The following is a 69,410-nucleotide window of genomic DNA, read 5'->3' as shown; positions in this document are numbered from 1 at the left end:
CAGGCAAATGTCCGTAGTCCAGACTCTGCTTCTCACCCGTCACTACGGCGACGCACCTCCCTGAGCCCCTGACCCAACCCTCAGCATGGATGAGACCAGCCGGCCCTGAGGCTCTGGCACCCTCTGGCGCTGTCCGTCCAGCTGGAGACACCCTGGCATAGGATTTCAAAGTCTTTGGGGAAAAGCAGGATGCAACAGATACCTGAATACTCTAACTTGAATACAAGTGAAAATGATAACGTTTCGGGTAGACCAGATTTAACAGAAGATCTAAAGCTGATTTCTCTGTCTGCCAGAATATGAAACATTTCACACGCAGGCCACGTCTAGTTTCTACTGCACAGGCTGCTGAGCCTGCAGGACCTGAGAGACAGAGGGAAGAGCCTGGTCGGCATCCGCGGGGGGCCCCTGACGTGCTGCCTGCTCCTGCCATCGGCCCACCTTTCGTTTAAATTATGAAATAATCTGCCCACATCAGGAAAGCCCCGTCCCAAGCAGGGGAAACAAGCTGTCACTTCATCCCAGAGCTGCTCCCTCTCGTACTTCTACATAAAAAGGAGTTGCTTGTAGATCCAGTGCCCCCTGTCCTGGAGGCTGTCCCCCTGCCCCTACCCTGGGATCACTGAAAGCCAGGCTACAGGTCCTGGACCCAGTTCAGGGTGTCCTGCGAGGTCGGTCCCCCAAACTCGGCTCTGAATCCTCAATGTAAAATGGGGCCCGTGTCGCATGTCAGCACCAGAGTCGCCCACCTGCGGAACTGTCCAAGGAACTGTTTTATCTGGGTGTCTTTCCCAGATACATTGTAATTGTCTGTGTTTTAAATTGCTACATAGAAGCATTGAGTCCTGCGATATTCCTTTTTCTCCCCACGATGATAGAAAACATGGCATCAGCACAGGCGTGGCCACGTTGCCTGGTGGCCCCCTGAGCCTGGCAGCCTGAGGGTGGGGCTGCGAGGTGACCCCTTGCAGCTCCTGTTGAGAAAGGCCTTTCGTACAGTCACGTGTCCAGTGCAATGTTGGGCATTTCTGTAGGTTGTGAATCCCCGTGGCTGCTGGGGAAGCCCCACCCACGGAAACTAGCGTGAGTGGAGGTGGGAGGCAGGCGAGGCACACTGGCACCTGAGCACCGAGCCCACCTGATCTGACCTTTTCTGAACGTGGGCTCAGCGGTCATCTGGGTGAGGCTGTGGCAGGGAGTCTGGCTGTGATGGACAGAGGAGAGGCTGGTGTGGTCTCCCTTGCTCTGCACCTTCCTTTCCCCAACTCAAGCTCTGCTCCAGACCTCAATGTGAGGCTTGGGTGGTGGAAAGTCCTGGTGGTGTGGCCGCCAAGCAGCAGGCTTGAGGTCTCCAAGCTGGGAAACCCCACTCTAGGAAGCCAAAAATGGCACTCTGAGTGGCCCCTCAGTGACGCTAGAAGGAAGAGGTGGCCGAGGGGACTTTGGTATCTGCCCATTGGCTGCCTGAGCACCACCCCCCGGGCCTCCCCCAGACAGCACTGCACAGAGGTGGCCATGACCAGTCCTGGGGGAGTCAGGAGCCTGCGCTACTGAGCAGACACACCCGTGCACCCTCAGCAAGGCCAAGAATACATGACAGGCCGTGCTGGAGCCCAGGCCTGGCGGGACAGCCCCTGCTGCGGAGGGTGTGCAGATGGGGTATTGCAGTCAGGACGGGGCGCAGGGGCGGGAGGGGGCGTTTGTAATAGTCGTGGCACATTGCCGAACTCTCCCTGTTCCCACAAAGGAGACGTGTGAGCACCCCATTTCACTCCCACGCCCCTGCCATGTTCTGGATGCCAGGGTCTGGCTTCCAAGCCAGGGGATCTGAGGCTGGCTCCGTGACTTTTGGCTGGCATGTTCCCTAAAATGTTTTTGAGCAATCAAGTCCCCTGTAAGGTGCTGTTTCTCACAAAGCGGCCTCACCCAGCTCGGTCACACCGGCCCTGGGCTGCTGCCTTTGTGTTGGGTACGACAGGAGCCGTTGCCACTACAGAACCTTTGGAAGGTGACAGCTGGCTTCACCCCGCACACTGGCTGCGAAAAGAGTGACCTTGACATTCCTGCTGGCTAATGCATGTGAGATGTGCGGTAGTGAGCAGGTGTCCCACCCCCTCGGAAGAAAGCAAGATGAGGTCGCAGAGGCCCAACTGGGGCCTCCAGGTGGGCATCTCGCTGCCACTGTTACTGAACCAACTCGGGTCCCCTCGCCCGCAGGCTGCAGAGCCCCTGATGCTGCGTTGTGATGAAGGAAAGTACCATGTTTATTACAGGTGGCGAGCAAGGAGAGCGAGCAGCTCAAGCTCGAAACACCCAGACTCGCCGATGGCTTTAGGGAAGGGGTTTCAGAGGCCAGGTGAGGGAGGGGCTGCAGGGTATCTGCACAGCTGGTGCACAGTTCTCAGACTGGTTGGCATCAAGGTGAAGTTTCGAGCATCATCAGCCTTCTGCTTTCCGCCTGGTCTGGGATCTACATGCTTGTATCGGGAGTTTTCACCTAGTGGAGGTCTTGAAAACATCTTCAGAATGTGTGTCAGCGTGCGTGTGTGCGTGTGTGTGTGCTCAGTCGTGTTCGACTTTTTGTGACCCTATGGACTGTAGCCCACCCACCTTCTCTGACCATGGGATTTCCCCGGCAAGAATGCTGGAGTGGGCTGCCATTTTCTTCTTCAGGGGATCTTCCCGATCCAGGGATCGAACGTGCCTCTCCTGAATTGGCAGGCGGGTTCTTTACCACTGAGCCACCAGTGAAACCCATGTGTATCAGACCTTTATCCAGATTTTTCAGGGAAGTGGGAGTTCAGTGACTCTGCTCTGTGGCTGGTTTATAGTCTAAATTGTAACCGCTTTCCAAGCCCAACAAGAATTCTTTTTCTCTACATCTTCATATTTTGTGATTATTCGCTTTTGAGTCAGACTTTTGAGACTCAGGGCAGCCTGGGAGACTAAAGCAAAAACCGATTATTTCAAAGAGCAGAGATCTTGGGGCCTGTTTGTGATTTCACCAGCATCTTTCTAAGACTGGGTGATGGTGCCAACAGTCCGGTTTGCAACATCTAACATTGTGTTTACCATCTAACAGGTCATGTGGTCTAGCGTGTCGTATGTTTTATGCTGCACATATGCTCAGGGCTTATTTTCATGGAAACCCTGAGGCTGCAGTTGCGGGTTTAGCACCTTGATTAGTGGAAGCGTTGCCCCAAAACCAAACTGTCCAGGCCCAGACAGGGAAGCCTGGTGTGCTGCAGTCCATGGGGTCACAAAGGGTCAGACACGACTTAGCGACTGAACAACAAGACTGACATTTGTCAGCTTCAATTCAAATAAGCGTGTTATTAAATGACTCATCTCGTCTCACTTTGGAATTCCACTGCTGATGTGCATGGATGGATGGCAGACGGGTGTGTGGATGGGAGAAAATGAAGGAAGCTGGAAGGCAGGTGAAAGCAAACTCTTGAAAAGTTAAAAACACCACTCTTCTATGAAGAGTGTATCTGTGTTTGTGTGATTGCTGAGGGAGCCGGCTGGGAGGCAAAGGCGACTCAAGGGAGGGTGTGGGCGACATTCCACCCCAAGAAGAGAGAATGCCGCCCTGAGACCCCTAAACATAGTCGGTGAAGCACAGTCTTCACTATGAGCATAAATGGTTTGCAACTTGTTGGTTTCCTGCAAGTTAACACCCAACTTACAGCATCTGGGGCCCAATCAGCGTCAACAGAAAGACATCCAGGCCCGTCGCAGGATGCCCACTGACTGTGGGACACAAGACCGGCATTTCTATCAGAGGAAGGTGAGGAGGAGAGGAGTCTGGCTGGGTCTTTATGCCCTGAGGCAGAGCCTCGGGAGTGGACCAGCCTGCGGAAGAGACTGACTGTTCACTGGAGGAGGGGTCAGGAGAGGAGAGGTGAGAGGAGGGGGCAGACCAGAGGCCTGCAAGGCAAGGACTCCAGGCTTCCCTCATGCTCCTTTGGCCAGGTCTCTGGAGAATGTTAGATGCATGCCAGTCGGGAAGACCCCAGCCCCAGACCAGACCAGACTGCCTGCGGCTGTGACACCAGGCTCTGCCAGGCGCCCTCGGGGCCAAAGGGGATGCTGAGGGCAACCATGCTCCATGGGGCCCAGTGAGTGTCACCCCTGAAAGGTGGGTCCTGGAACCTGGATATGTTTCAGTCCTGGCGTGTGGACCTTCGGCAGCCTGGTTGCAGGTCACCTGGGAGCCTGCGTCCCTCTCTCAGCTTGAGGCAGGCATGGCTCGATCCCAGTAGTTTTCTGTGGAGCGTGGATGAAGCCTCGGCATTGCTCACAACAGAGTGCTCCTGGGGCTAGTCCTGGTTGGTGGTCACACACTGTCCATGGGGAACAACTGTCCCCTCATCCACAGCTGGCACTTTAGTCAAATGGGATGAAAATGTCATGACCACGTAAAACTGGGGCAGAGGCTTCCACTACCGACCATCGCTTTCTCTTTGAGTCTTGTCTTCGGACCACACTTGGTTTGGATTGCTCTGTCCTGGGTGACGAGTCTCCTTCGTGCATGGTTTTACAGCAGGTTTTAGGAAGCCCTTCATTGGAAAAGACCCTGATGCTGGGAAAGATTGAGGGCAAAAGGAGAAGAGGGTGGCAGAGGATGAGATGGTCAGATGGCATCATCGACTCAATAGACATGAACTTGACCAAACGCCAAGAGGTGGTGAGGGACAGGGAAGCCTGGCATGCTGCAGTTCGTGGGGTCGCAAAGAGTTGGACAGGACTGAGTGACTGAACAGCAACAGAATTAGGAAGCCCTAGTGTCCCCAGAGCACGAGGATACAGCTATGTCCCCATCCCCACACCACTCAGGACAAGCTCTCAGGCAAGATGTGAAAGCTCTCTAGGATCCGTTACTTCGTCCATGAAAAGTCAAATTTCAGATAAACAATATTTTCATATAAGTATATCCCAAATAATTCCTGGGAGACACTTACACTGAAAACTATTCACTGCTTATCTAAAATTCAAATTTAACCAAGCATCTGTATTTTTATTTCCTAAATCTGGCAACCCTCCCCACGAAGGATTTCAACCCTGTCTCCAACAGGATTGCATTCAACTACAAATAGCAGAAAACCCAACAGCAGTAGAAACAGGGTTTGTTTGTCTTTGTCCATGTAACAGAAGCTCAGAAGCAGGTGGTTGAGGCTGGTGTGGCCATCCGGGACACAGGCTGCTTTGCTCTTTCTATTCCACCTCCACTTACTAGTGGCTTCCTAGCTGCAAAGTGGCTGTACCACCTCCAGGCATCACGTCTGCCTCCCAAGCAAGAAGAAAGAGGAAGAGAGATGATGCAGAGGACAAAACTGGACCAGCCCCTTGGTATAAGGAAAAGCAGGCTTCTGCAGAAGCCCCAGCCAGCAGACTTCTGGTTTCACTCAAGACAGGGGTCCAATCCCCAGTCTGAAGCGCCTTTCCAAACCAGGGCTTTCTGATTTCTCATTTCGCACCTTCTCTGCAGTTTTCAAATAGTCTCCGCACTCAAGTCTCCACCTTTTCACAGCCCGTCCGAGTTCACAGCACATGCCGCGTGCCCTTGGAGCCTGGCGCAGAGCCTGCCCCTTTACAGATGGAAAAGGGTGGGCCCCCTTGTCCTCTGGGGCTGCACTGGTCTCTCCCCCGGCCCCCACCCTGGTCTCAGATCTGAGGAATGAAACTCCCCCCTACTCTCCCGGGGTCCTTCCACAAACAAACTAGGGAGTGGTGCCCAGGGGCTCTGGAAAAGTGAGCGTTCCCGTGAGAGAATCCTTGCTTGCCCACCTCTGCCACCCTCCCCTGCCGCTTCATTCCGACACTCCCCCAACAGAACTTCTCCTTTCCCTCGGAGCAGCCCAGTTCCCCATTCGTGGCCACCACACTGCCCTCAGCTTCTCCCCGGAGTTTCAGGTTCTGAGAGCTATTTCAGGTCTTCCTCCCACCCGCCTGCACCCCGGCCCTGCCTCTCTGCATGGACCGGCCACATGGAACTCCCTTCCCCGAGCCTCCAGACCTGTGGCTGCCTGCCCCACCCGCCATGGTGGGGAAAGGCTGGACCCTGGCCCTTACCTGCCCCCTCTCCTGGGAGCCAGGCATGACTGTGATTCAGAAGGTGCCTTAATTCTGGGTCTGCTTTGATTTAAAAACAGCTTTCTTGAGATAACTCACATAGTATACAGCTCACCCATGCAAGGTGCCCAATTGCAGTGGCTTTTAGTCTGGTCACAGAGCTGTGCAACTGTCACTGCCGTCTAATTTTAGAACATTTTCATCTCCCCTAAAAGAACCCCTGTGCCCCTCAGCAGTCACCCTCACCCACCCCCGTCTCCTCCTGTCTCTCCATCCGCCTGCTCTGGACGGTTCACATCAATGGGATGCTGTGATGCGCTGCCTTTGTGTCTGGCTCCTTCACTGAGCGTGATGCTTTCAGGGCTCATCATTCCTCTTTCCGGAGAATCCTATTCCGTTGTTCAGAGAGTGTGGCAGCCTGGTGAGAATCCCGCCCACGCCTACACGCTGTGTGTCTCGGGTGGGGGGTAGCTGCCCCTCTCTGGGCCTCAGCTCAGACGAGGTCCGCTGCCTGGGCCTGGCGTGAGGATTCTGTGGGGGTCACAGGAGAAGTGCCCCACGCGGGTGGGAAATGACCGGCCTGCCCTGAGGTGAGCATCTGTGATCCGCCCACTGCATTCAGATCCTGCCCACATCCTCCCCTCCCCCAACACCCAACTGTGTCCAGACTCCAGGGTGTGGGTGGGAGGAGGGCCGTCTCTGGAGTTTGGCCCATCCTGAGCAGGGGTGTCAAGTAGACAGTGGCTAGGGTTGGGGAGAGGTCTGTGAAGGGTGGGGAGCACCGAGCGCCACACTCGCTAGCTCCAGGGGCTCATCAATCCCCAGATTGCCTGGGCCCACTCAGGAATGTGGGGACAGTGGCGTGTCCCCGGGCCTGGTTTTGCCCACTTCGAGAGCTGAGGTTTCATCTCTTACACAAGAGGAGGGGGTGGGGCTGACTGGGGGACCAGGCATGGCCACCTTTGTCTTCCAGCTTCCCCAGGGCAGACCAGGGAGGAGGCAACGTCCCCTCATCTTTGTCAAGAAAGCCCAGCTCTCCCTCAGAGCTAGGGCAGACCTGGCTCCAGCTCCGTCCAGCCTCAGAGCTGCTCCCAGACCAGCGCCATGGGCAGGAGGGAAGGCCAGCCACACACCGCTCCCGTCAGGCCCCTGCTGGGCCGGCCTCTTGGCAGGAAAAGCCCTTTGGGGGTCACATCCCCCTCAGACCCCTGCAGTCCCAGAAATGAGATGGCCTGGGCATGGTTCTTCCTCTCTGTGAAATCAGCTCTGAGGTCTGTCACCTGTATGGGGAGCCCCACCCCAGAGGGTTACACACCGAGGACAATGGGGGACACCCCCGGACACATTCTGGACAGACTGAAGGACAGAGAAGACAAATGGGGATCTGGGGAGCCCGGTGCGGGGAACCCTGTCTCCAGGCACACCCTCCCTGCCTCATCTTCTGTTAGTGCCCCTGGGGGAAGGAGGGAGCGTTCAAGGGATATTTGAGGCATAAATGGGGAACCAGTAGGGTTTTCTCTGTGGGTGAGGGTGGTCCTCTGTCAGCTGCTCATTCAAGGGCAACACAGAAAAGCAGTGTTGGCAGAGCCCATGTGTGGGTCCTGCACACTCGTACCCCAGGACAAGCGGGTGCAGGAAGCCACAGCCAAGAGTCGAGGGGCACCTGCCTCCTTGAACACGTGAGCAGCTGCAATAGGACTGTCATGCGGGTGCAGCAGGGCATCCCCCTGACTCAGGAAGCATTCTTGGCAGATTCTGAGGCAGAGAGGAGCTTCAGGCAGGAGGGTCCACATGGAGGGAGCTGCAGGTATCTGAGGGGCAGCGCAGGAGGTGGACTTTGTCTCTGTCGGGAGTGATGGCACCAGGCCCCCTGCAGGAGTAGGCCAGCGGATGCCCCTGCTCCAGGGGTAATAAACACCCGTTTCAGTGGGAGATGTGTGTGGGCTTGAGATGGCCCAGCTGGGCCTGCCCCGGGTGCGGAGCCGCCGCGGGCGGGCTGTTCTCACCCTGTCAGGCACAGAGCGCGGCTGCCGCCAGCTGCTCCCAACACAGCTCCCAGTGTGCGTGGCCAGGGCCAGCGGCCAGCGGAGGCCAGGGCGTGCAGTGAGGGTGCCAGGCTTGCAGGTGACAGAGACCCTATCCTGGAGCTCAGGCAGGACCCAAGTGTGTTGGCTCAATAACAGGCTTCAGGAAGGACAGGGTGGGACTGGCCTCAGGGGCCCTGGTCCAGCCAGCACATGCTCAGGGCAGGCCCTCTCGCCTCTCAGAGCAGACGGCCCTGAGCAGCTCTGAGGGAGCCTCCTGAGCAGAGCAAAGAGAAAGTCCCCTTCTCTGGTCCAGTTCAAAACATCCCAGACAAGGATCGTGACTGGCCCGGCCAGGTCAATGCCTTCCTCGTGGCCCAGTCTGTGCTGCCCATGGGCCTTCTGAGCTGGGTACGGCCCCGGGGCCTAAGACCAGAGCCGGCAGGGGGGTGGAGGGGTGGGCTGAGAAGTCATATGCCTGGCATGGGGCAGCCATCCTGATCATACCCGGCAAGTGCACTGTCAGAACTAACTGCTATTTTCCCCGACTTAACATGCTAAGATAAAATGATAAATCCAAACATGCAGGTAAGAGAAAGGAAAGTGAAGATGAAACGAGAATAATGAAACATCTCAGAGTGGCATAAAGTTTAAACAAGGTCACGCAGTCGTTCAACTAATACTCTTTGAGGGTGTGGGCCTTTTGAGGCCCTGGGGACTTGATGGGGAACAGACAGACACTCCCTGCCCTGGGGGAGAGAGACCAGGGAACAGGTAAACCGCAGGTAAACATGCTGAAAGCAGTGATGAAGGACAGGTGCCTCGCGAGTTCACAGGAGGTCCACGGTGCTCCTGACGGAGGATGGGCCTGGGCACAGGCCTGAGAGCAGGTAGCAGGGGCGCTGAGACTCAGGCATGCCCAGTGCAGGGTGCATGCCCCCGCAACCTGACTGCTATTCTTGTTTTACTGTGGTCAGACCCTGGCCGATGGAATCCAGTGTTTGGGGAGGTTTAGCAGGAAAACCCTGAAAGTGGAGAAAATTATTACATGTGCATATGCTTCTTTCGGGTGGGCTTGGTAACCACTTCTGACTTTCACTGTTTCACTGCAAGGTTCATGTGGGAAACATCCTCTGGTACACCAATATGCATATAGGGATTGCTGGGTCTGTTTACGGCTCTGGGTTATTATGGCTGAAATGTTATATGGCCTGTTTACCGGCACCCTCCACACTGAACATGTTTATTTTTTTTAATACTTTTAAATTTTATTTATTTGGCTGCACCAGGTCTTAGTAGTGGTGTGTGTGTTCAAGTTCCCTGACAAGGGATTGAACCAGGCCCCCTGCATTGGGAGGAGGGAGTCTTAGCCACTAGACCACAGGAGAGTCCCTGGACATCTTCATTTTTCAATGTGGCCATTTCTCTGGGTGGGGAGCTTATCTGGCTCTTTAGCCAGCAGTCCTGAGGTCACCAGTGAGGGTCCGTGTTTTCCTACAGCCCTGGGATCTGGGGCACTTCAGAGAAAGTCTATGAAAACCTTCCTTTGTGACTTCATCGAGAATCCCTCAGAGAACTGGGTGCGGGAAACAAACTGCTGCCGTGACCAGGTCTGACCCCCACAGCAAGAGCCCGCCTTGCAGCTGTGTGGCTGCTGCCGCGCCCCTGGGCAGGAGCCACATCTGGGTCTTCCTGGGCCTCCCTCAGTGCCCAGCCCTCAAGAGCCACCTCTGTCTTGGTTCCTCCCCACAATCTGGAGGCCCGTGGACCGCCCTTCTACAGCCTCCTTTCCTATGGCCGTTGCCCATGGCATGGCCAGGCTGCTAGATGGGCAGCCAGGAGGTGGCAGGGTGTGACCAGCCAGATAACAGGGCAGAAGTGAGCAAGGTAGGGCGGTGCAGCAAAGAGGGGCCTAGGCTGGAGTTGGGAGGACCGCTCTACCTCAGCCCCACCACCACCCTGTGTGGGTTCTCAGCCTCCCTGGGTCTCCTCCTCTGCAGAAAGCTGCCACAGGGGTTGTTCCAGGGTTTGGATGAAAGAGCGTTTGAAGCGCCCAGTACTGCCCTGCACAGGTGGTATGCCAGGTGGCTGCTCCCCCGCCACGAGAGAGTGACTCTGGGGCTACCTAGCCCAAGCTGCACTTGGCCCAGCCAGGAACTGGGGATTTAGCTGCCTGGCTCTGCACACAGAATAATTAATGGCTTTGCCTGGAAAAAGTGTCTTCCCAATTCTTACAAGGTGGCCACCATCCTGATTTATGACAAAGGTTGGCGTAGATAAAAACACTGAGCTGGAGTTAGTACTTGTGAGTCCCCAGAGGCATCTCCCAGGACTCCAGGACTCTCAGAAGCTCTGGGCCAAGTGGAGGGAGCCCCATGGAAGAGTACGGAGTCCATCCAGCCTGGCGGGGGTCCATCCAGCGCCTCTGCTCAGCGGGCAGCTGTCCTCGTGCCCCACCCACGTCCTCAGTCCCTGCTTGGCCCCGCCCACACCCCTCGTCCACTCCTAGCCACGCCCACATCCCCTTGTCCCCGCTTCTGTGCACACCAACTGGCTTGTGACCATCAGCTCTCACCACCCTTGTCTGTGTTCCCTCTGCGCCTGCCAGGGAGGACGCAGGCGGGGTGAAGTTCCCTGGAGCAACCCCGCAGGAAGGGGCAGAAGCTGCCGCATAAATCCATGTCCTCCCACCTCTTTGACCCTGGGTGGACAGCTGCTGCTGCTGGTTCCCTCTCCCCTACTCCCCTGCCCTGCCTCCTGGCCTTGACCAAACACCCTCTGGGGGAACCAAATAAGACAGTGCCCCATTTCCCAAAGCCTGTCTCTCATTCCCAGAATCCAGGGAGGAGTTGATTTAGGCAGCCCACCTACCAAGCTGACCCCACCTAAAGGGAAGGCCTGATCCATGGGAAGCCTGCCTGTGCATGACTTGAGACTGCTTTGGGGTCCTCTTTCCCACAGTGTGGCCTTAGTCCACCCCCAGCTCTCCAGCATCACGTGGTGGAAATGGCAGGTTGGTAATTGATTAATGCAGGCTGGGGCCTGCCTGCCCTTCTAATCCCACCTTGGGGAAGGAGCCAGCCATGGGGGCTCTGGAGCCTGACCCAAAGGGAGACATGAGTAATGGTGATCTCATCTTCATTTAAAGTTTTGATACTTTGCTCACACGGATTTTGTCATTATTTCTAATATTTTAAAATATTGGGTTAGAATGTGACTTATCGCAACCACTGAGGGGAGTCTTTTGATGCCCCTTGAATTCTGCCTCTCATTTTCAGTCACTCCAGGTGATCCTAATGTATATTAAATTTGAGACCCTCTGCATCAAGAGTGATACTTAATAAGCCAAAGCAGCCCTCAGATGGCTGAGAGCAAGACTGCCTAAAAAGTAAGGCATAAAGTCAGGTGTGTTTCATTGCAAGAAGCAGACTCAGTAAAACCAGCTTGAACAATAAGGAAGTGTATTATTGCACTAGAGTTCCAGAAGCAGGGTGGGTTTCAGGGACAAAACAGGTTGCAGGTTGATTCAGCAGCTGGACAATGCCTTGACGGGCCCCATCCCCTCCATCTGTCTGCCCCACCCCTGCATCAGCATCACCCTTGGTGCTGGCCACGGGCCTCCTCCAGACACAGCAGCTTCCTCTTGGCATTTGAGAGCCAGGACAGTCCCCATAACCCCCTTTCTGCACATCCCATTGACTGGAGTGGGTCATAGGCTCACGTCTGAGCCAAGAATGAGCTTCTTTCTGAACCTGCAGAAAGGCTGGGGCTGGCCAGGAAGGGTCCAGTGCTGGGCGGTATCCTGGAGTCCTGGAGGGATCGTGGGCATGTCAGGATGGAGACCTAAAGCGGGGGCAGGGGAGTTGGTGCTGTGCCTGGAAGGTGGAAGAGGAGGTGAGCGACAGTGGGGTGGTGGGCCAAAGGCCCAGGCAGGCAGTGTTCTCCATGGACACCCCAAGGTGTTTCAGATGTAGTTGACAGAGCCCCTTGGTGACAGGTAGAGCTGTTTTTGGGGTCGTGAAGGCAGGCACCTCTGCCCCCCAGTAGAGCCACACCTGCCTTCCCTGCCTGTCTGCTGGGACCCTGCATAGCTGCACTCTGCAGCCCTGATGCCAGGCACACAGGATGACCTCCACAGCCCTCCTGCTTGGCCCTCCTGCTGTGTCTGCCTGGGGCTCTAAGTGAGCCTCCCCTTCTGCAGGAGGAGCCACCCCTGGATCCGGGTGTGTTGGGGAACCGAGAGATGCCCCCAGGTCCAGGCAGCTTCCTGCTGGAGCCCAAGACTCTTTCTGCTTAGGCTCTTTCCTTGCCTTTGTGGTTGACTTAAAGCCACAGAATCTGGTGCCCACACCAGCTCAGCTGATGGCCAGGGCAGGATGCTGCCCACCTGGGCCCTGGTGCAGCCCCTCTTCCCAGCTTCCTTTGCATAGTCGCCCCTTTCTCACTTCCCCAAAAAAGGTCAGTACCCCCTGCTGGGCTTACCCATGATGCCTGTCTGTCTCCCTGCTTGCAGCAAACATATCTTCTTGCAATTCAGACCGTTTCCAGTCTTTGCAACAAAATTGACAGAGGCCCATGAACTTGTCAGCAGACAGTCCTTAAAAATCATTGTTGTGACTGGTCACCCTGAGGTCTGGGGCAGAAAACTAATGGAAGGAGGCCACGGTGGGGTCTTTAGAGCACACGAACCTTTCATTATTGTTCAGTGGCTCAGTCGTGTCTGACTCTTTGTGACCCCCATGGACTGCAGCACGCCAGGCTTCCCTGTCCTTCACCATCTCCCAGAGTTTGCTCAGGTTCATGTCCACTGTGTCAGTGATGCTATCTAACCATCTTATCCTCTGCTGATCTGTTTACTTGTGTAACTGGGACTTCTTACAGTTGCACAGTAAAAATCTGTATAGGAATGGGATTTGTGTTGTACTCCTTCTTTTCTTGGAAATAAGGAATATGTATGGGTGGATACACAAACTACTCCAAAAAACTGGCCCATTTATCAGGAATTTCTAATAAAAAATTTACCTTTTATGTTTAATAATTCTCAAAATGTGTAATAAATTCACATTATTTGTATCGGTTACATACCACTTGTAATTAAAACAATAACCCAATCTAGAAGACAAACTGGAACACAAGAGAATGTTTAAATCTTGAGATCCCAATGTCTTTACATCTCAAGTTTTGTGTGATACAGGAATCTAAATAATTTCAAACTGAAACTAGGGCAAAATTCTGTTGGGCAGAATGGAAACATACAGTGAGGGGGGAAGAGGCTATGTGAAAAGTCAAGTGTCAGAGAAGCAGGCTTTATACATTTTGGAAAACAGTTCTTTATTGGGTGTGTGTCTTGCAAATATCTTCTCCCATTCTGTGGCTTGTCTTTTCATTCTCTTATTAGTATCTTTCACAAAAGTTTTAAATTTTAATGAAGTCCAACTGACCCAATTTTTCTTTCCTGGATCATGCTTTTGATATTGTATCTAAGAGCTCATTGTGTCAGCTTGGAAGTTGGAGAAAATTCAGATGTTAAAGATTTAGTTTGTGGACTTTTAACTGAACAAGGATGGCTATCAAAAGGCTATCTCTACTAGACCAGCAGATTCTCTTTTATTTTGAAATATCCATACTTAACGGTGTGGCAGGTTTTATCCTCTTGGCAACTATTTAAACTTCTGATGAAGATTTCTACGTACAGCAGAAATGTATTTGAGGAAGTCCGTCATGACTCAGAATTATTTTGTCTTCTTCTAATATTTATTTATCTGGCTACGCTGGGTCTCGCTTGCCAAACATGGGATCTTCTATCTTCCTTGTGGCATTCAGGATCTTTAGCTGCAGCATGTGGGATCTAGTTCCCTGACCAGGGATGGAACATGGGCCCCCTGCATTGGGAGTGTGGAGTTTTAGCCACTGGACTACGAGGGAAGTCCTAGAATTATTTTTACAGACAAGTGGTCTGCAGTGGCTGGATGCCCAGGTTGAACTGGCATGGTGGGACTTCAGCTTTGCCAAAGACCCAGGGGTTGTGCTGAGGCCACTTCCAGCATGAGAAACCAGCCCAGGGGAAGCAACAGGGAACCCAAAGGGTAGAGCCTGTAAAGCATTCAGCTTCCACCCATGCAGCCGCTCAGAGCCTCTGTCCCTCCACCTGTAATGTGGAGGCTTCAGGAGCATCTGCCTGACAGCTGAGGGAAAGTTAAGTGCTCAGCTCAGTGCCCACCGTCAGCAAACCCTCCTCAGTGTGACAGCTCCTGCCATGACTCGCCATGACTGTTGACGAGGTCAAACTGGCCTGGCTGTCCCTCTGACCGCTCAGCGCAGGCCTCAGTCCTCCCAGGCAGGAACTCAGGAGCCTTCAGGCTGGCTCAGGGCCTGAGCGTGTGGTCTCTGATGATTTCTGTTTTATTCCTGGTGTTTTGAGATCTGCCACGTCTCCAGTGGTATTCAATACCCTGCTTAAATCAGTGGCATTGCAACTGGTAATTTAACACAAAGAACTGACAACCATGTGCTGTTTGCAGGGGATGAGACGCAGCGGACCCCAGGCTGGGCTCGGCTTCTGCTAATGCTCTGTGAGAATTCAGTGCTTGTCAGTCGGTACACCTCCCTGCCCGGTTAGGAGCACCAAGGTGGGCTTCGGGGTGTCTGCTTGCTGCTCAGTGCCCCACCTGGCCCACTGGTGGCTTGTTAACATCTCTGAAATCTAGAGGCGTCTTAGGATTATAACCAGGAGAGCATTCTCTTTTCTTAGTGGTGCATGAAATGAGGAGTATCTTAACATCAGTGGTGCTTCAGAGTCCATGAAGTAAGGGAGCTGGTATCAGTGAACCCTGGTGTGTAAAGTCTGGGACACTTACTTTTAGATCCACATTCTTCTGTGACCCATCTTTGCATGAAATGTTCCCTTGATATCTCCAATCTTCTTGAAGAGATCTCTAGTCTTTCCCATTCTATTGTTTTCCTCTGTTACTTTGCATTGTTCCCTTGAGAAGGCTTTATCTTTCCTTGCTGTTCTCTGGAACTCTGCATCCCTTTCTCCTTTGCCTTTACCTTCTCTTCTTTCCTTGTCTATTTGTAAGTCCTCCTCAGACAACTACTTTGCCTCCTTGCATTTCATTTTTTGGGGGATGGTTTTGGTCACTGCTTCCTGTACAGTGTTATGAACTCCATCCATAGTTCTTCAGGCATTCTGTCTACCAGATCTAATCTCTTGAATCTATTTGTCATCTCCACACACAAGTTCAGGACCGTCTGCTCTCCCCTGGGACAGGAGGGGTCTCATTCTGAAAGTCAGGGGAAGGGAGATGCCAGAAACTTGTGTTCCAAGTAATCCTTCACCACACTTATTTCCACAAGGATAGAGACGCAGGTCAGGGACTGGCAGGGGCCACACAGCTAGCTGGTGACCCAGAGACTCTGTCCAGTGCCCCTGGGAGTGGCCACGAGGATGAGGCAGGGATGACCCCCTGCCCAGAGCCTTGCATTGTGTTTCCACTGGCTTCCTTTGCCCAATTCGCCCGGTGAAGGGGGGTGGGGTGGGGGTGGGGCTCACTCAAGGGGAAGGGTGTTTTTTGGCATACTGCTGTATTTTTGAACTTGGGAATTGGGGACCTTGGACCTTCACATGCAGATTTATGCCAAATGAAATGCAGACAAAGGCTCTGCTGTTCCGAGTTCTGGACCCTCTGTCTCCTAAGACCGAGACACTGGGACCCCCAGCTTGTCTCAAGGAAACAGTCTGTGTGGGTTGGGGGAGGCTCAAAGGGGGAATGGCACCGATTTAACAAAAATGTACTAACCGGGCAGATGCATCAGATATGCTGCAAAGCCCTTTAGAGAAAGAGGCAAATAGGTGCGGTGGTGAGGTACGGTGAGGGCTGCAACGCAGGGAGAAGGGGGCACACAGAGGCCAGGGCAGCGACTGGGGCAGTTCTGCAGACAAATTAAACGAATGGGATGCAGATAACGCAGAGCACATGCAAACGCCCCAGGCCAGAGGCTGTGATCCCGGGTCCAGTGTCCCCGCACTCCTGCGGGTAAGTGGGTCAGCGTGGGCCGGAGGCCACAGGCACTGAGAACAGGGCGCGGCGGGAGGACGCCCCCTGCCGGCAGCGCGCGGAGGCGGCCCCGGCTCGGCCCACCCTGCGGGGGTGGAGGGGGGGCGGCGGCCGGAGGAGGGGCGCCTGCTGCTCTCCTCCCGCCCGGACTCCAGACGCCGCGGCCGTAAAACTGCGAGGCGGGCGCCGCCGACTGCTCCGAGGTGGGTGTGCGCGGCGGCGCGCTCCGCTCCGGGGCCCCACCCGGCCGCCCAGGGCGCGGCCTGAAGAGCCGGCGGCGGTGGACACGGGCAAGGGGCCCGCCGGCGCGCCTCCCGCGCTCCCTGCAAGGCACCCTCACGGCTTTCCTCACGGCACCGCGCGCTCCCCGCCCACGGCACCCACACTAACACCCGGCCGCCCCCCCCCCGGCGCCCGTGCGTCCCAGCACGCCACCCCGCGCTCCCGCACCCTCTGCGCTCCCGGCTCCGCGGCCCCCACGCTCCCTTCACAGGCATCCCTCCCCACCGAGCGGCGCGCGTCTCTCTCCACACAGCACAGCGGGCCTACCCCGGCACCCCCGCGCACCCGCGCTCTCCCGACTCACACCCGCCCGCGCGGCCCTCACACTCGCACCCGAGCTGCTGGCCGCCGGCTGCGCCCTAGAGCCTCCGGCCCCCGCGGCTGGCCCGCGCCCTCGGCCGAGTTCCCAGGGCGCGCCCCGGGGTCCGCGACCGCCCGAGTGGCTGGGGCGGCGGCGGGCGGAGCCACTCTCCCGCGCCGGCCCCGCACGGAGCCCGGCGCCCCGGGGCGGAGCTGAGCGCGATGGGCGCCGGGCGGGAGGCAGGTGGCGCAGCGGCGGCGGCGGGGGACAGGAGGCGGAGGCGGGGCGCGCGGGGCGGGGGCCGCGGAGCCCCGTGAGACGCTCGGGCGAGCGCGCGGCAGCCGGAGCCGGCGCCCGCGAGCTAAAGGCACGGCGGCTGGACCCGGCGCGGGCAGCGGAGGCCGGAGACCGCCCCGGGCGGCGTGCGCGCTTTGTTTCCGCGCGGGCGGCCGGCGGGCGGAGCGAGCGGCCGGAGACCCGCCTGGGGATGGACCGGGCGGCCGCCCCGCGCGCCGCGGCCCCGCCTGGCGCCTGAGCGCGGTCGGCGCCAGAAGACAGCGCGCGGATTGCCCCCAAGTTACGGAGGCAGGGACTGAGTTCGAAGGAAAAGCCACTTCAGGAACCGGGTCGCGAGAGTGCAATCGCCTCCGGTCCACCGGACCTCTGGACCGTAAGTGCCTTGTCCGTCCGTCCGCGCTGCCGCCGCTGTCACTCAACTCCATCCGTGGCTGCTGTCCCAGGGTCTCCTTGAAGCCGCACAGAGTGCATAGGCCTCCCGGGGACCCCCCTCCCCACTTTGCAAAGTTGGAGCCCACAGCGGGGTGGGGCCAGCCCACTCAGCGCCCGCCCACCGACCACCCCCCAGGTGAGCCGGAGCTTGACCTGCTGGAGGTGTGGTCAGACCTAAGGTGGGACCTGCGTGTGGAAGGTGGGGAGTCTTGCGGGTTCCCCTGCTTTGCCTGCGCTTCCTGACAAAGAGGGCCCGGGCCAGGTGACAGGGGACCAGTCGGGGGGTACAGGAGGTGACCCTAGAAGAGATGGACGTGCCTGTGGCCTGGCTGGGGAGGCGGGCCAGAGCTCCCTCTAGCCCCTCCTCTTCTTGTTTTGGTCCCTGGACGTGCCGCCCAGCGCAGAGCCATTGAACATTTTTAGGGGTGAAGACTGCCCTGGGGGATGTCCTGCCCCGGCCCCAGCGTGGGGAGAAGATCTTAAATAACAGCCCCTGGATCCTGTCAGCTCCGGGGCCTCGGGCAAAGCCCAGTGGCAGCGGTCCCACTCACAGGCTTTGGGAACCGTCCATCTGCATCTTGGGCAGGCCCAGAGCCAGGCTGTGGGAACGGCGGGGAGGGAGGTGTGAGCCGACGTGGAGGGACAGATGGCTGGAAATTCAGCCCTAGACGGGCTTACGTGGAGCAGAAGGCAGCAGGGCTGGTGGCAAGCCACACTCTGAGCCGCCAGCTCTGAACACATAGCCTCAGGCTGTCCCTCCTTCCGCCCCCCGCAAACTGTGTGTGTGCTCAGATGAGTGCCAGACCCCCACGACCTCCCCACCAGGATAACTGTATTCCCCAGCATTGGGGCTGAGGCTGGCTGACCTCTGGCCTGTTCTAGAGGCCGGGGAGAAAAATATTTCCTTTGAGAACAGAGATCTTGTGCTACTGTGGGGGGTGATCTGAGCAACGGTCAGGCCCCCACTTTGACTGGCAGCCAGGATGCCAAATCATTATGTCTAACTGGGCGTGTGTTTCCTCCCTGGACCCAGAAACAGGAGGTTCCCAGGGCGGCCGCCCTCAAAGGACAGGGGTTAGCCAGGGGCAGAGGATGGGCAGCTATTCTGGGTCCCTGCATTGCTCTCCCAAGTTGCCACAAGGTTTGAGAAACTTCTTCAGGTTAGGTCCCTGGGGGCATCCTTCCTGGGGCAGGGCACATCCACAGAGAGCTGGCACTGTGATGGACAGTAGGGTCTTGTGTGTCACCCAACGCCCACCTCTGCCCTCTGCTTGGAGACCCCCGGGAGGCAGAGGGTTCTGCTCTGTGCAGCCAACAGCCCAGTCTGTAAAGAGCCGGGCTGCGTGGGGCTGTGTGGCTGAGCCACCCTCGTACGTGTGAGGGATGAGGAGGGGAGGGGTGCTAAGCGCAGGAACAGATGTGGCACTCGGGGCTCCCGAGAGCTAGGCGGACTCGGGTGGGAGGGAATGTCACATTAGGACCAGTTTTCTGGCAGAATCCGGCTCTCTCTGGAGCTGCCTTGATCTGTGTGTGACTGGGGGAGGGGACGTGTCTCACAGGCCCACCCAGGGCCTCCTCCCCCACTCCGGGCCAGCGAGCTGGTGGATGCGGGGCGGAGGTCCTCCTCTGGGACCCCCGGGGGTGCCCAGGCCACCTGCCAGCCCTCCCTCTGTCACCAGGTGATCCACGTAACTGAGTTACCACCTCCAGGAAATCTCTCTGATTTGGCTGCACATATTTTCATTTCTGCATGACTGGAAGAAATTAATTTTCCTTCCTACGCAAGGATCTGGAGACGCCGGCAGGCTGGGTCAGTAATCCTCAGGATCCAAGCCCGCCAGGCTGCCCTAGGGGCAGGGGGGGCTGGCTCTGAGCGCCGCTGGTTCCTGGGCAGTCAGGGAGGGCCACTGGCATCCAAGGAGGCATTTCCCTACCACCCGGAAGTGCCCTGGCACTCTCGGTGGCCTCCCTCCTCTGTCCAGTTGTGTTTGGGTTGGGTGATTCCTCCCAGGCCTGCGGGATGGTGGTTGAATTCAGCTCTTCTGAATTTCCTCACCAATCAGTATGTGTGTGTGTGTGTGTGTGTGTGTGTGTGTGTGTGCGCTCAGCATCCAAAACGGGGATGTGCTGAAGAGCTCACACACAGTAGGTGCTAAATGAGTGCTGTTGTGAGGAGGGCACAGGTGCTTCCATGGGGCAGCTCCATCCTGCCTGTGGCGTGGCTCTCAGGCTCACGGTCCCTCTCCAGCCCCTGGCAGCACAAGTCACCCTGGGGCATTGCCTAGCCAGGCTCTGTGCTCAAACTCACCACCCCAAGTCTGCAGGACAGCCCTTGCGTGGACTTTCCCTGTTTCACAGACTCCCAGGAGGGTGCACGCTGTTGATCCCACGAGAGGAGCCCCGGTGCTCTCTCCAGACAGCAGCCTCCTGGCATCCGTGTCTGTGAGCCTGGCCCCCTGCCTGCCTGTAAGGATTCCTCCCACGCCTGCTGGGCACTGACAAGGGGTTAGTGCCCCAGATGTCAGCACTGTCACCTGGACACAGACTCTGGCACGTGGGCACAGTAACTGACACCCAGGGCACTCCCTGGGGCTAGGGGCCACGGGGATCAAGGCCGGGAGGATGAGCACCTTCTGCCTTGTTTGGGTCACAGAGGCCTGAGGCCAGCCCCCTCCCCTTCCCACCACCCAGGGTAGGAGCTGAGGGGGTTGGTGTCCTTTCCAGGCCCTCTGGATGGCATTGGCCATTGTCTGGCTGTTTCAGCAGGGTATCCAGGCATAGCATTCTGTTGGGCAGCTAGTGTCACTTCCCAGACCTGGGGGGTGGGGGTGGGGGGTGGAGGAGGATCCTGAACTCTGAAACTGGTAAATGCAGGAATGTGGCCACGATCAGACTTACTGGACAGGAATGACCTGGAAGGCGCTTGTCACCCATGGCGGTGTCACTGGACACAGGGTCACCCAGGCAGGGGGCAGAGTTATTGTCACGCAGCCCCAACAGCAGGCTGGCTGCAGGCTTTGCCCCTCATTTGACCTTAGGACAACCCTGAAGGTGGGCACCCTTGCCGTCCCATTCTCCACATGGAAACACTGAGGCCACGAGAGGTGGGTGCTGCTCCCGTGGCACAGGGGGTGGACAGGCCCTTGGAGCTGTCTGCTGCATTCGGAAGGTGGCCTGGCCCTGTTCCAGGACCACAATGGCAGCAAGAGCTTGGTTTCTGGAAGCAAACTCTGGGCTGGCATCACCCTTGTACCCTCAGTGGAAAGACCCAGGCAGAGGCCTGGCACTCAGGATGGAAACTCGGGACAAGGAAAGTGAGTCCTGGGTTCCCAGTTCTCGCTCCTAAGTTCATGGCACACACGGGGTGTGGGCTGATGGCTGAGTGGGGCCTCCGACGACCTTTGGCAATAAAACAGACGTTGGGACTTCTGCTTGCTGTAACCGGGGATGTGCCGGGGGCCAGATGTCAGCAGGAAAGAAAGCAAAGATGCATTTAGCTGTGATAAGGAAGCTGCGTCCTGGGGCCGGGGTACCCGCAGCCCTGATCAACTGTCCACCTGCAGGCTCCCAGCCACCGCTGTCCATCCCACTCCCTGTCCACGGATGCGTCTAGCCTCCCCGGGGCCTGGGTGCTTAGACCCCCCACTGCCCCTGAGACTGGAGCGTGGTGGACGTGGCAGGAGGTTTGGGAGGATGTCCGGCCCTAGGCACCTTCTGTTTACTTGGGCAGAGAAAAGTCCACAGCGGGGGTAGGGCAGGAGTCACAGCTGCCAGGGCAGGGCTGTAGAGCTCCTTGTGCACCTGAAGGCCCCAGGCCATGCGTGGGACCCTGAGGAAGTTTTCACCTGGTGGTCCCGACCCAGGAAGACCCCAAAAAGCCAGAGTGAAGCCAGGGAGGAAAGAAGAGGCTTCCGGCTGCAGTGGCCCCTCTGACAGGCGGGCGGGGAGCGTGTTGAGAGGCTGGAGAAGTGGGGGTGTTCAGGACCAGAGGAGGCTGCAGCTCGCTCCCAGTTTGGGGAGCTTCTGCCCTGTGTATCGAGGCTGTAGAGAGGGGGAGGGACACCACTTGGCTTCTCTGAGCTGCTGGGATTTGAAGCCTGATTCCCCTCCTGGTGGTGGCTGTGTGACCCTCAGCACACCACTCACCCTCTCTGAGTCTGTTTCGATGCTAAACAGTCTCACTGGCTCCTCCCTCTTGGGGTTGTGAGGAGGGTGGATAGTCCTGTGTATCTGGCTGACGGGTGGCTCTAGACGTGGTTGTCACAGGCCCTCCCTGGGGGACACTCAGGGCATCCTGGGTTTCAGTGGTGGGTGTGAGTGTCGGGCAGCTCCATGTCACACCCTGTTGCTCTGATTCCAGCCCACACCCGTGTCCTCCTGCCCCAGGTCCAGGTCCCTGTCCTCAGTGGAGCCCAGACCCCTGTGCCTGCTGACCCCATCCTCATGCTGGGGACACAGCTCAGAGCCGAGCACAGGACCTGAGTGTCCCCAGGGACCATGCTCCACTCCGTCCCCCGCCCCCAGTTCACAGACGAAACCGGAGCCCAGTGGGAAACCTCATCCCATGGCTACTTGGTGGCAGAGGTGGGATTCCGATTCAGGAACCTCCGTCTTCTCCCTACACCTGAGTCCCCAGGTAGCTGTTGTGACTTCTCCTGGGGGCCTTGGGCTTCCCCAGCCTCACCCAGCCCTGCCGGACTCGCGAGCGCAGGGAACCAGGAGCTTTCTTTCCCACCTCCCTGCCTCTGAGGGTCAGAGTGGGCCGGAGGGCAGCATTCCGCGTCCAAGCTGGCTGTATGCAGGGTGGTGGGGAGGGCAGCCATTCGTGTGCTGACACTTTTACACCTGGCTGTGCGAGAGAGGCCCTTCTGCCGCTGTGGAGAACATGGGGCAGGAGAGCGAAGGGCATGTGGTCCCTTTCACTCCCATGAAGAGCAGTTGCCCCACCAGGCGCCCGTCTCCAGGCAGGGGTCAGGATGACACTGCCCTGTAGTGACCCCATCTGCCACGCCTCTGGGAGCCCACACTGGACTGGGTAGCCCTGCAGGTATTCCTTTTACCCGCGGCAGATCCCCACTTATGAAGGCTCAGGTTGGGGGTCTGAGACCCTCTCCATATGGCCCACCAACCGCTGATCTTGTCCCCCCCATGTGGTCTTTGCCCAGATAGCTCCCTGGAGTCCAACTGTGTGTGGACACGGAGTCCCCATGCTCTGAGCAGACTCTCTACACACGGCATCACCTTGGACCATTCAGAGACTTTCAGCAGTTTGGAGCTTGTTTGCTTGGCTTGTGATCCGAGTAGCTATTACTGAGTGGGACTTGCCGTGTGTACCCTGGGACCCCCAAGACTGTGACCACAGGAGATGCTCTGAAGGGCAGCTTCTCCCGGGATGCATCAGCCTACATGGCCTGGTGAGCCGTGCCCATGCAGAGCAGACGTGTGCCACTTAGGGTTGTGGCCACGTGGAGAAAAAGGAGGAAAGAAGGAAACCCACATGATTCTAGTGATATGTGTTATTTAACCTGGTGTCTCCAAAATGTTGTTATCTCAGCATGTAGTTGATTTTTTTTTTAAGTATTGAGATCTTTTTAAAAAACACTTTGAAATTCCACGTTTGTTTTACATTTGCTTTGAGTCTGAGTTCCGAACAGTCTTGTTGGTTAGCTGGTGACTACCGTGTCGGACAGAGCAAGGCGAGGGCACAGGGAGTTCCCCAGTGGCGGCTCTGCTGAGGGGCACTGTGGTGGCCCTGGGGGTGCAGGTGTGCGGCTCTGAGACATGTAGTTAGGGACGACCATACAGAGGTGACCAACCACAAACAGGAGGGGCCGGGACCAAATGGGAGCACCGTGGGGCTGGTGGACCTGGACAGGACTCTGGCCTTTGTCCCTGGAGTCTCCAGGGCCCAGGGAAGCCCCCTGAGTGGAGCTGAGTGGTGGGAGCTGATTTTGAGAAGATGGTCCTGGGGGACAGGTGAAGGGGGACAGGGCCAGGAAGAGGTGACATCCAGACACAGGCATCTCGGAGGGCGAGGCCGTGTCTAGGAGAAGCAGGCGCCCCCCAACTCTGCAGCCTGAGTCTGAGCCCCCAGGATGGGTGGAAAAGCCCCCCACCATGTCCAAAGGTCTGGGTGTTGGTAGAATGGTCTAAGGCAAGGGCACTTACTCATGAAAAGCTGTTCTTCCCAGTGCCCTGCCTTTCCCTCTGCTTGGTGGTGGAGAGGAGGGCAGGGCAGCTGCAGGGAGGTCCCTGGGAGGAGGGGAGCAGCTCGCTCCAGGGACCACCATGGACATCGCCTTCCATGGGAGCCCTGTGTGTGAGTGTGCACGTGAGGGGTTACACATGGGGCAGGTAAGTATGTGTGCAAGGCTGTGAAAACCAGGCAGAAAGAGGATGTGTGATCTCCCTGACTGTCCCTAGGGCAGCTGCCCAGGACACTCATAGAGGAGCCATGTAACCCGTCTAGATGTCTACACTCTGATGGCTGCAGCAGTGCGTGTTGTGCCGGATCCCACCTACGCATCCCAGCCCAGCTGCACGGTGACCCCGTGAGCACTTGTGAAGGGTGACCCAGCTCACGCATACACAGACAAAGACTATCCCTGAGTGCCTGTCACTACCCACAGACAAGGACTGTCCCTGGCCACCTGTCACTACCCGCAGACAAGGACTGTCCCTGGTCACCTATAACTACACACAGATAAGGACTGTCCCTGGTCACCTGTAACTACACACAGAGGAGGACTGTCCCTGGCCACCTGTAACTACACACAGATAAGGACTGTCCCTGGCCACCTGTCACTACCCACAGACAAGGACTGTCCCTGGCCACCTGTCACTACACACAGACAAGGACTGTCCCTGGCCACCTGTCACTACACACAGACAAGGACTGTCCCTGGTCACCTGTCACTACACACAGACAAGGACTGTCCCTGGCCACCTGTCACTACACACAGACAAGGACTGTCCCTGGCCACCTGTAACTACACACAGATAAGGACTGTCCCTGGCCACCTGTCACTACACACAGATAAGGACTGTCCCTGGCCACCTGTCACTACACACAGACAAGGACTGTCCCTGGCCACCTGTAACTACCCACAGACAAGGACTGTCCCTGGCCACCTGTCACTACACACAGACAAGGACTGTCCCTGGCCACCTGTCACTACACACAGACAAGGACTGTCCCTGGTCACCTGTCACTACACACAGACAAGGACTGTCCCTGGCCACCTGTCACTACACACAGATAAGGACTGTCCCTGGCCACCTGTCACTACACACAGACAAGGACTGTCCCTGGCCACCTGTAACTACACACAGACAAGGACTGTCCCTGGCCACCTGTCACTACACACAGACAAGGACTGTCCCTGGCCACCTGTCACTACCCACAGACAAGGACTGTCCCAGGGCACTTGTCACCACCACCTGCATGGACTGTCCCAGGACACTTGTCAACACCATCTGCACAACTATCCCAGGAAACCTGTCACTGCACACAGATAAGGACTGTCCCAGGACAGTTGTCACCATCTGCATGGATTGTCCCATGATGCCTGTCATTGCCATCTATAAGGACTGTCCCAGGATGCCTGTCACTACCATCTATAAGGACTTTCCCAGGATGCCTGTCACTTCACACCTGTGTGGCTTTGTCATAGGAGAGCCTCATTCGGGGTGTCAGGCACCCAGGTGGAATCTCGGCCCACAGGCTCACCCTCAGCTGCAGTACATTGTGTGGTTTCTTGGAGCCTCGGCTTCCTCTCTGTTAATGTGAAAACTCCTTTTTGAAATCTCCACAATCGTGATCATTCAATCCCTGGTAAGGGACCAGCACAGCTCCTGGCCCTGCTGATCAGCATGGCCCTGGGGGCGTCAGAGTGGAGGGGACAGGTCAGGGTGGTCATGAGGTCCTGGGCCTGACCCTGCGTTCAGGAGGCTTTTCTCTGAGTCTCAAAGTGGCTGAGGTCCCTTCATTGCCACCCGGACCTCCTTCTGGCTGATAATCCTCATGTCACACAGAACATCAGCCTAGTTAGGCTCCTGGTTCAGGAGGTTATTAGGGGAGACCATCATGAGGTTCCTCTTGGCCTCTGAAGGGTGCGCCTCCGGATGCGGGGCATGCCTTGGAAGGGAGCGGGTCACCGACCGGTAGGGCCCAGCCTCACCATCTTCCTTCCTGGGCCTGCCAGCCCAGCTGGGTTGAGGTCAGCAAGGGAGAAGCTGTCCTGCCCGCTTGTTGGGGCGGGGCCCCCAGGTGAGCAGATCGCCGCGCCTGGGAAGAGGGACAGGACACTTCCAGTTAGCGCGTCCGCAGGCTGGCCCCCTGTTTCTGAGGCCCGTCCATGTGGTCACATGCGTCACTGCTCTTCTTTTTAATGACTGAGAGTCAGTGACTTAGATCTGCACATTTTGTGTGTCCATCATCAGTCAGTGGATGCTGGGCTGCTTCACCTTTTGTGAGAGTGGATAATCTGGAGTGAACCTTCCCAGGCACCTTCTTGGGTGGGTGTGTGTTTTCAGTTCTCTTGGGGTCACTCCTAGGACAGCATCTGCTGTGCTGAGTGGTCATTAGTTTAGGTCACTGTCCTCCAGGTTTCAAGAAATGAATTCACATGAAAAGCCTCCTGCCCTGGTCACCTGGCTTCCCTGCATCACGTGCCCGGGTCAGCTCACCCCTTCCACAGGTGACCACACCCTGGCCTGGAGGTAGGGGTGGGGAGCATGCAGTTGTCCAAGTCACTGGCTGGCAGGATGCCCCACCAGGAGCCTGAGGGTGGTTGGGACAGCAGGGCTCGTCTGCCTACAAGCTGTCCTTGTGTTTGGTTGCACAAACACTTACTGAATCTCGCTGGCACCTGCGTCCCAGGTCCTTGGCGTGAACAAGATTCTGCACCTGTTCTCTGGTTTCATTCTCCCCACCCCCCCCAAAGTCAGAGGAAGTAGTTTGGGGCCACCATGTGTCAACCAGAGAGGCCCCCTCCAGGGACAGAGCCAGATTGCCAGTGACTTTGGGACCACACAGCCCTCCCTCTAAATGTTCATCCCGACCCACCTCCCTTGCTGTGTCCCCAGCACCCCAGGGACTGGAGGGTCCCTCTGCCTGTGTGTCCCGCCCCACAGCCACATGGCTCCCACCATCCTGCTCCAACCCACCTAGAAGTCCCCTCTGCTCTGAGTGCCCCTCATCCCCACCCCCACCTGTGTCCCCACAGCCCTCAGCGTCCCCTCTTCTTTGCACATTACCACGTTTCCTCCCCAGGAGGTCAGCTCTGTGAGGGCAAGACTTCTGTCTGTTGGCCCTGCTGCCTCAGAGCCCAGGCAGGCACCTGACACACAGGAGGCCCAGGGCGGGCAGGAACGTGTGTCACCTGTGAGCGCCCCGTCTCCAGGCAGTGATGCCAGGGTCACGGCTTCAGGGACGCCCTCGCTGGGTGCTGGGAGAGCGCTGTTTGAACAGCAGGGCCCGCCTGCCTGCAAGCTGTCGCTGTATTTGGTTCCACAAACAGCTATCTCATCTGCTCTCCAGCCCTGGAGTCGGGTCATGCGTCCTGCCTTCGTGGGGGCACAGAGGGATGGACAGCCAGGGTCCTGCCTACATGGGGCATGTAGGGAGGCAGCCGGGGTTGTGCCCGCATGGGAGCACAGAGGAGGTGGCCAGGGTTCTGCAGGGCCATTCGCTGAAACCTGACCCCACTCACTCCCAAACAAAGGCTCCTTGAGGGCCCACTCCAGGGGCAGCTCGGAGACAGGAAAGGGCACAGCCCTGACTGCCGTGGCCAGGACACCCCAAACTCTACAGCACAGACCGCCAGGTGCCGGCTCTCAGACTCTGCCCCTCCATCTGGCTACCCAGGACTGGGAACTCCTCGTGCATAAGAAGCCCGTGTGGCAGGGCTGGAGCCCCGGTCCTGCAGTAAGAATTATGGAAGGCTTCATGGTGGAGAGGTCAGGACAGGCCCCCTGGGCATGGAGACCCCACAGAACTGGGTCTGGGGCAGAGGAGGGGAGGGCAATGGAGGTCACCCTGGGTCACCTTTGCTTCAGTCTCCCCATTTGAGACGTTCCTCCCACCCCCGTGGAGCCACTAAGGAATTAGGTGTTTCCTTCCCAGCATGCCAGGGAAGCCGAGGCTTTGGGGTCGCCGCTGAGCCTGGACGGGACCAGGTTGGCACCTGGTGGTGTGCCCATCCCCCATCAGCTGACACAGCTGCTGTTCCCCTGGGCATCCCGGCTGTCACCTCACAGAGGGGCAGGGGACCAGGTAGGGAGGTCCCTGGAGAAGGATGGGTGGACCTGCCCCTCCCCCAGCCTATCTGGACACAGGGCAGAGTTTGAATACCCAGGTGCTGGTGAGGGTATGTGGAATAATCATTTTCCATTTTTCTGCACATCAGAAGACCATGTAGCTCTCGATGTATGGCAGAAATTCGGTTCCTCGCTCTTCCTCTGAGCTCCCTGCTGGTGGGGGTGGGGTGGTACTGATGGGAGCCACATGACCCCCAGCTGCACAGGGCCTGGGAGGCCTGCATCCTGACTCCAGAGGCATCAGCCACCACCCACACCGCTCACATCTGCCCACCGGCGTCCCTCCCAGGATGACCCTCTTTTCCAACTGTTGTTTCCTTCCTGGATGAAGCCCAGGAGGCTGACCCCAGGGTAGGGGTCTCTGCTGCCTGGCACAGTGCATGCCCAGCAGCTGTGAGGCACCAGCTCAGAGCTGGATGACACTTAGATGAGATAAGCTGTTGATGAGAACATAGTCGGTTTAGGCGCTTGTTCCTTTGACAAATAGCGACTGAGGGCCTGCCATGTGTCGGCCCCTATTCCGGAATCCAGCAGATGGACCCGCCCTGGTGTGGCTGCTACTCTGTTTGGGGAGAGATGGACAATAATCGAAGGAAACAAGGAATGGGCAGGGCCTGGGGCTCGGAGGTGGGGCCTGTCCTTGCCAGATGCAGCTTTTCTGAGTAGGTGACATTGAGCTGAGGCCTGGAAGGGAGGCAGCCAGGGGGCCACCAGGGCACAGCCCTCTAGCATAGGGGACAGCCAGTGCAAAGGCCCTGGGGCAGGAGCATGTCTGGCACATTTGCGGGCCAGCAAGGTGGCCTTGCAGGTGGAGAGGAGAAGCACAGGTGGAGAGGAGAAGAAGTTAGGGAGGAGGGCAAGGGGATGGAGAATGGCCTGGGAGCCGCCTGTGGGCATTGAGGGCTTCAACTGGTGGAGGTGGTGGGATAAATACTAAGGCATGAAAAAGTCATGCATTTCCTGTGCGCCGGGGGTTTGCACTGAAGACTCATAGAGCTGATCCAGTAGGCATCCTGGCTTCCCCTGGGGGTCTGCCTGATGCCCCCTCACGACTGCACGGTGGTGGCCAGTTTGTCCCTGGGGGAGATCTCCGCCCAGAGCTCTGCCTTTGTGGCCAGCAGCCAAAGCCTTTGTGCGGGAGCCCAGGGTGAGGGACCCAAAACCAGTCCTGCCGTTTCGCCCGCCATTCTGTGGTGCCACCACTGGTGGGCGTGGTGCTCGCCCCATCCTCCTGATTGAGCTGACCACCAGCGCTCTAGCTCCATCTGTCCCGAGGCCTGGGGGGTCCATCATGTGGGAGGAGAGGAAGGAGAGTCGCTTTTCCCCTGAACTCTGTGCTGCCTGGAGAGGGTCAGAAGATGGACATTTCAGAGACCAGGAGGCCCCATGGGCATCCTGAGGGGTTTGGCAACCAAGGGGGGAAGCCAGAATAGCCCAGAACTGAGCCTGGTTGCCGCTCGGGTCAAGCCTGCTGGCTCCCTGGAAGCTTGCTGTGCTGGAGAGTTGCAGGTCTGAACTGCCTGAGCTCACGCACCTGCACCACTGTGGGGTGTCCCCAGTCAAAGAGGAGAGACTGAGTCCCGCACACTCTCCTCCAGCGCTGGGCACACAGAGGCTGCCCACAGCCTGTGGGTGTGGTTGGGGTGAGGCCTCTGGACACGGAGAGGTTTTCCATCCAAGGCACCAGGGCCTCCTTAGTTGTTCTGTTTTACAATAAATGTCCCTATGAAAATATTCACACTAACTGGGCAGAAGCTATCATGTGACTTTGGGCACTCCTCTTGGCCTCTGAAGCCACCATGGTCTCCCCATTTCTCTGCCTTGGGAAGATCCCCCCAGGGGAACACGGGAGGTGAGGGCACAGCCCTGGATGAAGTACTGTGACTCCACGTGTGCCCCAGGGGCCAGTGGTGGCCTTGGTCTTCCCTGCCGTCAAATGGGGAGATGGCCTCGGAGCTTTCTCAGGGACAAGAGGGGAGACTCCAGGCAGAGCAGGAGGATGCCACGCCCCTCTGCCAAAAACCCCAAGGCTGTTTTGACTCAGCAGGGCCCCACCCCCAGACCTCCTTGGGGTTCTGTGAGACCATGTGGTGGAATGAGTCAAAACATCCAGAAGGTTCCGCTGGGGAGGGAGGCATGGAGCCGGCTTCCCGCTCGCCTCCCCCAGAGCAGCTGCCACCGCGGCTGCACCAGCGCCGGCCCATCTGCCTGCCTTGGGCCGTCCAAGGCGGGGAGGAGGGGCTGGAAACAGACCCTCTGTCCACCGGGGACACAGCCCGTTCTCCGGGTCAGGGCTGAGGGCTGGCGGGTGAGGCTGCCGCTGTGTGATTCCACCGCTGTGTGACCCCGGGCTGGCTCCTGCCCTCTCTGTGCCCCTCAGAAGTGGCACAGTGATTCCCCCTTGGGGCTGGTGTTGCGTGTGGACACTCTGAACCTTGGACTTGATTGACCAGTGGGCTGGCCGACGGTTTCTGGTTTCTGCAGGACAGCCCCTTGTTATAACTGCTGCACATGGCCTTTGTCACCTCTGAGGGGGTGGGTCCTCCGTTCTCACAGCGAGGAGGCCACTGAGGTCTAAACTCCGAGGTGCAGCTCTCCCTGGGCAGATACGGCCTCCAGGGTGCAGAGTCCCTGCCCTTGACTCTGGTCATTGTGTGCCCTTGCCACAGACCTGGGGTGGGGCTATACCTCGAGCATTCCTGTGGCCCTTTTCCTGTGGCCACCACTGTTCTGAAGTCCTGACTGGTGAGTCTGGGCTCCTCCCCACAGCTTGGCGGGCCCTCTGAACCACACAGGGCTGCCAAGGAGCCCTGGAGCTGGCTTTGCTCCTGGCTGCTCCTCAGTGAGCCCCAGGTGTGGAGACGTGGTCAGGTGGGCCAGCACGCAGCTCCCCATACCAGACCCAGCTGCTCAGCATGCTGCAGGAGCTGCTATTAGACATGTCTTATGGCTCAAAGTGGCTAAAAGGCCCCAGAGAAAATGGCCCAGAATCTGGATGACTGATGGATGTTGAAAGGGACCCCCACTGGGCAAGGCTGAGGTGCAGGCTCCCCAACAGCATTCAGGGCAGGCCCTGACCCACACTGGCCTCGGCCTCTAGCAGCTCAGGAGACTTCCCTTCTGGTGTTCAGCCTGGTGGCTTTCCTGGAAGGGGAGGCAGTGAGGGGAGCGGTGGGCAGAAGGGCTGTCAGGAAAGCCCCAATATGCTCATGCCAGTGCTGCGAGGCAGGGTGAGCAACCCCCTCTTCCAGGGGAAAATGCTGAGATCAAGCCAAGAGGAGGGACTTGCTCACAGCCTATGGGCAGAAACTGGACAACACCCAACTCAAACCTGGAGGCTATGCCTGCCCCTGGTCCTTGTCAGAGAGACTGGAAATCTGGAGGGAGTGGGTAGGGTCCAGGCAGCAGGGTGAGTTCAGGCCAGACCTGTGCACGTCTGCACGGTGGGGTCAGACCCACAGCCCTGCCCTGTCCAGCCATGAGCCCTGCGGTTACTGAACCTGTGAGTTCCACCTGTAACATGGGTGTAATAACATGTTTTACATTTCACTGTTACTGTTAAATAACAGGAAAGCCTCATGGGGCTGTTGGAAGGATTAAATGAGCTAATAAGCTGTGGGTCACTTGGTACTTGCTGTTCCCCAGCCCTGTTCCAAGGTTGGGACAGGATTCCGGGTGGGGACTGTGAGCTGGGACCCAGCCTTGGAAGGGGTTGGCCCCTGGACTCTGGCCTGTTCATCTGTGGACTGTTGACCCATGTCTCAGAGAAGGCTGGTGCAGGCAGCCCCCTGAGCAGGTGCCCACAGGCAGTAGGAGAGGCAGACTGTTCTCTGTTCTGGAGCATTGTTTGTGAGTGTGGACTGGATCCTGGTACCTCCCCATTACTCCATATGTGATGCAACTGGCAGACATGGTGAATCAATCTGCACACTCCAATGGCTGTGGCAGACATCACCAATCAATGTCAGGCACACCTTTCCCTTTGAGCCCACCTAAGGCAGTGGCATCATTCTCACAGAGATGCTCTGCTGCCTACCTCTGATGGGCCAAGTGGAAACCTACCAACCACACCAGCTGGGAAACTGAGGGCCAGCCAGCTCTGACCACCTCTGCTTCTGTAAGCCGTGTAACCTGGGAGGGGGTGGGGAGAGCATCTGTGGGAGGTGGGGGAGGGGGCACGCCAGGGCCCAGCAGCTCCAGCCCCTGGAGACAGCATGACTCCCTAGCTTGGCCTTGGTGATGTTGACAGTGCAGTAAACACATCCTGGAAGTAGGGCTCCTGCTGGGTTCAAGTCCATCCCCTCACGAAGGTTGGTGTGACCATGTGACACCTCAGAGGGTCCTCTCCCAAGCCAACCCCATGCATAGGAATAATGACACCTCCTCTGTGAGCACCCTTGGATAAGGTTCACTCGGAGACTTATGTTCGGGCGCCTCCTGCCTGCCTGCCCTGGGCCGAGTTCAGGGAAGCAAGCAGGAGAGGGCAGAGAAATTACAAACCGTGGTGAAGGCTATGGACGAGGAGCGCGGGTGAGGGGCGGGTGAGGGTGCTCCGGGGGTGCTCCCAGTCCTGGTGCTCAGGGTGCCGCCATGCAGCCTTTGTCAGAGCAGTATCCCCCTCCCCCAACCCCAGGCAGGCCTTCCTGGAGGGGGTGCAGGCTTCCATCTCCAGCTGCCCCCTCCCCCAGCAAAATATGGCCAAGACATGACGGGCCCCCTTAAGGCCCCTCCTTCCTCTCCAGTGATGGGAGGGGAGTGGCTGGAGGAGGTGAGAGTGGGAAGGGGGAGGGCAGAAGGGCCTGCAGTAGGGGGCTCCTCACTCCCTAGAGTGAGCTGAGCCCCGGCCGGCCCCCATCCAGGGCCCTTGGAGGAGGTGCCCACCCGGCAGCCCCAGATCAGGGAATCCCGGCTGGCACCGCGCCACCACCTCCCTGCCACCCTCATCCACCAGGAGCCAGACACAGTCCGGATCCTTGCCAACTGGGGGGAGGGCGTGCACTCGGCTTCGCCTACTCCCAGCCATCCTTTCTGCTGCCTGCGTGTAATTAACAGAGTAATTAAAAACAGGATGAGTTAATTGGTATTCATTTATGTGGCAGATGTTTTTAATTGAGGCAGGAAACAATTTACCTGTTTACATAAACAATGGCAAAAGCAGGCTTGTAAAACACATTTTTTAAAATATTTTCCTCCCCCTTCCTAAAAAGAAGAATTGAAATCACTCGTCTCCCCTGTGCCTCCGTGTGAGAGCGGTAGGCCCCGCCCGGGAGGTGCGTGCCAAGAGGAAACATCTGCTTAAAAGGTTTGCTTCCAGAGGACTCTGTTTGCCTTATATCCAGAGGAAGGAGGTTGTTCCCAGGTTGTGGGGACACCAGCTTAGAGGGATGCGTCTCCAGGGGGTCGCCGTGGTGTCATCCCTAGGGCCCAAGGGGGCTCTGACCTCCCGGGTGGGTGGGCCAAGGCTGGGGAGACCACCCAGCAGGATGGGAGGCAGGGCTGGGAAATAGCAGGGGACCCTGTCCAGCCAAGCCAGGGGCTCCCCTGGGCAGGGCGGGGGGCTTCCTTTCCACCTGCATTTGTGGCGGCTCCATGTTCCTCCATCACGTGGCCAGCTTGGGGACTGTGGTGTCCGGCCAGAAGGCCCTGTCTTCCCGGTGTCGACCCTTTGGCCATTGCAGGGGGTGTCCCTGGGTGGAAGAGCAGAGTCAGCCTCTTAGAGGCTCCAAGGAGGACCTCCAAGAAGCGAGTGCTCAGGGTGACTCCTGTCTATAGATTGGCACTCATTTGGCACTTGCTGTATCCCTGGCTGCTGTCTATGCTGGTTATTACTCTCTGGCTCCTGTTAACCCTGGGGATGGGGCTCATCTCCCCATTTCACAGGTGAGGAGCCCGAGGCCGGACTGGGCATACAGCCTCCAGGTCTCGTCAGAAGAACTCGTAGTTTGTGGAGCTGATGTGTAGGCGCCGTGGCTGCCCCTTCCTCGCAAGTACATGCACCGAGGGTTATATTCATATGGAAATATCTAGAGGGGTCCGTAGACCCATCCACAGTGGCTACCATGGGTGGGGGCTGGGGGGTTGGGAGCATGCCTTTCCTGTGTGACTAAAACCCCGAGCTGGTCCAGCTGCCATGCTCACCACAAGACACGTCGCCGACTCTGAAAGTAGGAAATAGTGGGGTTCCAGGAGTTGTATGAGGTGACAGGGGTGAAGCACGTGGCCTGTGGAACCCAACAAGTGTACAGATAGCTCTCTGCAGTGAAAACACACTGCGTGGGACCCCAGAGGCTCCTGGCCTCCCCTGCAGGGGAGGGTCTGGGCCGTGCCGTTGGGGTGACATACGATTGGAATTTCTGGAACATTTCGATGGTTCCTGGGGGCAAGAATATGGATTGTTTGGAATCCTTCAGGGAGAAGGGCCCTGGGAAGATGGCACCCAGAGCTTGGCGCCCAGAGCTCCGCACCCAGGACTCGAGAGAAGCTGGGGCATAGTGTTCTCCTTCCACACTGCCAGGCCTCTCTGGCATCGCTGTGGTTCAGTCATAAGAGTAACCGCAGGTATCTGAGGTGAGCAGTAGACAGAGTCGCCGCAGCCAGAGGGGCCGGTGGTGTTCTCAGGAGCTTCCAGCCTGCACCAGTGCTGTGTGACCTCAGGTGCAGACCTCGACCTCTCTGAGCATCCGGGAAGGGAGGCAGTGATGGTCTCCCCAGTGTTGTGAGCTTCGACTACAATTATGATAATGACATAAATGTAAACACCCCTACAGCCTCCCCTCCCACCTTTACCAAGTTCTCTGCCAAAAGAGGCGCAAGTTTTTCAAGGGCCCCAGCCTCGCCCATGAAGACAGAGGCAGGAGGATGGGAGGGTCTGGGGCCCTGCAGCGATGAAGTCTCTCCTGGGCCAGTCTTGGTCCCTCAGTATGTGGGTTGGGAGGGCCCTGGGCAGGGCCTTCCATGTCCAGGAACTGAGAGCATAGAAGAGAGGTTGGGTGTCTCTGGGCATCTCGCCAGATCCACGAGGGTCCCGCAGTGGGCACCAAGACACACCATGTTGGGCTGACACTCATAACAGCTGAGCCAAACCAGCTCTCAGGTCATCCTTATGAAAGCGGGGCATGAGAGTCAGAGACACCTCTGGTCCCCTGAGCAAAGCCTTCCCAGACCACCTCTTCAGCTCCAACCTCAAACCTGCTGCAGCTGGTACCCGTTACCACTTGGGATCCCTCCGGCGTATGGACAGCATCCTGCATTGATGTCTCCTGTCATGGGTCATTGGGGCCTTCACAGGCCGTGCGTACCGAGGGCGGCGGTTCTGTGGCTTGGGGCTGGTGGGAGGATCATCTCGTTCTCAGGGATGTGCTCAGAGGGGCATGTATGTGGGGTGAACCGCCAGCCCTAAATACTGCTTAGAGTTCGCAGGAGCAGCGCAATGAGTTTATATTTTGGCAACATTCCTCTGGGGAGTTCAAGGTGACATGCAGCCAATCTGCATGCTTTCCAACAATGAAAATACTCTGGGACTCAGGTCAGCCTTCTGTGGTGCCTCGATGCCAGCAGGGGAGCCCCTAACCATGCGGCCTGGGTCTCCAGAGCCCCCAGCCTCCCCAGTCGCCGCCCACCTTTGTGCATGGAGTTCCCGCTGCCCCGACTTCCCCAAGCTGTGCCTCTGCCAGACGCCCTTCCTGGCTTCAAGCGTGCATGCAGGTGCAGGTTCCTCTCCTCTCAGGAGGCTCCCTGGCTCCTGAGCACCCAATCCAGATGTGTGAGCACCGACGCGGGACTTTCCACTTCATGCGAATCTGAGCCCCGATTGGCCTCAGAGGCGTCCTCGCGGAGCAGTTCCTTGTGTTTTGTTTCCTTCTTGGAAACAAGTGATCTGGACGAGTGTATCTGTTAAGTGAAACTTTGTAGTTGTGTGTCTTGGTCAGAGTTGGGGCGGGCACAGTGCTGATGGGCAGCAGGCGGTTTAAGAATAAATCAGGAATTACTTGAAAAGTGCTGCTGGTACAAGAGGCAGGCAGGGAGGAGGGGGTCCTGCTGCCCCTCCCCAGGGGCAGTTTCTGTTTCCTTCTAGAGACACTCTGTACATATCAGATCATCTTGTATTCCAGGGGCTCCTGTGGTCTTTTGGGGGGTCACACCTCTCCCCCAGGAAATGCGCTTGCCCACACTCTGCCCTGTGTTGCCACAACCCCTCGGGGGACACGTCTTCTGTTCAGACTAAGTGTAAGTGGTCCTTGGCTCCAGGAGGACTTTCCCTCAACCCCCATCTGCTGGGGTGCCTCCTGGAGTCTCAGGGTCCCCCGTCCCTCACACCCCTGCCAGGTGTGTATGTGAGCAAAGCAGAGAGCTGGCTTAACAGGCGCTGGCCTGATCCTGACAGTGACATCGGCCCGAGTGTACAGTAGAGGAGACTCAGAGGAGGAAGCCTGGCCAAGGCCACCCGAGTGATGAGGCCGCAGCTGGACTCAGGCCTGCCGGACCCCAAAGCTGGGCTTTCCCCACTACTGCTCGACTTCGTGGGCTGGCCTGTGTGTCTGCCACTGAGCCCCAGGAGGGGGCTCTGCGTCATGCTTCAGTCAGGATGTCACCCCCCCCCAACTCATCCACCTACCCATCCACCATCCACCCACCTCCCACTCAGCCACGCGCGACTCTGTCCACATGCCCACGCCCCTCAAGCCCACCCAGGCTCCACCGTGTTTCTCGTCACAGCCCATTCACACTCGCTGGGTGTGCCAGCCTGCAGCTGAGCCATGCCCTCTTGGTGGCAGGTGTGCATGGGAGAACAGGAGAGGACCCTGGAGTGCTGGGCCCAGGTGCTGGGAGAGGGGGGCCCTCCCCTCCACTGGCACCCCCCCACACACACACATGGCGGGCAGCCCAGATGGCGGGTGCCCCCCCAGCTCTCGGGAGCTGCTCTTGGCAGCGTAGCCCCAGCAGCTGGGTGAGGAATGTGCTCCCTCCATGCGCCAGCCGCGGGGCGAGCAGGGGACATCTGGATCACGTTTGCGGCCGGCGGAGAGCAGGGAGGGTTTCCATTCCAGCCGCTAAGCGTGCTCCACCCTCCCCACCCCACCTCGGAACTCTGCTCAGCACCAGGGCATCCTGGACGTAGCTCCACGACCATCCCAGCTCATCTGAGAAGGAAGTCCCGCCCCTGCCCCACTTGTTTGGAGCGTCTGTATAGGGCTGCAGCTCTGGGCTTCTCGGCCAACCAAACCCTCAGACCCCTTCTGCAAGCACAGGCACAGACATAATGGCTCTGACCGGCCTTCTACCAGGAGCTGTGGTCACCTTTCGTTTCTTGTCATTTTCTGCACGTATGTTCGTTTGCAAGATGGAGTTACATGTGTTTCTACTTCTTTGCTTTTTCTTTATTTGAAGTACAACACATCACACAGGAAAGTGTTGTGTGCATGAAGGTTCAGAGTGTGCAGATTAACAGACAACATTCCCTGACCTGCCCCAGGCCCTGAGCCCCTCTCCCCAGTCACTGCCTGTCGTGGGCCCACCACCTTGACTGTAATGCCAGGTTCTGAACTTCCTGTAAGTGGAGACACGTGGCCCATCCTCTTTGGGGTCTGGTGTCATTCACTCAGCCACACGTTAGTGACATTTGACTAATTGGTGCGTGGGGTTGTGTGTGTGCTTTTGCCTTGCTGTGTAGTTTTCTGCTGTGTGGATCTGCCCCTTGACCTCCTGATGGACCTCTGTGACAGTGGCCAGTGAGTATTCTTGTCCTTTGCTGCCGATGCTGGGCTCTTTGCTCTTCTGTTGATTCCCTGCCTCAGAGCAAACCACTGAGCCACGGGTGTGCAATATTTCAGGCTGGTGGGTGCTGAAACGCGGTTTCCAAAGTGAAGGTACCCACCACGTGATTTCAGGCTCCATAGGGTCCCACTGGGTGGCTCATCTGGGCAGTCCCGGCAGGGCTTGCTCTTGGGTTGAGGTCGGCAGCTCTGCTGAGTGTGGCCGGGCCCTCACACTCCTGGATTCCTAGCTGGGGCAGCTGGGCCAACTCGCCCAAGTGAGCCTTCCCATTCAGCAGTCTCAGCAGGACAGCCAGAGGTACTGACTGCCTCATGTCCAGCTCAGAGCTGACTGACATCACTCCTGCCTCATCCTAATGGCCAGAGCGAGTCCGGCCAGCGGGGATCCAAGGGCAGGGAATTGAGCCCATTTCTGAGTGGGAAGTGGAGAAGGCAATGGCACCCCACTCCAGTACTCTTGCCTGGAAAATCCCATGGGTGGAGGAGCCTGGTAGGGTGCAGTCCATGGGGTTGCTAAGGGTCGGACACGACTGAGCAACTTCACTTTCACTTTTCACTTTCATGCCTTGGAGAAGGAAATGGCAACCCACTCCAGTGTTCTTGCCTGGAGAATCCCAGGGACAGGGGAGCCTGGTGGGCTGCCGTCTATGGGGTCGCACAGTCAGACACGATTGAAGTGACTTAGCAGCAGCAGCAGCACCTGGGTGGGAAGAGCTGCAGTCACATTGGAAGGGGTGTGTGTGGTTGGGGAGGAAAACTGAGGCCATTTTATGACGCGCCCACCCCCAGGTGGAGGGTATCTTAATCTGCCATAACGGAACTTCACTGCTGATGGGTAGGCTCAGAGTAGCTCCTTGGTCCCCATGCCCTACACATGGGGGAGCTGCCCACTGAGGCCACTGGGCAGGGGGCAGCTCCTGACCCAAGCCAACAGGCCAGGGCCCCAGATGGCACAAGGGCAGGTGGGGCCTCTCTGGGTTTCTCACAGGCCGGTCAGCACACCTGCGTGCAGCATCTCACTGACCACCAGTATTGGTGACCACCAACACCAGGTGTCGGCGCTGGTCTGGACTTTGCAGTGCACAGAAAGACGAGGCCCATGTCCTCGGGGAGACAGGACCCGCACAGACTGCGATGGCGGGTGCTGACAAGTGTGCCCCAAGAAATTAAGTGGGTGATGCAGTGAGAAGAGCAGGGGTCCTCTGAGGGGGGACATTTGGGCTCAATCCTGAGTGAGGAGGGAACAGCCTTGTGGAGCGCAGGGGAGCATCCTAGCAGGTGGAGACGCCCCAAGCCCGCCCGGGAGAGTCTAGCCTGGCCTCCCAGTCTGGAGGCACAATCAGGTCAGGAGAGGATGGGCCCCTCCTGAGGGGACCCTGGGCTGGAGGATGATGGTGAGACTGGGTCTGGCTCGCTCTCACCGCACCTCAGTCGTATCTCAATGGTAGAAGGGACCTTCCTGTCCAGGAGGGAGGCTCCCTCCCCGCACTGGTAGGATTTGCAATCCCCTGCTGGTGCAGGGGGCAGCCCAGCCACCGTGATGTCCCCTCTGGGGCTGCGAGGGTCTTCCCTGTGCAGCAGGACATCCTCTTGTGGACCCTCCTGGCCACCCTTCTGGGCAGGCTCTGAGGGTCCACAGTGAGGACCTGCCTGAGCCAAGCAGTGTCATCAACCAGAATGCTGGACAGGTATGGGAGCTGCTGCGTGACAGCTGTGTGACCCAGGCTTGCATCCTGTGAGCCTCAGTTCCCCGTCTATAACCCGGGTCTTACATGTCTGGGCTTTATCAGAATGAGGGGGTCTCAGCACCCAGGCATATACACCACTCCCCTCAGAAGGCAGCCCATCTCAATCAGAGCTGGGCCCCGCTCAGCACCCAGGTCTTTCAGAGGAGCCTCTCGCTGGCGTGCCCCATCCCTCGGTGCCTCTGCAGGGGCTCTGCTCTTGTCCCCATCTCAGGTGAGAAAACTGAGTCCTGGGTAGAAAAGTCAGTGACGTCCAGGCCAAGAGGCTGAGACAGGGTGGAGGGAGGCCAGTCGGAACCTCTCTGTTGTAGGCACCATGGTGGCCTTTCCCCTTCTGGTCCTTTGTCTAAGACTACCCCTGTCACCTCCCCCCAACCTTGAGAAGCAGGAGTTACAGGCCCATTTTATCAGTGGGTAAACTGAGGCTTGGGGCCATGCTGGGGTGATTTCCCCAGTTCACAATCTGTCACAGAGCAGGTTTCCTGGCTTTTGGTCCAGTGCTGTTGCCACAGCAACGGACATCCTTGGTGTTGTCATCCACAGGCCCAGGGGATCACGGGGTCCCTGGGGGCAGGAGGACCAGGGTGGCCTAACACTGTGTAGCGGGAAGGGTCACAGCGTTAACAGGCAGAGGAACAACAGCCCGGACAGACCCCAGGACTGGGAAGGGCTGGGCAGAGGATCCAGGGGACGTGGCTGGAGCACTTGTGGGGGTGGGAGGGCCGCCCGGACCAAGGGAGGGAAACACTAATCCTTGTGTGTATTATCACTGATTCATCAGGCAGCGGAGGCTGTGATTGAAACCAGATGTGGGCAGTGGCCCAAGTTCCAGCGCCTGGAACTCGTTAGGGCTGCGGCCCCCTGAAAATTCTCATTGCTTTGCAGAACACTGGGGATCAAAGACAAGCCATCGCTGACCTTGGCCTTGGAGGGAGAGGGAGGGGTCAGCCTCCTGGTCAGACCCACCCATCTCAATGTGGGGGGTCAACCCTATGTCCTCAGGGCTCTCTGAGTCCCTCTGCCTCAGCCTGGGAGCCCTGTCCGTCCCTTCTGAGACATGGCTGCTTCCTGAGGTGCACGCCTGGTTTTTCCCTGCATCCCCAACACACCCACTGGGAGGCTCCAGGAGAGTCCGTGCCCCTCCTCACCCCAGGAATTTGCCCCTTGGTTGGGGAGATTGCCTGGCTTGCTCCAGATCCCCAGGGTCCAGGAGTACAAGTCCCCATCTACCCTCCAAGAAGCCTTGAGGGGAAGGGAGGGTGTTCTGGGGGCAGGAGCTCCCCAAGCAGCAATATAGAGGCTCAGGCGCCCTCCCCAGAAATATCTGCCCCCGCCCTCCTGCTAGCCCCTGTGTGTGCTGGCAGTGGACCTGTTCCACCTTGCCCAGGCCCTGCAGTGGCTGGTGTGCAGTGGTCAGTGGCTCAGAGGAGGTGAATCTGTCACTGGGGGTAGGGGTGGAGGAGGTACTTGGGCTGGGCTGGCCTTCAGGAAAGACTTGCTGCACTGCCCACATCCGCTGTGTTGCTCATGACTTCCAAGATTGGCCCGACAGTTACATGGCCAGAAACCTGCCTGGGACCCGGTCAGTCCTGGGGTCTGACCAGGCTGCTGTTCCTCTGCCTGTTCACGCTGTGACCCTTCCCGCTACACAGTGCTAGGCCACCCTGGTCCTCCTGCCCCCAGGGACCCCATGATCCCCTGGGCCTGTGGGTGACAACACCCCTCATGTGGACACAGGAGGATCCCATTGACGCTCAGAGCTCAGGAGGGCCACCTGTGAGCCAGGGGAGCCGGCTCCTGCCTCCATGTGCTGTCATTGCCGGGGGACCACGCCCACGCTGGAGCGTGCTGTGCTGGAGTCAGAGGGCCCCACAGGGTCCACCCCTGACATGTGGGGGTGTCTCCCAGCCGGTCCTGCCCAGGAGGGATGCCCTGAAGCTGCACCCTCCCCAAGCGCTGTGAGGCCTGAATCCCCTCAGACCCCCACCTTCTGTCTCTTCCACAAGTGTGGCATTGGGCTTCTGGAGGTTCGGGGGCTGTCGTAGTTAGGAGGGGGCTCTGGGGCTCATGGCAGTGCTGTAATAGAAGGTCTAGGAAGAAAGAGTGGGAGAAAGGAGGAAATCTGTAGTCAGGGCTCTGCAGCCTCACTGAGCTGTGGTCTTGGAGGAAGCCTGACCTCTGCTCCCTCGATCTCCTCACTGCTTCAGCAGGCAGTTATGCCCACCTGACCTGGGGCTTGGACCCATGGAGGAGCCTGGCAAGGTGCTGGCACTGGAGGCCATCGTGGAGGACACGGGATGAGGCTGTGTGAGGCCCCGAGTGCCACATGGGGAACTGGGACACCGTGGAAGCCACGGTGGTCTCCAGACCCTGGAGGCCCCTTGCTCTCTGCGACTCTGGGTGTTGGGGTCCCCATCTGTAAACCCAGAGGTAGCGGCGTCTTCCTCCAGGACCAGCGAGGGCTGCCAGCGGAATCCCCGATCATGGTCAGGATTCTGGAAGCCCAGGTGCGGCCTTCACAAAGGGGCACCTCCCACGGGCAGCTATACCCTGCCCCGGGCAGAGTGTCTGCGGGCTGGGATGACACGATCCTCTAGGGAGAGTCTGACCTGAGCAGGACAGACTGTGCCCGGAGGCGCCAGGGACAGGTGGTGCCTGCCCTCGCTCTCGACACCTGATACCAGCCTGCTGCTGTCCCGCCCCCGGACCTTTGGAGGACGGGGACGGGGCTCCAGGGGACACCTGACCTGACCGGGGAGGTTCCCTCCAGTCCCTGGCCAATGTGCAGGGCAGAGGAATCAGGGCTGTCCTCGGTGAAAGAGCGCCTGTGGGGCTGGGAGGCAGGACTGTCCTGCCGTCCATGGGCCATCTCCCTTCTTGGTCCTGACTCCGCAGCGTTTATGCAGCACCTGCTGTGTGCCTGGCCCTGTCCTGCACACTGTTTCACTGAGGAAGACAGTCACATTCAGGCAAAGACGTGGGAGGTGAGGGCAGGGAGGGGACGGCCAGTCACAGAGGTCCCTAAGGGCACTCAGGACGCCCGCCAAGAGGCAGGGGCCACCCGGTAATGGTTTCAGGTGACATGTCTTAGGGGCCAGCTCACCCCTCTGCCTCCAGGAAAGTCCAGCATTCGGCCCACCTTGGCAGGAGCTTCTGGACCTCGGCAGGAGCTTCCGGTCCTCGGCCTGCTCCCCAGCACGGGGCAGAGGCCCAGACGTCAGGGCCTGGGCCGCTGGTGCTGTCCTTGCCCCCACCATCAGCTGCAGAGGCTGCGGCCGGGCAGTGTGCCCAGGGGCACCCGCTCCCTGGGGCTGGAGAGCAGGCCCCCTCCTTGGGTTGCAGGGCTCCCTGCCAAGCCTCCACGGGCCTAGGGAACCCTGCCTTCCTGAGGGTCAGTGCCAGGAACGGGGTCTGGGCATGTCACAGGTCACAGCCCGAGACTCCGCACAGAGTGGCCTCTGGGCTTCCTCATCAGCCGCCCCGCAGGCTAGGGGCTGCATGGGGTGCTCAGGTTGAGGCCGGGCTCACAGTCAGGGCCCTGCCCCTGGAGCAGTGTTACCTGTCGGTACCGGGCCCACCTGCCCACTTCCTGCCACTTCTGTGAGGGTCAGACGAGGTGACGGAAGAGTCAGACCACGAGAGGCCAAAGCGAGCCCTGCTTCCGCAACAGCACCAGTGGGGGACGGGCTGTGCTGGTGCTAAGGGCCCCCTCCCATGGAGGGTTCTAGAACCCCAGGTCTGGGAGTGTGGGGCTGTGGCCAGTTCTCAGCCGGGCAGGGAGGGCTGGGAACACAAGCGGACAGGGACAATGATGGATGGGGTGGCTTGTTCCGGCACATTCCGTGTTCTTTCCCACCGGCTCCGCCTGGCCCCGGAGAGCGGCTTCCTCTGTCGATGGGTTAGTGACATTTAGTGGGAACTGGAGCCACTGTCTGGGAAACACGCAGGGTCCCCAGGGGCCTGGGGAGCACCGCCCGGGTCTGGGAATGTTCTCGAGGGCTCGCAGCCGGGGCCGTGGGTGGGGCTGTGACCGAGTAGGCCGTCCCCTCTCACCCTCTGGCTCTTGCACTGCAGCCAGACATCAGGACACCAGGGGGGCCCCCACCCTCCGGGGTTGAGGGACAGACAGTTCAAAGAGGAGTGGATGAGGGAGCAGCAGGTCTTGGGTGGGTAAGACTCTGGGGCCACCTCCAGCCCCCTGTCGGCTGTGGGAGCTCGGCGGGTAGCCCATCCTCTCTGTGCCTCACTTTCCTGTGTGTCCGATGGAGCAGAGCCGGGCTGCCTGCCATGTTGTGGGAGGGTCAGACTCCTGGCTGGGCCTCCGGCACACTCCTGCCCCCTGAGCACATGGGGAGGGGGCCGACAGGGGAGGGGCCGGCATCCCGAGAGTTCCCCCCAACACACCAGCATAAGGGCCACTGTTCTGGCCAAGGCGCTATGTGGGCTCCAGGGAATCTGACAGGGACCCTGGTCAGGGAGAAGCCCAGACATGTCTTCTCCAATTCCACCCCATCTCCCGCTTTTTTCTCCATGGGGTCTTGTGGACGCCATGGCCCCTGACTGCCGATGGGGCCAGCGGAGGCCTGGGGATGCCAAGACTGCCCCGATTTTCCGGCCCCTGCCTCCCAGAGCTCTGACATCTAGGAAGACGCCAGGGAGTTGGGAAGATGGTCCTCGCACTTAACCTGCTGCAAAGCTGGGGCACCCGGGGCATCACCCACTGACTCAGAGCAGCAAACCCACCCCAGCCTCAAACCCCAGGCAGACACCCTTTCCGTGTCTGGTCGGCCCACATGATGTTCCCGGGGGAGCATGAGGTGGCTACAGAACTTTCTAATCTCCCAGGTGGTGGCGGGGCCTGCGGCTTGAAGCACTCCTGGAGAGCCCCGGGCTCAGGCCCTGCTATCCGTCAGGCTCTGAGACCCTAAACAAGATACTTGTCCTCCCCAAGCCTCAGTTTCCCCATCGACAAATGGGCCTGATGGGGGCCCCTGTGGAGACTCATTGAGTCCTCCCGCAGGGCATGGCATTCCGGATCACGGATGTCCCTGGGACCCTCAGTGGGAACGCTGATGTGCCACGTGCCGAGCCCTCGCCTGGGGAGCTGTTATTTATATGTTAATCTTATAAAAATGAAAGACTTAAAGCTAGACATAGGTCCAGCTGCCAGGGCCCCCTCACTGACCTGCTAAGTCAGAGCTCCCTAAAAGGGGGCTTGTGCAGGGGATATCCTGATTTTGGTTGGGGGCATCTGTGGGACTGTGGGTCCACAATGACTTCAGAATCAGGAGTAGGGAAACAGACCCAGAGTGGGTATGGGGGGACCGTTCGAGCCGGGGGGTGTCCCATGGACATGTCCAATGTCTCTCACAGGCAGGCACGGGGACTGACGGCGCTTTCTGGGGAGGGCATGAGGGTGCAATGAGAGGTTGCGAGGACGTGCAGGGCTGGGATACCTGGGAGTGGACCCCGGAGGGTGGAGGAGCTGAGAATGGGGGAGGGGAGAGAGCGGCCCCACACAGCCAGCTCAGGCTTCTGGGTGGAATCTGGACCTCAATGGGAGCTGTGCCCAGCCGACCACGCTGGCACCCTCAGGAGTCTTCACGGCGGTGGGAGCTGCCCCTCTCCTGGCCCTCAGCACCCCGCAATGGGCCCCTCCCCAGTCCCCACGACCTGGCCAGCTCCTGCTCATGCTGGTTTGTGAGCTCAGGGTCCCCCCTGGGTGACCCTACAGGGTGGCCAGACGGGCAGTCAGGTTGTGCCAGAGCCCTTGGGGGTCTTGGGCCTCGGAAGGGGCTAGGGGCTGGTCAGGAGGCCAGTGCTCAGGAGACTGAGGCTGCCCATCTGGCAGCTTGTTAGCCATGTGCCCTCAGACCATGCAGGCTGGCAGAGGGGCAGGCTTGGCTTCTCCACACGCAGCCAGGGCTGCAGAGGTGGAGAGAGGACAGTAATTAATAACAGCAATTAACAGCTGCCACCATGATGGTGCAACCATGGTGGGTGCCCTGCCCTCTGCTAAGCACGCTTCTCCATCTCATTTGACCCATGTTGCACCCCGGGAGGTGGGTGACAAGTGTGCCCATGTAGACCAGAGGAGCCTGGCTTAGAGGCGGCCGCTCTTCTGGAGGGTGGGCCTCTAGCCCCCTCACACCCGACTGTCCTTGCTTGGCCAGCCCAGAGGTGGGCAAGTGTCCAGGGTGAGCCGTGGTTGCATCCACAGCCCCCTGGATCGGCCCACCTTGGGGCTGGGGCAGCCAGGACCCTTGACCTGCCCCTTCCAGGCGCTGGGCAGAGAGCCCCCTCCTCTCAGAGGGCTGCCCAGCAGTGACCTCACTCTTGGGTCCTCCCCTGGCCTCCTGCATGTGCACGGGCGGCCTTCTGGAAGTGCCAGCTCAGCCAGAGACCCTGGGGCAGGGGTGGGGGTCGGTCAGGAAGCAGAGTTGTCTCAGAGGGGATCACGTTCCAGGGGAGCCAAAGGCCCTCACATGGGGCACCTCTCCTGCTGACGTGAGGTCAGAGCTGAAGCCCCAGGAGGGAAAGGGAGTTGGGGGGAGGCGGGGGCTCGGAACCATGGCTCTGGGTGTAGGGGTGGGTGAGGAGATGGGTGTGGTGGGAGGAGGGCTGGGGGTAGGCCCTGGGGAGCCCCACGTGCAGTGGAAGCTGCTGAGGGTTTCAGGTGACAGAGGCGACGCCTGTGCACACCCTCATGGGCTCCCTACTGCCCGCCAGCTTCGTCCGGATTCTTTGCACGACTAGAGAGAGGCCCGTGCGCTCTGTTCCTTGCGGTCATCACACCACCCTTGCTCTTCCCTGAGGGCCTCCGTCACGCTCTGCTTTGGATCTGGGCTGAAGCCAACCTCAAGAGCAGGGTTCCAGCACTCACACTGCTTCATAAACCATTCCTGATTGCATTGAGAGCTCACCATCATCCATTACAGAGGATTAGAAAGGCTCAGAGAGGTGAAGTGACTTGCCCTACGTCACACAGCCAGCAGACAATAGAGCCAGACTCAAACAAGATTCAATATATGTGAGGCTTCCTGCACCTGTGGCCCTACCGTGTGCAGCCCAGGGACCCAAGGCCCAGCATGGGAGGTGGGGACGCACCCCCACTAACCTGCAGCCTCCATCCACCTGGGTTTGATTCCTCTCCTGCAAGGAGAGTTTGCATTGATGCAAACCAGTCCTTGAAACCCTGAGGACTTACATGCCCTGCAGGGACGCACCCGTACATGCTGTGTGCCCTTAGCAGATGGCTGCACCTCTCTGTGCCTATAAAACAGGGCTGGAAGCAGCATTCCCCATGCTGGGTGTCCTGAGGATAACAGGAGCCATGACTCATCTGCCAAGTGCATGCATGTCTCCTCCATAGGTGGGCAGCCTGGAGCTCCGCCCTCAGGGCCCGTGGACACCTGAGGGATGGATGAGAGGCTCCATGCAACCCAGGCACACTTGGTCCACCCCTCCCCTATGCCCCCTGAGCTGGGGTCTCTGGTCTGCTTCACCTGTGACACTCCAGCGAAGCGCCAGGGCTTGGAAAGGTTGAAACAGGCCATGTCCCCAGCGTCCCAGCCTGGTGTCCTGAGTACCCTCCCTGGACAGCCTGCTGGCGGGACCGCCTGCCCCAGGGTGGCCTGGTCAAATGAAGGGCTGGCCAGGACAGGCAGGACTGCACCCCACAGGGGTGGCCCAGGGCCCGTGGCGCTGGCCACGTTTGCCTTCTTTGGTTGTCACTGGGGACTGGCCACCGGCCCTGCAGCCAGGCATGGTGTTGACAGGCCCGCACAGCTGCAGCGCACGTGTGCCCGGCCGTCAGCTCTTGACAGGCGGCGGCGGGGGGCAGGGCGCCTGGCGGGGGGGGGACAGCTGAGGGCACAGCAGGTGCTGTGCGGCCTGGTGGCTGCCGGTGACCGGCTGCTTCCCCCTCCGTGGGGCCAGTGAGGAGGGGGCTTTCTGCTCCCACCCCAGGGGCCCCGGGGTGCTGCGGGCATCTCTTTCCAGTATGGAGGATGTGGGGGCAATGAAGGAGGGGTGCTCAGTCTGGGACACAAACATTTTATTGTCGCTGTCACTGTCCATGGAAGCGGGCGGCCTAGATCACGTGGGGCCCCTGGGAGGAGGAGGAGGAGAAGTGAATGGGTTGACAGGTGTCAAGCCCAACCCCTGGCCCCCATGAGACCCCATCAGGGTTGTTAGCAGGATGGGCAGTGGCGGGGGTGAGGGGCGGGCAGCACAGGCTGCGCCAGTTTGTAATGGGTGGGGAGGCCCACCTGTAGTCCCAGCCGCCTTGCCAGGTCTCTGTGGTCGCCTGATGCTGGCTGACGCTGAGCTGGGGCCAGGGCAGGTAGGGGTGGGGGGTGGCCCAGAGGCTTGGCCCCTCCCCCAGCTGAGAATACCTAGGCAGCTGCTGCCTCGGGTTCGTGTGGACGGTCAGTCTCCCAGAGGCCTTTTCCCAGGGCCTGCTCTGTGGGCCCAGGGGCTTGGGGGCATGTCAGGCCGCGGTCTCTCCTTCCTGTTTCCACCCTATCTCCACACCGCTGACTCCTAGCAGAGCATCAGAATCTTTGACACAGCGGGATTCTGTGGAATCTTTGACACAGTGTCTGGGGCAGGACCTGCTGCTATGTGGACCACACTTGGATGGTCAGGCCTAGAATGGCCTGAAATCGAATGTGTCCTTGGCCTGGCTGGTCCCAGGGGTTGCCTGGGCCAGGAAATGGTGAAAATACAGGTTCCCACCTCCCAGTCTTCTCCCTGGGAAAGACCCCCAGACGTGCCTTTTAGCCTCTGCTCTAGGATGGATAATGCTAGGGTGTCTCTGAGAGGGGGCTTCCCCTGGGATCCTATTAGGAATGCAGAGTCTCAGCCTGGCCCCGCACCTGCAAAATCAGAAATGGGGGTGGGGAGGGCGTCCACACAGGCCCTCCAGGAGCTTCTAATTGAGGAAGTGGGGGCACCACAGCCTCAGGGGGTGCCCCCGACTCCCTGGTCTGCAGTTGAGAAAACCCAAGCTCCCCAGGGCCACCCACACAATGAGAACCCTAGCCTGTTCTAGCTGCCCAGGTTCTTGAAGCTGTGCCCTGCAGCGCCTGAAATGGGCTGACCCATCCTGCTGTCTGATCCCAGGTGGGTGGGATGCCAGCCACCTGTGAGCACACCTGGGGCTTCTCTGGGTCGGGCTGTGGGCAGAGTGTCCCCCGCCTGGGCTCCAGCTGCTCGAGGCCTCGCCCAGGAACCAGGTGGGCCTGGGCTGTGCCAACCCCTCTACCCCTCTGCCTGACTCACCTGCTCTCTGTCTCTTTCTCCCCTCCCGCACCCCCGGTGGCGCCCACAGCAGACAGGAAGGAGAAGGCCACCACGATGCCCGACTCCCCGGCAGAGGTGAAGACGCAGCCCCGGGCCACGCCCCCCAGCATGCCGCCTCCACCGCCTGCTGCATCCCAAGGGGCCACACGACACCCCTCCTTCACGCCCCACACAAGTGAGTAACCCCAGGGCTGGGTCTCAAGGGAGCAGTGGGGTGAATCACCTCTGGGGGATCCCTTGAGTCGTTTGAGGTCCAGCCTTTCACCTGGACCTGTAAATGCCTCCTCGTTGGGCCTTTGAGAGGGAGGATCTCATTATGATTCAGACCCCAGCTCTTCTACTTGGTAGCTGTATGGCTTTGAGCAAAGTTCTTAACCTCTCTGGGCCTGGCGTTTCTCACTGGGAAAGCAGGGCTGGCCATGGCCGTGCCTCATGGAGCTGCTGTGAGGATGAGTGAGTTAATAGTTCTCAGCGGGGTGGGCACACAGTGAGCCTTCCATCAAGGTTGGCTGCTATACTGGAGCTCAGAGAGGGACGAGGACTTCTCCGTGGTCACACAGCAGACTACTTGCATGTGGGTGAATCCTGTCTGGCCTGCACCCCTTGAAGGGGCAATTGGAGGCATCTCTGGCCTTGGAGAGCCAGGTGTGTGGGTGGGCCGGGAACTGGGTCCGCAGGGCCTTAGCTGCCAGCAACATGGTAGGCAGACCATACCCCAAGGTGGTGCCTCACTAGCACTGGGCCACGGTTGAGCATCTTGGTGCACACAGCAGGTATAGGTGGGCTTGTCGAGTCCACAGCCACCCCTGAAACCCTGGGCCTTTGAGTCGGAGCAGTTGGGAAGGAGACCCCCAGCTTGTGCTTGTATGGGGGACAGTGTTCCCTGTCCCTAAGACCAGGGGCTCAGCAATGTGTCCCAAGTGTTTCTGGGCGAGCCACATGCCTTCCCACCCACACATTCAGAGGTCAGAAAGCCCCACACGGGCTCCCTTCCCCAGGCTTTGGACCCAGATGAAGCCCCTCTCTGGAGCAGGAACCTCAGTTCCTCAGCCTGGTGGCCCGTGGCCGCCCCCAGGTTCCTCAGGCCCCACCCCGCTAGCCGGGGTCCAAGTCTCTTCCCAGAGCCCAGGCCCCGGCCTGGCTCCGTCTGTTCCTGGTTGTGAATGGTGCTGGTGCTGCCATCGGTGGCTGGGCGGTGGCCCCCATCTGGAGGAGGGGGTCCAGCTGGGTCCCTTGCTGCAGGATGCTGGTCTCTGCTGGTAAACAGGAAAATGCCACCTGCTCCCAGGTGCGGCCAGCTGAACCCAAGGCTGTCTGGCACAAACAGTTCCAGCACCCCTCCCCAGTGGGGTCAGTCTGAGCCGGGGTCCCCACACGTGATGGACACTGGGATGAGCCCGTGTCCCCACACTTGCCTCCTGCCTCAAGACGGGGCCCTGCCGTCCACCCCTGGGTGCCCAGCCTGCACTGGCCACACAGGAGGGGCCAGAGGTGACTGGACTTTGCTCACTCACTGTTCTCACCTGGGGACTCTGGCCATCCGGTCACCCCTCCCTCTTCTCTGGAAGTCAGTCCTCACCTTGGGCTGAACTGCAGGCTGATCTCTGTCCACTGACTACAGCTGCCCCATCCAGCCTCACTGGTAGAGAGGGGAGGCTCCGACCTGGCTGAGTTTCACCCACATCCATGCAGCCCAGGGTGTCCGTGCAGCCCAGGTGGAAAAAGGAATTTTCCTGATGGGGCAGCAGCAGGTCCCCCTGGGATGATGATGCCCCCACTCTGTTGTCCGGTTCCAAGCGGGAGAGGCCAGTGGACCCTTGGAGGGTCTGGCCAAGGGCTCCAAGCCAGGGTCTCCGATCCTCGTGGGAGTGGCTCCATGGCCTGCTTTTCTTCTTAGTCCAGGAGCCCGTGTTCCAGAAGGCACTGGTCTGGGAACCAGATGTTCCAGGTTGTGGATGGGGCTGGGGTCAGATGCCACCAGGCCTGGTGAACAGATGTGTGGTGGCAGGCCCGTGTGTGGCGTGGGGTCCATTCCCTCTGGCCGGGGTCCTGGCTCTGTTCAGAACATGGAGGTTATGAGAGAACGGGTCTTTCTTCTCTAAGCCGACACCTAGTTCCCTCTGGCCGCTGTGAGCTTTTGTCTGAGTGTCAGGCTGCCTCTGGGGTGGCCTCAGGTTTGCTCCCTAACCCTTAGAATTCCCTGAAAGCAGGGTGTTAACATGAGGTTAACATCTCATCTCATCTGTGCACCTGGCTGGTAGTGCCCAGAGTAGATGGATCCTCTGCACTCCCCGTGGATTCCTGCCAAGAACCTCCCCTGCTGCCCCCGGACCAACTTGCAAGCCAAGCTGACCAGGGACTGACTGGGAGCCACAGTTTGAGGGCTGTGGTTTTTTCTTGCCCGGTGACTGCCCTGGGCACAAATTTATTTTGGAGTTGAAGTTGTGGCGTGGCCACAGGAAGGTGGCAGGAGTGCCAAGAGAACTCTGGGGAGGGATGAGAGGAGCTATTCTGCACCTGGGAGGGCCCTTAAGGGGCAAACACTCCATCTTGCTCTTACCCTCTGCGACAGGGGGCACACTCTCTGTTTTTGGCGGTATGGCTTTTCTCCTTGTGGCTTTTGTCCACTGACCTCAGCTCAGACAAATCAAACCTCTCTTCCTGTTTGGTGCTTTCACCCTTCACGGCAGCTCAGACCTGGCCTTTGTTTTGGAACCACCATTGGCCTGTTTGTCGATGGAAACCCCAAGCCCCTCAGCTTGGGCTCCAGGTCCCTGAGGATGGTACCAAGTGGGATCACCAGGTACCTTCCAGAAACAGATGTTTAAGAGCCAGGGTGTCCTCTCATGCCCACGAGGAGCCAGAATTCCAGTTGAGCCCCAGAAGTTCCCACCAAAAGTGGCCCCAAGAGATCCCTGACCCACCCATTTCACAGACGAGGAAGCCGAGGCCCAGAGAAGGGAGTGGACTGGCCCTAGGTGATGACAGAGGCCCAACCCCAAAAACGCTGTCGAGAGGCAGGGGAGGGGCTGGCTGCAGACACCCCACCCCCGGGCAGGGTCCGGAGCCCAGCCTCCTTCCTCACAGCGTGTTTTTCTTATTTTGCTTACAGATCGAGAGGACGGGCCTGCGATGTCTCTGCCCCATGGCCGTTTTCATGGCTGCTTAAAATGGTCTATGGTCTGTCTCTGTAAGTAAAATAACAAAAACCACTGGTCTCCCAGAGGTCCTTGCCCAGTGCTCACCGCCCTGTCTGTGCCCCCTCATCTGCCATGCTAGGCCTGCCTCCCTTAGGGAACAAGGGCGCAGGGGCAGACCAGGAGGACTGAGCAGTGGGGTCTGCAGCCCACAGACCGGAGTCACACCCAGCCCTGCTGCCCACACACTGTGACCTTGGGCAGGTGGATGGCCTCTCTGAGCCCCTGTCTCCCTGACTCAGAACTGGGCGAATCAGTGGGTCCCAGAGTTGCAGGATGGTCGAATGCCAGTAGCAAGTCTGCAGCCTTTCCCAGGGCGGACCCCACTCTTACCCTTCCAGGCACTATGTCCTTGGGCACAGAACCCCACCTATAGCAAAGGAGTCATGGGCCCAGCGCTGAGGCAATGGCGTGGAGCCCCAGGGTGCTGCTGGTCACGTCATGGGAGTCCCTGGCACATGCAGGGTGCTCCACGGGTATTGGTCACCAGTGGACTTTCCCATCACAGTGCTTGGGCTGCAGCTGGTGCCATAGGGGAGGCTCTTGCGGGGCGATGCTGGGAGTGTGTCAACCTGCACGCACAGTGATGTAAGCCCAGGTGTGTGGCCTTGTCTGGGGCCCGGTGCGTCCATGGAGCTGTGGTACTGCCAGGCCTGGGTGCTTTGTGTGGCCAGGAGGATGGTGCCTGAGGCCGGGCGGGGGGCTGGCAGGAGGGGCTGTTTTCAATGCCTCATCCTAAGCTCCCCCCCACCCTGCCCAGGCTCCGGGCCTGGGGGAGCTGTGGGGGTGCTGCTCCATGCCCCCAAAAACCTCGGCCGGGACACGTGTGGTCTATCTTAGTAACACACCTGTTGTGGGAATGAAAGCACTTGTGGCCGGGGGTTATTTTCGGCGTCTCTTTAGCAAGCTGCTGAGACTGCCCGGCAGCCCGGGAGGGAACTCGGCGAGCGAGGGCAGGCCAGCCGCGGGAGGACCAGGCACCAAGGGCCAGCGGGTAAGGGTGCCACAGGGAGGCCGGGCCAGGGGCCGCCGGGTGGGGGCCCAGGTGGCAGGGCCAGCCACAGGTCTTTGAAGCCCCTGGAAGGCCAGACCCCAGGTGACAGCCCAGCTCTGCTGCGACTGACTAGGAGGCCCCGCTGCGGTGAGGTCCCCATGCAGCAGGCCACCTCCAGCCTGTCTGGGTGACCGCCAGTGGCTGTCATCAATCCCAGTCGGGGTGTGTATGTGTGTGTGTGTGTGTGTGTGTGTGTGTGTTGGTGTCCACCAAGGGATCAGTGGAGCTCCGCAGCGACAGAGAAAAGTACCACAACTGTGGGGTCTCCTGGCCCCCGGATGCCGGGACACGCCCGGGAGAGGCTGAGGGACGGTCCCTTCTTGTCTGTGTCTGGAGCTTACCTCTCCTTGGGCAAGAGGGGTCCCCGGAATGCGGCACATTGTCCTCAGGGTTGTCCCCAAGCCAGGGTGTCACCTTGGGGTCTAGAAAGGGCTCCTAGCGTCCCCCAGCCCATCGGGGGCAAACAGAGTTCAACCCACACTGCGTCTCCAGGGGAGGGAGCAGCAGCGCCGAGGGCCAAGTGGAAGATGGGGCCGAGGGGCAGAGCAGGCCCTCTGCCTGCAGCCGGCCCTCCTCAGGACATGCAGGGGGCACGTCTGTTTTGGTGCTGACCCTGGCCTTCAATCAGTGGTTCCCAGACGTCTGTCAAGTGGGGGCCAGTTCTGGATGAGCGATCACCCAGCACATGAAAGCAGTCAGGTCAAGCATTTCCAGCCCCTTCTGGTGGGAGAAGGATGACCTGTGTTCTACAAGCAGGGGCATGAGACAGAGGGGCCCAGGAACTGTCCTCCTGGCTCCAAGACCCCACCTCTGGCTCAGACCAAGGGCCATTTGCAGATGAAGAAGCCGGGGCCAGGACCAAGTCTCACCCCCACGGCCCATCTGGGCTGGTTTGGGACGTCCAGTCCTGACCAGGGCACTTGAGGGGCAGGTCTATGTCAGCCTGCCGCTGAGGAGCGGCATGGTCCTGGGGCACCTGGGGGCAAAAGGCAACCTTAAACACTGCATTCAGGGCGCAGGGACCGTGAGGCCCACCGTCTGTGGATGAGGGGGGTGGTCCTTGACCTGCTGCTCAGTGAGGGGAGGAGGGTGTTTGCAGGTGTTGCTGCAGGCAAGGGGTCATGGAAGCTGGAGATGTGGGCAGAGCCAACCAGACAGGAGACTCAGGATTAACAAGGTGGGCCAGTTCCAGAGCCCAAGGGGTCTGGAGACAGCAGGAGCTGTGTCCCCTGGGCCTGCAGGGGTGGATGGAGCTGGTAAGCGGGACCTATTACACCCTCCAGTAATCCAAGCCCTGGGAGAGCCGAGGCCCAGGGCAGAGGGGCAGGTGTGTGGTCCCACCTCACGTGCTCCCGCCCTTCCAGGCTGGCAAGGCCAAGACAATCCGCAGAGGTCACCCCCAGAGCCAGGGCAGGATGGCAGGGCTGCATGGTTTGGAGAGGCAAACCGACACTCCCGCCGTCCAAGGTGGCCAAAACAATGATTGTAGGTGGTTGTTCTGGAGGGGCCACTTCCCAGAGCCCAGCCTGGCAACGTTCCAATTGTGGAGGAAAGGGTTCCTGCTCCCTCATCACCAGGGGATGGTGGAGCCTCAGAGAAATGCAGCCCTGAGAGAGCAGCGGCTCTGAGCACCCCCAGAATCCCTGCCATGAGGTGTGAGCACATGGCCTCTGCACAGACCCAGCCAGACAAGGCCCGGGGAGGGGTGGGGACAGGGATGGGGGCAGGGCCAGGCCTGGGAACCACAGCAGAGCGAGTGAGAGGTATGCGTGTGCACATATACGTGTGCTGTGTAGGCACGCACACGTGTGCACTCTGTGGGCATGTATGTGTGGGTGCACCATGCGGGTGCATATGTACTGTGTTGGTGTGTGTGCACCGTGTTGGTGCATGTGTGTGTGCTGTGCAGGTGCATGCATGTGTGCACCGTGCTGACATGCACGTGTTCACTGTGCAGGTGTGCACAGGTGTGTGATGTGTGTGGGCGTGCATGAGTGTGTGCTGTGGGGCTGCACTGCATCATGCCTATGTGCACACACAGGTGTACATGTGTGCAAGTGTGTATGGGGGTGTATGCTTGTGGTGTCTGTCTGCCTGTGTGTGAACATACATACATCTTTGTGCATGTGGGATGTGCACTATGTCCACGTGCATGTACGTGTGTGCATGTGTGTGGTGCATATAGGCCTGTGTGCAAGCACGTGTGTGTGTTGTGTGTACGTGTATCCATATGTATACGAGCATGAGTGCATATGTATTTGGTATGTTGTATGAGTGTGCGTGCAAAGATGCTAAGGGAGGGAGGGCATGGAGAATGAAGGGCATGTGTAAGGGGGCGGGTCATGTAGGGAGGAGCTGGTGGGCAAGCACACACAGGCCGAGTGTGAGAACTTGAAGGAGCAGATTGCAGAGGTGTGAGTGACTGCTGAGTTAATGGGCTGCGCCACGGGACTCCCAGAGGTGTCCATGTCCAGAGCCCCCTCCCCTGTCATCAAGGACCCTGGAAGCCCTCTACCCCTGACCTCTGTGCAGGCTCTGAGGCCAGGAGGCAGGTTGCAGGTGGCCAGGCACGAGAGGACTCCCTGCCCCTGGGGACAGGCTCCCCTGAGGTTATGGTCCTGCCCTAGGACGACTTCACAGCACCCCAGTGTCTGTCACCCTGGAACCCACTCCTGGGGCCGGGCACAAGCTCATCTAAGACCCCTCAGGTCACCGGCCTGTCCTCCACACACAGCAGGGCCCAAGGACACACATGTCCGCTGTGCAGCAGCCCCTGCCAGCATCCAGCCCAGCTTGTCCTGGGGTCTGGGCTCCCCTGGCCCACCCTGAGCCCCGCCAGCCTGGCACTGGGGCCCTCATGCAGGCAGTGGGGCCTGTGTAGGAACTGGGACACAGCCTGGGGCCCTCATGGCAGGTGTGAGGGTCACTGACCTTCGGGGGAATGAGAAGATGGGCCAGCAGATCCCAATGGAAGGGAAGCCCCTCCACCTGTTCACAGGACATGCATGGGTGCCAGGCAGCGGGAGGGCCCGGGTGTCTCCGGGTATGGAGGGCCTGACTACGAAGCCCAGAGCAAAGCCCAAGGGCAGCTGAGCGGGGGCGCAGCTGGAGGGCGGCCACGCTCGGCTCCTCCCTGCACCGGAGCCGCAGTCTGCTTGTATGTAAAGCGTGTCTGTGGGACCCATGGCGCTGTGCTGCATCCTCCCCCTCCCCCCGCAGTGATGAACGGCAGCAGCCACTCGCCCACAGCCATCGGCGGCGCCCCGTCCACGCCCAACGGCTTCAGCAATGGCCCGGCCACCTCATGCTCGGCCGCACTATCCACGCAGCAGCTGCCCCCAGCCTGCGGGGCCCGGCAGCTCAGCAAGCTCAAGCGCTTCCTGGCCACCCTGCAGCAGTTCGGCAGCGACATCTCCCCGGAGATTGGGGAGCGCGTGCGCACGCTGGTGCTGGGGCTCGTGGTGAGTCAGGTGGGGATGCGGTGGCCCCAGGCCGGGCCAGCCTCGGCCTCTGCCCTCCCCTCCCCAGGTTGAAGTCAAGCGTCTTCTTCCCCAGAACTCCACGCTGACCATCGAGGAGTTCCACTCCAAGCTCCAGGAGGCCACCAACTTCCCACTGCGGCCATTTGTCATCCCTTTCCTGAAGGTAGGGACCAAACCTCCTCCCCACCCTGAGGCCCCAGGAGGCTTGAGTCTGTTCTCTGCCAGTTTAGATTAGCCCCACCCTAAAAACTCTAATCCCCCACCCACTGGGAGAGCGGTGCTAACCCATCGGCTGATTGCTTCAAACCTGCTGCTGGGCCGGAGCCGTCCTCCCCTGACTCCAGGCTCTGACACACAGCTCCCAGGACCAGTCCTGTGGTTAGTGGCCAGGACACTCAGCCTCTCAACAGCTATGTTCTGAGAACCTGCTGTGTGCTAGCCGACCTGTCATAGATTCTGTGGAGCTGTGGGCAGGGGGCATTTCAATGAAGGAGGAGAGCGGGGAGCAGAACCTTCCAGGCAGCAGGGAGAATGCCTGCAAAGGCCCTGAGGCAAGGGTAGGCCTGCAAAGGCCCTGAGGTGGGGGATGAGTGTGTGTGTGTGTGTATGTGTGTGTGTGTGTGTGCCTGCTGTGTTGCGATCCTGTGCCTGGAACAGAGTGAGGGGGTTGGGACAGTGGACAGACCACGGGCTCGTAAGTGAGCAGACAGAGGGGTGACTGGGTGTCAGTTGGGAAGCCGCCTGATGTGGTCATCAGGGAAGATGAACAGTGGACCAGGGCCTCGACAGGAGCAGTTGATGTTGGGTTGGTGGCAGCTACACCAGGGCGTGTGAGCAATGCATGCTTCCGGGCCCCCACCCAGACCCCCCGAGTCAGAATCTGCATTGAACAAAGCACCAAGCAAAGCTTCTGCACAAAACCAGGAGGAGTGTATGTGCGGACAGCATCAGACCCAAGTCTGCCCTGCAGGACTTCTCAGGGCCTTCACTCCCCTGTGACCGCACATCTCCCAGAGTAGGTAGAGACAAGGTGCTCCCCAAACATATTTGACCACAGGCGCCTCTGCTGTCTTACCTCACCAGGTCAGGTTCCACAGCGCACTTGGGAAGCGTCTGCCCTGAGTGTGGCTGACATCCCCGCCTCGGGCTCTTGTTTCCTGGGCCACAGTGATGCTCACAGCCGTGGGTTCATCCCTCCATGTGCCCTGTGCCCCAGTGGGGCCTGCCTTCCAGGGGACAGGGCAGAGCAGATGTGCTCAGGTTCAAGCCCTGACCCTGCCACTTAGCCCCTGTGGTCCTGAGCCCAGCGAGTCCCACTAATGGAGTGCCTCCGTGTCTGTGGTTGGAACTTGGGAGCCATTCTTGGGCTGTTGGGAAGGTGGCAGGGAGCGATCAGGCAAAGAATTTGACATGTGCTCCATTCATCTGGGGATTTCAGGGGTTCCACAGACAGGTGTCCCCTGCAAGACTCTTCTGCAGCTGCCCCCACCGAGCCCCCAGGAGCCCTCAGGGGGCCGCACAGATGCTGCCACTGTGCCCAGTTAACAGGCGGGGAAACTGAGGCCCCCACCTGTGGAGGAGTACCAGGATCCATTGACTCCAAACCCCCCGGCCCGTACAGGGTGTGCCCCGGCCGGCACCTTGCTCCGAGGGGACCCCACGTCACGCCCCCACATCCGCTGCCTCCACTCGCCTTCCTGCCCTCCGCCCACACCCTGCTGAGCTCACACTGAGCTGGGCCCAGACTTCCCCATCTGGCAGTCGTTTGCATTCATCAGGAGCCCTTCCCACTCCTCCTTTCAACTTACTGCTGACTCCTCGCTCCCCATCTTTGGGGACACCGCGCGCCTGCTTCTGTCAGATCAGATATTTACAGCAGATGTCGCCCCCCGTGTCAGCTGCCCACATTTATCCAGGAGCAGGGAAAACACGACACATCCCCGCTCTCACCCAGCCAGGCCCGCAGCCCCCTGCCCCTTGAGCTCGGCCACCCCCTGCCTCCTCTCAGGGACACACCCAACCTGGCACTGCCTGCCTCGGTGTCCCCTCTGCCTGTAGCACAGCCATGGGGCTGTCAGGACTCTGGTGCCCTGACTGCTCTCCCAGTAGCGGGCAACTGGGGTGAGGGACGTGCTGGCCACACTGAATGTCCATGGCCCTGCCCAGGACCCTAGACCAAGGTGCTGTCAGGGACAGAGTCCATTCTCCTGCCTGACATGGGGCTTCTGGGCAGATCAGGCCTGTTCCCCGGTCTTGTGGACAAGGCACCAGCCAGAGCCCTGCCCGGGGAGTGCCCCTCCTCTGGCCCCCATTCACTGTAGGACACTGGCCTCTTCAGAATGCAGAGCGCCGCGGGGAACCTGCATGGTGTGCCAGCCTGCTGTGGGAGGGGGCTCTGTTTTCCTGCCTGTGACCTGGAAGCAGCACAGACAGTGCCTTCCAGTGAATTGATGGCCCCCCAGGCCCACCATGGTGCACCTGCATGGTGGCCCCCCAGGCCATCTCCCATGAAAGAGGCAGGAGCTGCATCCACTCCACCAGGCTCACAACCAGCTCTGCCCTTGGGTAACTGAAACCCCCATTTCCCGTCCCCTCCCAGGTCCCTGGGGTGTGACTGCCCACCTCCCCAGGTGGGACTGGACTTAACTCACACAAGGAATGGGAGGAGCCACAGCTTCTTGCAGCTCCAGCTGCAGGTGAGGCAGGAATCAGAGAAGTTAAGTGACCTGCCCACAGTCACACAGCATAGCAGGGTGGGCTGACACGGGGCCCCCACTCACGCAGGCTGTGTGCAGTGGAGATGATGGAAACATCATAAACCCTCATTACATGAGAGACACCTCCTCCACTGACACCGTCGTCCTCTGGCCTGAGTTCCCCTCTGGGAAGAACGCAGGATGGAGCCTTTGATCAAGGGGCAGAGCAGGGTTCACATCTCAGTGGTGAGGCATCCCGGGTGTGCAGAGTCTTGGAGACAGCACTCGGGCTGCTGTCTTGGAGGGACATGAGGTCCCCCAATCTCTACCCATTTCTTCCGGCCTGGGGTCCCTGTTCCCCCAGCCCAGGGCCCCAGGAGCCCTGCATCCTCTCCTGAGCCTGACACTGTGCATGGCTGTGTGGTGGGCTTTCCAGAAGCCGAGAGATGCCACCCACCCGGCCGGCCCTCTGCCCAGGGCCCCCGCTCCCAGCTGGCCCCAGCCGGCCAGAAATCCAGATGTTTCCATGGGTGGCGGGTGGCCAGCCGCCAGCCGAGCTGTCCCCGCCCTGCTGTGCTGGGAGAGGAGCGGGAGGGAGGAGGTTTGGCGTCTTCCGATCTCCCGGGACCTCCTTTCCCAGCTCATGCTCCTAACGTGTTCAACAGATGGCAGGCTGGCCCTTGTTCAGCTATCCAAATAGAAAAACAGGCCTGGCAGCCGGCGCTGCTTCACAAAAACGCATCGGCTGCTTGATCCATCCGGGTGGATGGCAGGCGGGGGCTGAGGAGGCGGAGGTGGGAGGGGCCGCGAGGCAGCTTGGAAACACCATGAGAAAGTTGAGGAACTGCATTTATTTACAAATACTCAGAACTCTGGCTGTCCCCAGGGGCCTGCCGCTGGGCCCCCATCCAGCCTGCACCCCTCACCCAATGGTGGTTCTGGGAAGACCACAGAGCCCTCTGCGGCCCAGCTGGCAGGCCCAGAGCCTGGTGAGGGCGGAGGTTGGAGGGCACAGCGGTCACATCCGGTTGTCACAGGCCAGATCTGCATTCGAATCCTGTACCCACCCCACACACACCACGCCCTCCTGTGCTGTGGTGCCCTGACCTACAAATGTGGAGCCAAGTGGTCGTGTCCGGACCCCCCCGCCCCATGGGAGGTGACCACATGTCAGCTCAGTGATGTGGGCACACAGAGCCTTCGTTCCAGGCCAGGCTGGGGACCCAGGGAGTGGGAAGGCAGGGGCCAGCCATCTGGGGCACGCGTGCTGGGGTCTTGCTCCTCCATGGTGCAAGTCAAGTTGGGGGCCGCCCCTCTGCTCTGAGCCTCACCCCCTCCTCCGAGAGGGGTTCACCCAAGACCTGCTTCCACGGGTACAGGCAGTGGGTCCTGAGGAGGAGCCCTCCTCACCTTCTCCTGATGCCAGAGCAGAAGGGAGTTTAGTGATGGGGAAAAAAAAAACCAAAATCCCCTGGGGGCATGGTCTTGGCTTAATTCCCAAGCTGTAGCAGAGGAATTCGAGGCCCAGAGAGGTAGTGCATCTTGCCCAAAGTCACATAGCAAGGCTGGCCATTGGCCTTCCTGCCTCACATCTGAGCACCCTCGTGATCTGACCTCAGCCAGCAGCCAATCCAAGCTGGTCCCACCCTCCCCGCAGGCTAACCTGCCCCTGCTGCAGCGGGAGCTCCTGCACTGCGCCCGCCTGGCCAAGCAGAGCCCTGCACAGTACCTGGCCCAGCACGAGCAAGCCCTGCTGGATGCTGACGCCTCTTCCCCTGTCGACTCCTCGGAGCTCCTGCTGGAGGTTAACGACAACGGCAAGAGGAGGACCCCCGACAGGTACCTAGGGGCGCAACAGGCAGCGCCCTCCCCTTCTGACTCCTGAGATCTGCCCTCCTGCCAAGGCTCAGCGGGCGCCCAGTGCCAGAGCTGAGAACGCAGGTGGAAACCATGTTGTGTTCCGTGGCCGCAGCCACTGGGCTGGTCAAGTTCAGCCTTAACTACACAGGCTGATCACCGGGAAGCTATGCTGTCCGGCCGTGGCGAGGCCTCCTGAGGACTCAGAGGCCCCTCACCCCACTCCTGGAGGACAAGGGAGGAGGCAGGAGAGAGTCTGCCTGGCAGGAGTTCCCTGTAGGTGTGCCTGAGTGTCCAATGCCCTGAGGTCCCCAAGTGCCTGGGCTGACGCCCACTGCTGGGTCACAGCGCGGGTGTGTGTCCTGCTGCCAGGGAAGGTTGTCTCTTCCCACTCTCTCCAAGAAGACCCAGGCACCCTGATTCCCAAGTCCCAGGAGCCCGCACCCCTGAGAAGGAGGGGAGAGGGGGAGCCAGGCCTCCAGCGGGCATGTCTGTCTCCCGCTCGCTCACTCTGTCCACGCCCCTGCCTCCCTCTCTCCCCTTGGTCTGTGGCTCGTGGTCCCTTGACCACTGTCCCCACCTGCTCTCTGGACCAGGACCAAAGAGAATGGGTCAGACCGGGACCCACTGCACCCAGACCACCTCAGCAAACGGCCGTGCACCCTGAGCCCCGCCCAGCGCTACAGCCCCAGCAACGGGCTGCCCCACCCACCGCCGCCCCCACACTACCGCCTGGAGGACATGGCCATGGCCCACCACTTCCGGGACTCCTACCGCCACCTTGACCCCCGGGAGCTGCGGGAACGCCATCGGCAGCTGGGTGAGTGGTGTGGGCAGGGGCGGCCAGGGCGGCTGTGTGTACCTGCAGGCGGGCGCCGCCTGGACACATCTGTCTGGAAGGAGGGACATGAGAATACGGTGCAGAGGAAGGGTCTGCGCCCCACCCCAGCTGCGCTGTGCCCTGAAGCCTGAGGGACAGTCATCTTTCGAGACTCCGTCCTGGGGGGCAACCCAACATCCCCCAAGCCTGGGAAGACCCCTCTCCATGGAGGGAGGGGCACCATGGCTGCAGAGGTACCTGTCCTCAGGGACTTAGAGCCTCTCAGGGTGCGTGGTAGCCAGGAAACACCTGGCACCTGGGGGCCCCCAAGTCATAGGAGCTGTGGCCTCGCCTCCTAGGCCTGGGTGCCCCAAGGGAACATGAAGGCACTGCTGGTCACACACAGCCAGTTCTGCCCTCTAACGGGACGGGCATCAACACCAAAATACCAGATCTGTAGGGGGTGGTCCTTGAGCAGAGGAAGGAGATGAGAGAGACTGGGCACTGGGGCCACACCCCTGGGTGCAGGACTGCCTGGTCCTCTGAGCTCTGAGATTCCCTAGGTGTGCCCCTGGGCAGGTCATGGCCCCCCCACCCCCGCACACCTGCAGCCTCTCTGCTGATTGGTCTATAAGCAGCCCTGCCCTTGGGGCATGAGGGGTTAATAGAGGCTGGGTCCAGAGTGGGTGCCATAGGGCCCAGCTGTGCTGGTGGCAGGGTGACAGCTCTTGGTGGAAGTCTGATTGGCACTGTATGCTTTACTGAGCTCTGGAAGGAGGCACCCCCAATGTGTTCTGATACACCTGTGTGATGTGTTAGCCCGCCCACATCACAGATGGGCAGACTGAGGCCCAGAGGGATAATGGACATGCCCAAAGTCATCTAGCAACGACGACCGGCCTTCTGAGCCTCCTCTGTGCTGGTCAAAGAGATGAATAACAGCAGCCTGCAAAGGCTGCCCCTGAGACAGAGGCCCGGGACACCAACCAGGGGCCCGGAGGTAGGGTCAGCAGAGGCCTTGCCCCTTATCAGGCCGTCTCCCCTCCTCCTCCCTACAGGAGCTGCCAGGGCCTGGGCCCAGGCAGCAGGTGACAGCGTCTGGCTCCCCACGGCCGGGTCAGGCAGGTGCTAATTCCCATCCGCTTCTGCTAACGCAAAAATAAACGCCAGCTGTCAGGCAGATCTCAGCCACTATTTTGGTTGGGGCGTTGGCGCAGGCCCCAGCTCCACGGGCAGCAGGGCAGAGCGGTGGGTGGACAGCAGCCTATGGCTACCACCTCCCACCTCAGCTGCAATTTGAGGAGGCATTTTGGGTTTGGGGACCAAGAAAGGCCTAAGTAGACCCCAGCCCAGGAAGCATGGAGCATGCTGGGTCACAGTGAGGGTGATCGTGTTTGGTATTTCAAGCAGTATAAGAGGAGAAGCTGTGAGAACGCCAGATGCTGCCCTTCTGGCATGAATTTCTCAGCTCGTGGTTGTTTTGTTTCTGATTATGGGGTGGGGGCATCCCATTGTTTCAGTCCCTGGAGCTGTACCAGCCAGTGGCTAAGAGCACAGCCCCAGTGCCAGTCGACCTTGCTTGACCTTGGTCAACATGTCCCCTTAACTAGCCTCAGTCTCCTCATCTGTAAAGTGGAAATAACGGCAGGAACTCCTCCCCCAGAGGATGAAGCAGGGAAGAATGGGTAAAGCACTAAGTACAGAGCCCTCCTCCATCCACACCGGGGACTCTCCTCTCCCACTAGGGAAGCAGGGAGGCTGGGAAACTGAGGCCACAGGTAAGACAAGGGGCCCAGGCCCCATGGGGAATGAGTGCCAGGGCTTTTGACTTTCCCAAGCCCCACTGTTTCCCAGGAGACCACACTTGGAGCTGCTCATTTGAGGCCCAGCAGATTAAGCCATGCACCCCTCTTACCAAGCGGGAGCTCAGCCCAGGAGCTCAACCCACAGAGGGGAACAGGCCTTGCCAGCCCTGCCCTGTGGACTGACAGTCTGCTGGGTGATTGAGAATAAACAAGGAAGCACCTGTGATTACTAAACAACCAGAGATATATAGAGCTGAAGGAAATCTGGGAGCCCAAGGCTGCTGAGGAGGAAGGAGCCTGCCACCTGGGCCTTGGAGGGTGCATAGGAGTTCAGCTAGCTCAGAAAAAGCAGTAAAGTGTGAGTTGAAGCCAGGCAGCCACAAGGAGACCCTGAGCAGTGGAGACGCCCCTTAAGTGAGGCCCACAGCCACTTCTCTGGCAGCAGAGGGCAGAGAGAGTGGCTGGATTTGGGGGAGGAGACGGAGTAGTCAAAGCGAGGGATGGGGACACCAGTTTCTTCCTCTCTAGCATGAGTAGAGGAGAGGCTTGTTCCTGACCCACCCCACCCAGGGCGGTGGGCAGAGAGAGGGTCAGAGCCCTGGGTTCCCTTCCTCACCTCCTCACTTTCCCTAGGAAGACACAGCCTGTGGGTGGGGCCTGGGGTGGGGGCGTGAGCAGGGGCATGGCTTGATTAGCAGGGGTGGGGCCTGAGCGTCTGCTCCCTCCTCAGCAATGCACGGATCCCGGCCTGAGGAAGTGATTGACCACAGGCTCACGGAGCGCGAGTGGGCAGAAGAGTGGAAGCACCTCAATAACGTGAGTGTCCAGGCTCAGGCCACGGGGTGCCGCAGCCACTCCAGGCACTCTGCCCAACCTGCAGGGGCTGCAGGCACAGGCCGCCGTGCCCTCCCTCAGGCCTGTGCCCACGCCTCTGCTTCCCCTGCACTCCTGTCCAGCCCTCAGAACACTCCCCCCTGGGCCGCCATGGACTGTCTCCCTGAGGAAGGTCCCTTGGCCATGAGGGTTGGTCCCCTTTGACACCATTTTCAGGTTATGCCTGCAGCCCAAGAGAAGGGCGGTCCCCAGAGCAGCGCTGACCCCTCTGCCCCACAGGGCAGACTGCGACTCCAGGGCTGCAAGGAGAACTCCAGCTCTGGGTCCTGGACAGTCTCCCCACCAGTGGGAGCCCTGGGTGCCTCCCCAGTCCTTGTCCAGGTGCTCAGGGATCTTTCGCAGCAGCAGAAAGTGGTTTTCCAGCCAATGCCTCAAGAGCCGTGGGCAGGTCACATGGTCGGGTGGACCGGGCCGGAGTGTGGGACAGTGTCCCCGCTGTCCTCCTCTGTGTGCGGCTCACCCACCGTGGGTGCCCACAGCTCCTGAACTGTATCATGGACATGGCCGAGAAGACGCGGCGGTCACTGACCGTGCTGCGCCGCTGCCAGGAGGCCGACCGCGAGGAGCTCAACCACTGGATCCGGCGCTGCAGCGACGCAGCAGAGGACGGCAAGAAGGGCCCTGGGCAGACCGCCCGGCCCCTCAGCAGCTCTGTGGGCACAGAGGGTGCTCAACTAGGTGAGCTGGGGGGCACGTGTGGGGCCAATGCAGGGGAACCAGGGGCCAGGCCATCACTGATCATGGCCCTGCAGGGAAATTGCACCCAAATCGCCACACCTGAAAAAGAAGGGTCTTCTGCTGCACAGACACTGCCTGACCTGCAGGGATGCCCAACTCTTGGTTCCAATGGGACAGGGGCTTGGCACTGGGAGGCCCCCAGGGGCCTGATGACCATGGAACCTGAGAGAGGCCATCTCGGCCCAGCTCCCAATCAAATCCAAGGCCCATTGCTCCCGACAATCTCCCTTCATGACATTGCCCTGTTCCCCCCTCCACCAGGTGCAGAGACAGGGTTTCCCCCATGTGTACCTCAGGGACCCCCAAGATCACTCCCACACCCTGCCCCCAGGGCCCAACCAGGCGTGGCCCTGTCTTGTGTGTGACGCTGTTGCCCCTGTGTTTCAGATGTCCACCGGGACTTCATGCCTCGGACCCTGTCTGGCTACATGCCCGAGGAGATCTGGAGGAAGGCGGGTGAGTGGGGATGGCCTGGAGCCCCAGACTCTCCCACCCTCCCCGTATGCTGGAGGGGCCCAGCAGGGCCTTCCCAGGCCTGCTGACCCACTCTCCACCCTCTAGGGCGTGGCACTCTGCACACAGTAGAGGGCAGGCTTTGGAGATTCCCCCACAACCATGCCTGCCTGCCCGCTCCAGGGTTGTGGGCAGGGGAGACCCAGCTGGGCTGGTGCACGAGACAAACAGCCCGAGGTGTCCTTTTCAGAGGAGGCGGTGAACGAGGTGAAGCGGCAGGCAATGTCAGAGCTGCAGAAAGCCGTGTCTGATGCTGAGCGCAAGGCCCATGAGCTCATCAGCACAGAGCGTGCCAAGATGGAGCGGGCCCTGGCCGAGGCGCGGCGGCAGGCATCCGAGGACGCCCTCACTGTGGTCAACCAGCAGGAGGACTCCAGCGAGGTAGGGTTGCCCCCCACCCCTGCTCCTAGTCCGGGGTGCCACCCCAGGTCCACCACCTCCCAGCCATATGACCTTGTGCAACCCCAGGGCCTCTTGACCCCACGTGGCCTGGTGAGCTGGATCCTGTGGGTGTCCCCATTGTACAGATGTGGAAACTGAGGCCTCCAGAGAATGTCTGGCTCACCCCAGGTCACTCCCCAGGAAGTGGCAGGACTGTTGTTCAAACCCAGGCTGGCTGATACCAAAGCCCACGATCTCTCTGACCCCTGAAAGCAGAAGGGTGCACGAGTCACCATCCTGGCTCCTGTGTGTCTGGGAGCTGGACTGGTCCAGAGGGGCGGGTGGGAACCCTGGGTGACCAAGTACATTCTCTCTTTGTCTGAGAATGGCTCAGAAGGCAGAGAGGTGAAGAGGAGGGTGCAGCCCGTTTCAGGGGCCCCTGGACTCTCTTCAAGGAGGGTACTTCTCCAAAATCCCCTGGGCCTGTCTGTACTGGGCCAGCCCTGAGAGGGAATGAGGAGATGACTCCCGGTCAGGTGGTGCCCACGTGCATCTCTTTTCCACTGCACTCTCAGCTGGAGCAGACAGACCTGACGGTCTGAGGGGCCAAGGGAGTGGGGACGCAGGAGGATGGCCTGTGCTGCTTCAGGCCATGGACATGCATGGGGGGGACGGTGGGTGTCAGGGAAGCCCATAAGCAGGGTCGTCCATCCGGGAAGTCCTGGAGGGAGTGAGCTGGCAGGAATGCGGGGAGCAGCGAGGGCGGGAGCTGGGGGCACACCTGCAGAGGGTGGCCAGGAGGAGGCTCGGGAGGCTACCTGGGCACGTGGTCCTTCCTCCTAGAACGGCTTGGCTTCCCCACCCCACAGCCCATGCTGCTGCCTCTGGCCTTTTGAAGGTAGAATCTGTGCCCACCTTCTGCTCATGTGGGTGGCTGGGGTCATTGCTTGTTCCAAAAAAAAAGGAGCAGAGGCCCAGTGGTAGGGAAAGGACTTCAGCAGCTGTGGGCACTCACCACCCCTTTACTCTGCCCAGGCTATGATATTCTGGTATCAAAGCCCTGGCAGTGCCAGAAGGGATTCCTGAAAGATCCCCTTTGGAAGGGGCCATGGCACACCATGAACCTGTCTGGGGTGGGCTGGGGTGGTGGGAGCCTGTCCCCCAAGAGTGGCCCAGCCAAGGGGCCATGTCTGCAGAGGGTCACCTGTGAGCCTGGGAGCGTTGAGTTTTTTCTCTTCTTGCTCAGTGATGCCTTGGCTGGGTTTGAGCTGGTGTGTTTGGAGCGTGTGCCTGGTCTGCAGCTGGGTGGGTGCTCGGGGGAAACAGGGAGCGAGCCCAGGCCACCCTGATCGTCCCCCCTCACCTCCAGAGCTGCTGGAATTGCGGGCGCAAGGCCAGTGAGACGTGCAGCGGCTGCAACGCGGCCCGCTACTGCGGCTCCTTCTGCCAGCACAAGGACTGGGAGAAGCACCACCATGTGTGCGGACAGAGCCTGCAGGGCCCCGCAGCCGCCGTGGCCGAGCCCGTGCCCGGACAGTCCGACACTGCCACGGGCCTGGGCCCCTGCCTGCCCCCGGCCGCTGCCAGCCCCAGCGAGGCGGGCTCCACTGGGCCTTCCCGCCCCAGCTCCCCTGGCCCACCCGGCCCCCTGGACGCAGCACCCCGCTGACCCGCCAGGACCTGATGGCCATCGAACTGCCCAGCCCCGCCCGGCCCGCAGGATGCGCACCCAGCCCTGGGAGCCGACTATGGGAGTCACCGCTGCTACTGCTTCTCTCCAAAAGAAAACAGAACCAACAAGACTGCATCCACACGACTTCCTCAGCTACCTGACGATCACACCTCGACCTCTTCCGAATCCTCAGAAGCCCCCTGCTGAACTTTAGGTGGCGGACGGACGCCGGCCAGAGGTGACCAGCTCGTCCACAACCGCCTCTCTTTCCCTGTCTCGCTCTCTGTCTTGTTTTTCTCTCTTTATGACTTTCACATACTTTCTCTTCAATGAAAAAATCGAATTGTTTGGTGGCTTATATTTTCATTGAAGAATTTTGGGGGACTTTGTGGCAAGAGAGCTACTCGGAAATGGACAAAGAAAACTGGGGTTTTCTCCCCTTGCCTGATTCAAAAGGGAAAAGGAAAACTGTTCTTTCATAGCCGGAGATCCGAGCCGCCAGTTCACAGAAACCACCTCAGGGGTGTGTGGCCAGTGCGGTGAGGGTGGTGAGAAAGATGTCAGACTCAAGTCGTAATTTTTCATTTCAGATTTTTTTCTCCTTTAATGTCAAATTCTTTGGCTTTAAGTAGAAATCCAAAAAGTTTTTTAAAAAAAGAAAAAAAGGTAAAGGAAGCATGCTGCAGTCCATGGGGTCGCAAAGAGTCGGACACGACTGAGCGACGAGATGAACTGAACTGAAAGGAAGCATACCTGTAAACTACCTTGCCAGCTAGCTAGCCAAGGACGCCGGACACACCTCTGCTCCAAAGGAAATCCAAAAAACATAACACAAGAAGTCAAAATCCAAAATTTTGTCGTCACTGCCAAAGGATGTTTTTCACTGTTTTCCTCCATGCCTGGGCTTGTTCCAATGTCCGTCTTTTCTCTTGCTTTGATTCTGTCTGGGGGGCAATGGGGTATTGGGATTTGGAGTGTTTTGTCCAACAGGAAGCAACTTGTTTCTTTTCAACTCCATGGCAGCGCCTCCGCTGGGGCCAGATGGGGTGGGCAGTGAGGCCCTCGGCACCCACACGTGTGTGCAAGTGTGTGTGTGGATGTGCACTGGGACGCACCCGGCATGTATCTGCACACACTCAGGAAGGGTATCTTGTCCGTCCTCACACCCTCTGTGAATTTCCATCACATTTCATCCTTTCCACTTGTGAAAAAAGTGCTATGTGTCCTTCCGAGAAAGAATATAATTCCGAGACAAAACTGTGACAATCTTTCGGGTTGATTCTCGACTGCTTTTCTGAGCGCGAGGAGATAGCCACCACGCCTTCCGCTGCTGCTTCTCCTCGCCCTCCTCTACCTCTGCGCCCGCTACTCGAGCCTGCCACCCAGCCCGTCTCTCCATCCCAGCCCCCGTGTTTCCTGCAGCCCCTCTCTTGTCTTCACACTTTTGCAGAAAAAGGGGAAAAAAAACCACAAAGAAAAGCAATTTGCCCTCCCTGCACCTTCTGGAGACTTGACCAGCTGTATATAACCCTACATTTTTGTCCAGCTCTTCCTCAGGGGATGGTCTCTCTGAAGTCCCCACCCCATGCCTCACCCTGACCCCCATCCCGCTCGCTCCCCCAGCGATCTCAAGGAGGAAATAAAGAAATAAGGAAATTCTGATCTGTACTCAGTGGGAGAACGAACAGC

At 59.3% G+C, this 69,410-nt stretch overlaps 1 protein-coding gene across 1 annotated transcript; it reads left to right on the top strand.

Moving 5' to 3' along the window:
- Positions 1-17,357: 17,357 nt before the first annotated feature.
- On the top strand, positions 17,358-67,718 carry CBFA2T3 (CBFA2/RUNX1 partner transcriptional co-repressor 3). Its single transcript, XM_068992050.1, has 12 exons — positions 17,358-17,409; positions 48,641-48,787; positions 51,725-51,802; positions 56,083-56,324; positions 56,419-56,508; positions 60,699-60,880; positions 61,495-61,718; positions 64,254-64,339; positions 64,897-65,095; positions 65,543-65,611; positions 65,859-66,049; positions 67,419-67,718. The coding sequence occupies exons 2-12, from the start codon at positions 48,667-48,669 to the stop codon at positions 67,716-67,718; spliced, it is 1,782 nt and encodes a 593-aa protein (XP_068848151.1). The 5' UTR covers positions 17,358-17,409; positions 48,641-48,666.
- The last annotated feature ends 1,692 nt before the right edge of the window (positions 67,719-69,410 follow it).

This window comes from Capricornis sumatraensis, chromosome 20, assembly GCF_032405125.1.
Source record: "Capricornis sumatraensis isolate serow.1 chromosome 20, serow.2, whole genome shotgun sequence".
Classification (NCBI taxonomy): Eukaryota; Metazoa; Chordata; class Mammalia; order Artiodactyla; family Bovidae; genus Capricornis; species Capricornis sumatraensis.
The sequence above is the reverse complement of the archived record's forward strand: the minus strand, read 5'-3'. Positions and strand labels throughout refer to the sequence as shown.

Bases quoted from the DNA above. Each gene is read 5' to 3' on its own strand.
- CBFA2T3 (XM_068992050.1), top strand. From the start codon at position 48,667: ATGCCCGACTCCCCGGCAGAGGTGAAGACGCAGCCCCGGGCCACGCCC. The intron at 56,509-60,698 runs GTAGGGACCAAA...CCCTCCCCGCAG, and splicing joins TTGTCATCCCTTTCCTGAAG to GCTAACCTGCCCCTGCTGCA. The intron at 65,096-65,542 runs GTGAGCTGGGGG...CCTGTGTTTCAG, and splicing joins CACAGAGGGTGCTCAACTAG to ATGTCCACCGGGACTTCATG.